The sequence below is a fragment of the Macrotis lagotis genome, chromosome 1, assembly GCF_037893015.1.
Source record: "Macrotis lagotis isolate mMagLag1 chromosome 1, bilby.v1.9.chrom.fasta, whole genome shotgun sequence".
Lineage (NCBI taxonomy): Eukaryota > Metazoa > Chordata > Mammalia > Peramelemorphia > Peramelidae > Macrotis > Macrotis lagotis.
The window spans coordinates 198,579,981-198,652,069 of record NC_133658.1 but is presented as its reverse complement, the minus strand read 5'-3'; the positions used below and the strand labels follow the sequence as shown (position 1 = coordinate 198,652,069).

General features: G+C 36.4%; 1 protein-coding gene across 1 annotated transcript; it reads left to right on the top strand.

The window, feature by feature from the left end:
• Positions 1 to 36,952: 36,952 nt before the first annotated feature.
• Positions 36,953 to 51,749, top strand: CLN8 (CLN8 transmembrane ER and ERGIC protein). Its single transcript, XM_074209547.1, has 3 exons — positions 36,953 to 37,067; positions 42,377 to 43,029; positions 46,566 to 51,749. Exons 2-3 carry the CDS (start codon positions 42,487 to 42,489, stop codon positions 46,887 to 46,889), a joined length of 867 nt encoding a protein of 288 aa, XP_074065648.1. The 5' UTR covers positions 36,953 to 37,067; positions 42,377 to 42,486; the 3' UTR covers positions 46,890 to 51,749.
• The last annotated feature ends 20,340 nt before the right edge of the window (positions 51,750 to 72,089 follow it).

Below are 72,089 nucleotides of genomic sequence, written 5' to 3'. Positions count from 1 at the left end.
TGTTTTTCCCTTTTGTTCTAATTTTTCTTCTACAGCATGACTATAATATAGAAATACATTTAATAAACTATATCAGATTATTTGTTATCATGGGAAGGGAACAGGGATTGGAAAGGGGGTGAAGAAAAATTTGGAACTCAAAATTTTACAAAAATGAATGTTAAAAACTATCTTTACATATAATTGAAAAACTATTAAGATTAAAAAACTCAATTTGAGACAAAAGTATATAAACAAATAAATGACTATGTTCCAATATAACTTTATTTAGGCCACATAAAAAAGTTAGAACATGAGTGGGGCAGAAACAATGGCATTGAATAATAGTTTTGCAATAACATAGGTTACTTTTCTATTTTTACTTTCATACATTCCTTGAAATCCTTAGAATTTAGCATTAAGCAGTTTAATCTTAAATTCCATCTAAAAAAATTAAAATAACAAATATACCTCATTAAAAGGCAGGCTTCCTGGGAAAATAGTCTCAAGGTAAGGTCCCTCCATATCTGTTAAAGAAATTTTCCACAGCAATCCTCCTTTCTTTATTATGTACCCCCTTCCTTCCTCCACTGGAGCTTTCAGCTATACATACTGACTCTCCCTCAAACACTCCAGCCTTTCATTAACTAAACTTATTCATTTCCAAACTTGTCCATACCACCTCACCTCCACATTAAGAAGGTGATCCGCTTGATCAGCCATCACCTACAAACACCACTTCCATGTTCAAGAAATCTCCTTATCTAATCAAAATCTATTGGATTTTCTCTTCTCCCTCTACTTTCCCTTACCCAGCAGCTCTTTATCTACATCATGATCTATACTCCCTGATTCCTTTGTTCTCTCCCAGGCTGTCACTCATGCATCAGTTACTCTCTCCTCTTTTCCCCATCTTGACTCTTTGGTGAATCTGTTCAACTCTACATTGTCCTCATCTCCAGAGTCCCTTTGGATCATTCCTACCATCTACTGCCTTCACTCCTATACAGGTGCTGTTGAATAAAAGTGAAGAAAAGCCTGCAATCATTCTAATTGGGTCTACTATAAATTTATGCTATGAACCTCAAATAGACATTTACACTTTGCTAGATAGGTGATACTACTTTATAAACTTACTATCTCACTCTCCACAACAGTGTTTCCAAATGTTTTTTCTCAAACATCACATAGCTCTATCTCTCTACAATTTTCTCTTCTTAGAACCTTGCCATATATTTTACAGAAATTGAGACCATTCACCAAGAGATCTCTCTTCTTCCCTCCTCCTCACCTCATATCACTCATATGGTTTCTGCCATTATTATCTCCTCCTTCATCCCTTTACTCCTTATCAAAGGTAAACCCTCTACTTGTTCACCTCTCCTTTATCTTCACTTTCCTTGACTATATCAGTCTATTGCCAAGGCCTATCAATATTAGTATCTTTCAAATATTTTTCCTTCTCTCCTCTAACACTGACATTACTCTAGTACAAGCCCTTATCATTTCACACCTGCATTATTGCAATATCTCAATAGGTGTGTCAGCCTACCTCAAGTGTCTTTCTCAGATTCCATTTAGTCTTCATGGTAATTTTCTGAAAGTTGTTCATCACTTAGCCCTCTTCTACCTTTTCAGACATCTTACCCCTCATTTCCAGCTTGGAACTCTTCCATCTAGTGTCACTGACCTCCTTGCTGTTTCATAAACAAAACATGTATCTATCTACTGACTTTCTGGGCTTCCTTTGAGTCCCAACTAAAATCCCATCTTTTACAGGAAGCTTTTACTTACCTCTTTTAATTCTAGTGTCTTTGTTCTTTTAATTATTTCCTATTTATTCTATCTATAGCTTGTATAAATTAACCATTAGAGTGTGATTTCCTTGAGGACAAGGACTGTCTTTTGCTACTTTTTGTATCAGCAGGGCATAGTACCTGGTGATAGAAAGTAATTAACAAATGTTTTTGATTGATACATACACATATCATTAATATTTCTCTTTATTTCATTAATTCAATAATTTATCCAACATTTATTCTGTAGCCAATACTGGAAAAGGTAAGAAAAGTGAGAAGAAATAATATACTTGACATTAAGAAGTGATGGAGTAGAGACAGAACCAACAAAGGGACCCATTGAGGCAGTTCTCCTACTCAAGGTAACCTGGAAAAGAGCAGAAAGGCTCTGCTCCCCAGGGTCAGGAAACTGGGAAAAGAAAGGAGAGAGATGCAGGAAAAACATGAAAATGAAGTCAGCAGCTTAGTCAAGGAAATCAAAAAAAATGCTGAAGAAAATAGCATGCTAAAAACCAGCTTAGGTCAAATGGATAAAACACTTCAAAAAAGTTATTGAGGAGAAAAATGCTTTAAAAAGCAAAATTGGCCAGATGGAAAAAGAGATAAGAAAACTCTCTGAGGAGAACAAATCCTTCAGACAAAGAATAGAATACATGGAGATTGATGAATTTACCAGAAATCAGGAATCAATACTTCAAAACCAAAAAAAATGAAAAATTAGAAGAAAATGTGAAATATCTCATTGAAAAAACAACTGATATGGAAAACAGACTTAGGAAAGATAATTTAAAAATTATTGGAATACCTGAAAGTCATGATCAGGAAAAGAGCCTTGACATCATTTTCAAAGAATTACTACAGGAAAATTGCCCTGATATTCTAGAAGCAGAGGGCAAAATAGAAATGGAGAGAATCCACCGATCCCCCTGAGAAAGAGATCCCAAAAAACCAACCCCTAGGAATATTATAGCCAAGTTCCAGAACTCCCAAGTCAAAGAGAAAATATTACAAGCCGCCAGAAGGACACAGTTCAAATATCGTGGAGCTGCAGTCAGGATCACACAGGACTTAGCAACAACTACATTGGAAGCTCGTAGGGCTTGGAATACAATATACCGGAAGGCAAAAGAGCTTAGAATGCAGCCAAGAATGAACTACCCAGCAAGGCTGAATGTCCTCTTCCAGGGAAAAAGATGGACTTTCAATGAACCAGGGGAATTTCAAAGGTTCCTTTTGGAATGGCCAGAGCTGAACAGAAGGTTTGATCTTCAGATACAGGACTCAGGTGAAGCATGGAGATTGGAGGAGAGGGGGGAAATATGAGGGACTTAATGAGGATGAACTGCATGTACAGAAAAATGACACTGATAATACTCATATGAACCTTCTCAGTTAATAGAGCAAGTAGAGGAAGCTTTTATAGTTGAAGCACAGGAGAAAGCTGAATTCGAAGATAAAAAATATGGTATAAAAATGGAGTCAATAGAAAAAAGGGAAATGGAATGGGAGAAAGAAAAAAAGAGAGGGGGAATAGTCCAAGATATTTCACATAATAAGATTTTTTTTATTACAATGAGCTACTGCAATGATATGGAAGGGGGGAGGCAAGGGGGAATGAGGAAACCTTTGCTCTCATCAGAGATGGCTGGGAGAGGAAATAGCAAATATACTCAATGGGGTATAGACATCTGGAGTAAGGAGGGGGCAGCAGGGGGAAGGGGTGGGGATGTGAATAAAGGAGGAGAGGATGGACCATGGGGGGAGAGTGGTCAAATATAACACATTTTCTTTTTTACTTCTTGCAAGGGGCTGGGATTGGAAGGCCTGCCCAGGACCATAGGGCCAGGTGGATGCTGGGCCTAAGTGGTGGTATGGGGGCTCAGGGCTTCTTGGCCCCAGGACCAGGGATCTGTCTGCTGCACCACTCAGCGACCCTACAGCAGAGTCAGAGTGAAAGGAGAGAGAAAATATAGTACATGGTAGTGGAGAAATAAGAAAGGAGGGAGTTGCGATCAGCAATGGAAACGTTGGAAAAATATGGAAGTAACTTTTGTGATGGACTTATCATAAAGAATGTGATCCACCTGTGACAGAGCTGTTGGTGTTGGAACAAAGACTGAAGCACATTTTTGTTATTATTATTTGAGGGAGGGTGCAGGGCAAGTGGGGCTGGGTGGCCTGCCTGGGGCCACATAGCAGGGTGATCTTTGGGTGTCTGGGGCCGGATTTGGACCCAGGTGCTCCTGGCTCAAGGGCCAATGCTCTGTCTGCCACCCACCCACCCCTACTATTATTACTATTTTATTTTATTTTGGGTCTTTTTTGTTTCTTCTTTTTGGTTTTTGCAGGGTAGTGGGGATCGGGTGGCTTGCATGTCACATAGCTGGGTGATTGTTGGGTTTATGAGGCTGGATATGGACTTGGGTGCTCGTGGCTCCAAGGCTGGTGCTTCGTCCATTGCGCCACCTGGCCACACCTACAATTATTACTATTTTTTTTTAATTTTAATTTTTTTTCTCTCCCCTTTACTTTTTTCGCCCAAGCAAGTCTATCTATATTCATGGGGAGAGGGGTATTTTGTTTACTTGTAAACAAGAATATTTTATTAATGTAAAAAAACATTTGTACAAAATGAGAATAAAAAATAAATTAAAAAAAACAATTGAAAAAAAAAAGAAGTGATGGAAAACCCTACAAAGAAAACCAAGTTTATGTAATACAAAATATAATGTATGGCCAAAGCATCCTCCCATTGGGCTTCTAAGAACTGGGTTTATTTTTGTGATCACCAAGGATTAGCATTTCTCTTGAGTCCTTATCATTTGATCCCAAGCATAACTACCATCCCATGGTTTGGTCCTACTTTGGTTAGGCAAAACCTACAGGGCAGCAAGATAAAACTCTTTAGAAGCCATTCTCTCCTACAGATGCCTACAAAATGTCCTTTTCCCCTTTGTTCTTCCCTCTACCAAAAAAACAAACTACAGAACCACCTGTGATCTGAACCCAAAAAGGAAAAGAAATATTGTTTGGAGCTGTTACTAAGGTAACCTTGTTCCTAGTAGACCTGCATTGTCTAAAAAGAGTCTTCTATAATAGTGGGAAGAAAGTCAAGGCTTACTCTTCCCTCTTGTTGGAGTACTGACACTTCATTGCTCATTTATTTTTTGGGGTGGGTATTATATGGACAATATTTTTTCCTCTTCAAGAGACATTCTGCTCAGGAAATTCAGCTTCTCTGGACAGAAGGATGAATTTTCAACTCTTGGACATAGCAGTGCCTAACAATACTCAAGACTGGTGCTGCTCAAGAAAACTCACTTCTCTGACAGAAGGACTAAATCCTAGGATTATACTGCTCAGGAAACTGAGATTTAAGAATAACATTCTCCATTGTTTTCCCATTTCAGCCTTATGGGAGAACTCATCTAGCTTATATATGTTCCTACAAAATACTCTACAACTGCTTTGGTTCCTGCCATATTTGGGCCAAAAGAAGTGAATTTCTTAATGTCTGTGACCTCTGATCTAGTTTCAGAAACAGTAAAAAGAAGAGACTAGGGCAGATAGGTGGTGCAGTGGTTAGAGCACTGGCCCTGGAGTCAGGAGGACCTGAGTTCAAATGTGACCTCAGACACTTAATAATTGCCTAGCTGTGTAACCTTGGGTAAGTCACTTACTGCCTTAAATAAAATTAAATAAAATCTCTATTAAAAAAAAAGGAAATTAAAGAGAAAAGAAAAAAGTTTCTTTTGGCATGTTCACCAAGATAGTCACTGATAGTTTATGAAGATGGGGAGAGGATTTCCTTACTACCATAACTGCATTCTCTCCAGTAGTAGGGTAAAAGAGAAAAGGGTGGGAAAAAAAGCAAAGTTTCAAATGACTAATCCAAGTCAATCAACTACAATCAACTATATCAGTTTTCCTACGACTTTATGATCTAATTAGGAATTATCTTTTTTCCTTTTAATCATGAGTCAGTGGGCATGTACACAGCATCTATTGAAGTTAGGAAAAGCAAAGGCTTACCTCCTGGTAAGCTGATTCAATATACTAGGGAGTTCCCTTCACTAAACCCTTTTACAAGCATGTTAGTAGATATGTTCTAGACTAATAGTGTTAAATGTTCCTACCATAAAACTATATTCAAAAAGACATTTGAAGTATTTTGCTTTCCTGGCAAGAATTGCTCAAGCTTTCTAGAATTTTGTTTTGGATTGGCTTTTTTTTGGGGGGGCAAGGAAAGGGGTTAAGATCACACAGCTGCGTAATTATTAAGTGTTTGAAGCTGAATTGGGACTCAGGTCCTCCTGACTCTAGGGCTAGTGCTCTATCCACTGCACCACCTAGCTGTCCCTAACTTGCTTAATCTTTATTTCTTTTATTTAAAAAAAATCTTGCATTTTAACTTATATGATACAGTTTAGTTGTGTAATGTCTGTCTTTAGGTCAGAATAGCATTTGGACAAACACATGTTCAAGACTGTGAAACTCACAATTATAATTTGGAATTATTCCAAGTATATGGTATGGTAATTTTTAAATGTTGAAGATGTAGCTATAAAATAGAAACAACACAGTAATGATGCTATTTATAAACAGTCAAATACATAAACTATGGAAATAAAATGCTTAAAATGGTTTCCCTAAATTTGAATCCTTTGTGGCTAGACAGGACATATAACATTCCAGTGACTGATCTAGTAGAAGAATTATGTGAAGAAAACTGGGATACAGGTTACTCAGTGTCATAGGATCATAGATTTAGGTCAGGAATGAACCTTGGAAGTCATCCAATCCACTGTTCATATTTAAAGTGAAAAAACTGAGTCCCAGAAAATTTTGGCAACCTATTTGAAATAACACGGGTAGTTGATATCAGAGGCAAGAAATAAATTCAGGTTCTCTGACTCCAAAGCCAATATACTTTAAATGTAGAGCAAATGATTTTCTATTTCAGTAGATGGAGTTTCCTCAATGGGAGTTACCTAAATAAAGAAATAATAGTTTGGGTTCATGTAGAATTCATAGTCAACCAAAATCTGCAACTCCTTTTAATAGGCAACACAAATGTACATAGCACTATGATGGCTGTATGTAGACACAGATAAAATGAAAAATAAAACATGGTCTTTGCCTTCATAAATTTCATTATCTTCTAAATCACCTCTGAGACTGCTAATTAATACCACAGAAAAGTTTTTAACTTCTACCATATTCTTTTTATTTTTCTCTCTTTTTTTGGTGTTTTCTTTTGTTCTTTCTATATTTTCAACTTCTCTATACTCTGCTACCCATTTATTGATACACATCTGCAAAATAATTTCTAATAGTATCCCATATATATTTTTCACTTTGTCTAAATTCTCCTTTTAAATATTTTGAAACTGACGATTCTGTTTTTTTCTTTTTTAAAACAAATTAGCTAATTATCTTTTTTTAAAAATTAGATTCTAGCTTTATTTATTAATTCAATCGTATGATTTTTGTTTTGCTTTCAATATAACATGATGTATAATAATCATTCATTTCCCATCAGTTTCTCTGCTTCGTTTTTAACTAAACAGACATCATGCCTCTCATAAGATAAACCATGTAAAATCTCAAAAATAAGGTTTACCTTAGTTTTGAAATTGATGAAATATAGATTTTTTGACTGCTCTCTTTCTAATAACAATTATAAATCCCCCCATTGTATTAAAGGATGACACAGATATCTTAGAAGGGGAAGAAGATTCCCATATTTTATAAAAGTCTGTAACATAGCTGATAAGGCATAATTATCCTAAGTCAGAAGGGGTATTCCTCTCCAGTGGTATTCCTAACAGTCATGACATGAAGTAGACATACTGAATCTAGGAAGGAAACTATAATACATGCTGGGGACATCTTTATGGTAGAATAGTGAATCAATTTGGATCCCACCTCTAGTTTTATAGGTCTTTATCTAGATTCTATAAATAAGTGCCCCCAAATCTCACTTTTGGACCCAATTCCTAATCAGACCCTCATGGATGCATAACCACAAGTTTAGAGATGAATAAATACATATGTTAACCTCTTTGTTCTTTCTTAAGATAAAACTCTGAAGGCTAACCCATGTTGGACTAATTTCTTCTTGGGCCAAAATCTGGAGGTTAATACAATAGTTCAATTCATTATTAGGGCCAAACTCTATGAGGTTGTCAAGACTCAAAAATCTCTCAGTTGCCTTTCCTCCCTTACTAAAGGATAGAACAATAAACTCTTTCCCAGACCTGCTTTTAGAGAGGCATCAGACTTTTCCAGCTATTCATTTTCTATCAAATATTTTGCTGTGATTCAGCTCCACAAGCATTATGACCCTGCCCTGGTTATTTTCTGCCTGTCCCTCCACCTTCATACCCCTTTTCTGACTTCCCTTTGTATATTATTGCTTTTTCAATTTGATTAGCTTCTATTTGATTGTAAATTCTTTGAAGGCAGGAATTAGCTTTCTCTTTCTTGTCTTTTGCTTTTTCTCTCCCCCTCCTCCACTCCAAGTACTTTTCCCCCAACCCCTAAAGCAAATTCTGGAAATCTCAGCTCCAGGCAGATCAACTCAGACCTGCATATTTTGCACTGCACAACTACCCCCCCCCCCACTGTAAGACTGAAATTGTTGTTCAATCATTTTAACTGTGTCTGACTCTTTATAAGTCCCTATCTGTGGTTTTCTTAACAAAGTGGAGTGGTTTGCTATTTCCTTCTCCAGCTCATTTTACAGATGAAAAAGAAGGGAAAGTTAGGTGACTTGTCCAGTCTTATAGTAAGTGTTTGAGAGCTGACTCTAGGCCAGGCACTCTGTCTACTGTGCCACTTAGCTGCCCTGGAAGGCTAGGAAATAGAACATTAACTACCTTCTAAAATCTTCCTTTACAAGGGGATTCAACCCTTTCATGGAATTTTCCACAAGCAGCTCTGTTTGGCTTCTACTCCAATGGTGTACCCTTCTCTGGTGTACCTGTCTCTTTCAACTTCCTTTTATACATTGTCTTCTCCCATTATAAGTTCCTTGAGAGCAAGGAGAAACTCTTTTTCTTATTTATATTCCCAGAGTTTATTTAACATATTGCCTGTCACATAGGAGATAATGTAGACTAAAATGAATTCAGTGGAGTACATAGGTTTTAGAACCAGTTCTGCCACTAATTAGCTGAGTAATCTTGGACTAGCAGATCCACCTTAAAATTCTTAGTTTCCTGGACTGAGAGAATTTGATTAGATAAACTGGTCCCTTTTGTCAGTCTGTACAAACTCTAAAATTCATAATTAAAAATTCCCAAATAAGGTCTCCACCTCAGTATAATTAATATGATAATTTAAATCCTAAACAATTAAAACAAATGTTAGCATTTATTTAATTTGAATTTCAAATTCTCTTTAGATCTCTTTGGGTAAATGATAATAACCATAAGGATAGGAAGTGTAATTGATACTAGATCTCAATATAATATGGAATTTTCAGCTAAGAGAACTTTCTTTACCAATTCAGATAGGCGCCATCTCTGAAACTTAGGGTCTTAGAAAGATGCCTAGGCACGAAAAGGTTGAGATACTTGTTCAGAGTCAGAGAGTATGCTGGAACTTGAACCTTGGTCTTCCTGGTTTTAAGGCCTATTCTCTATTATTATTAGGTCTAGCTAATTACAAATTAGGAAAAAATCAGTTCCAAAATAATGGACATTCAACCTAATGCTCTAACCTTAATATTATAATATCCTTGAAAATATCTCATTTACTCTAAGGGAATAATTAATAGTCAGTAGTTGACCAAAGGTCTTAAATTCTATATAAAATTCTTGAGAAATAATTCCTAGAAAAGGAGTAGTTTAGAGAATACACTAGATCTAGTCAGCTGAGTTCAAATAAAGGCTCTGTAACCCATTACTTATGGTGACAAAAAAAAATTACAGAACTTCTCTGGGTTTCTTTTTCCATCTGTAAAATGAAATGAACTCTAAAGTCCAGTACAGCTCTAATTTCCAGTTCTTGCTTAAAAATCAAATAGTTTATTATTGATAAGCATATTTTAAGTAGTAGGACCTAGTTTTCACTCATTATCTTGTGCCTAAAGTTCATCTATCTAGTGAATTCCACAATATTTCACTAAGGATAGCTAATGAGACATTAGGTCTAAAAAACTATGCTTAAGCTTCATTATCAAAAGAGAGGGGGAGTTATCTTAGGGCAATGGACCTAGGATGTTACACCCTAGCTTTTCATATTAAATAAGTCAACACTTATTGGTGAGTCACCTCATACCTGCTCACTTGTAATTAAAATCAGTTTGCCTTGATCTCTTTCTTGTTAGGCTTAAACTTCCCTAGGTAAAGTAGAATTTAGGCTTACTATAGTTATTACAAACAACCAGATGAAACATAGTAAATTTCCACTGTATCTTGTTGCCAAAGAATAATAACAATGTTATTTAAGAAGACAAAAAGATTTGAAATTAAACTGCCTAATTATAATGTATGACTTCTGGTCACCTGATCAGGAAGTTTCACATTCTTCTCTATTGCCACAAAGACAAAGACAGCTCTAACTACAGTAGGCTCTCCCAAGAGAAAAAGAACAACAAAAACAAAGGAAAACTTTTGAATAACTTTTTTTAAAATTGAGGTTTCAGCTATACATCCCAAGAGTATGTATTCATTTTGGCTTGAATGATCTCTCAAACAGTATGACACACTTATTGACATTTTTTGAACAAAGCAAATTATTTCATATAGTAAAAAAAGTATGTGCTCATTATATATCATATATTTAATTTCTAGTGTTTGATTTTAAATCAGTGAAGATAAATACTGAATAATTTTACATTGCAGTCTAAACTATTTAATGTACTTTATTTTGCCTCAAAATAGGAAAGATGGAATGACATCTATATTAAAATAATTATCACAGAAAAGCTATTTTTAAAATAGTAACTTTGGTTTAATGGCATTCATAGAATGTCAGAGCTGAAATGGAACTTAGAGTTTATCTAGTTCAGCTCCCCTCATTTTATAGATAAGTGGTCTAGAGCTTTTGTGATTAAATACTACCCAAAGCATCTTAAATTCTGAAATAATCTTCCTACTAGAATAACAAATTCCTAATCATTTTCTGTAGGACATTTAACTCTGGCATAAGGAAAGGAAACATCTTAGGACTTAAAGCTGGAAATTTAAGTCTTAAAATTGAAACAAATACTCTTGTTTCTTCCACCCTCCCATCCAGAAGAATGGCCTTCCTCTGGCTCTTCCTTAATCCACTTGGAGCTTCACCATGTGGTTAACCCAAGTTTCATGGCTACCTGCCCTTTTCTCTTTCTCTGTGTCTCTCTTTGTCTCTGTCTGTCTGTCTGTCTGTCTGTCTGTCTGTCTGTCTGTCTGTGTCTCTCTCTCTCTCTCTCTCTTTTACTTTTCCAGACTTCTGTTGAACCTGGCAGCTGACTTGACTAGATTAATTAGGAATCCACATGGCTTTGCCTTAAACTCTTCTTAACTTTCCTATTACTTTCTTTGTGTTGTAACTTAATAAATCTCTATTTTCTTTCACACCTGCAAAAAAAAAAATTGAGACAACCCATTCCTCCCTATATCTGGAGTGTGACTATAGTTTTAGAATATGATTGTTGTGGTAACTATTAGGTAGAAACTATCAGATGGACTTTCAGGGTGGAGCCAAAATAGTAGTGGGAAGCTAACAAGCTCCTGGCTCCTTTCCCTACCAAAGACACATGAAGTCTCTACTCTGACATTCACATTATAGATCCCACCAAGAAAAAAGAGAAGATTCAAATAAGTTTTAACTGCAGACATCATGGAGAATCTTCATTGAAGGTCTGTCTCTTTGGGGGAAAGGGGGAAGAAAAGTCTAGGAGTCAGGAGAGCAGGCAAAAGCCAGCAGGAGACTTTTAGTCACAGTGCAATCCAGTTCCCAAAAGCTTAATAATAACAGAGATCCCAGCAGCTAGAGAGCAAGCCAGCAGGGAGGATCCCAACCCCAAATAAAATCTGAACCCTGAAAACACTGGAGTAAAATATAGGAATGGTTGGGAATAATCCTCTGTTAAGTCAAAACCTGGACATAAAAGGGGGGGGGGGGGGGGCGGAAATTTTTGCAAAGGCAAGGCCTGGACTGCATAGGCAACATTTTGGCCAACAACAAACCAGGAATCAGACCTCAGCCTGAGCAAAATAAAAGCTTGGATCTATATTCTATATACCCCAGGTGCAGAACTACAACAACAAAGATGAGCAAAAAAGTTGAAAGAGTGCTCACTATAGAAAAATATTTCACAGATAAAGATGACAGCAATGCCATGTTTGAAGAAGAAAACTGAAACATCACTCATAGGAGAAGTATCAAAATAGTCTATAAATTGGATTCAAATACAAAAGCTCATTGAAGAGTTTAAAAAAGAATTTAAAAACCAAAGAAGAGAGGAAGAAAGAAAATGGAAAAAGGAAATGAAAGTCATGCAGGAAAATTATGAAAAATTGACCAGAGAATTCAACACCTTTAAAAATGAAACACAAAAAGTAATTGAAAATAATAAAATCCTAAAAACTAGAATTGAACAGACTACAAGACTCCATCAAACAAAATAAAAAGACTGAAAAAAAATTGAAGAAAATATTAAGTACCTTCTAGAGAAAAAGAATGACCTGGAAAACAGACCCAGGAAAGACAATCTACAAATCAATGGACTACTAGAAAGTCTGGAAAACATCATGCAAGAAATTATAAGGAAAACTGCCCCAATCTACTAGAACAAGATAACAATAAAACAATTGAAAGAATCCACAAAACCCCTCCAGAAAGAGACCCCAGGATTAAAACTCCAAGGTCTGTAATAGCCAAATTCCAGAACTCTCAAATAAAAGAGAGAATATTACAAACAGCAAAAAGAAAAACAATTCAAATACAAAGGAAACACAATCAGACTAACACAGGACATATCAGACTTAACACTGAAGGATCAGAAGAATTGGAATAATATATTTCAGAGAGCTAAGGCCTTAGGATAACAACCCAGAATGTACTACCCTGCAAAATTCAGCAGATGTTGTCAGGGAAAAAGACTAATGTTCAATGAAATACAGGACTTCCAGAATTTCCTGACACAAAGACCAGAACTGAAAAGAGAATTCAATTGCCAAATACATGACTGAAGAGTTACATAAAAATAACCTAAATGAAAAGGGGGAATGAAAAAACAAAACTGTTTTAAACAAATGTTGGTCCGTAAAAGGGAAGATATAACAATTTTAACTCAGAACTTTACTTCTCTAAAGATAATCAGAAGGTAGAATATGATTCAAGATAATGAACCTAAGGGATAGGTTTAATTGTGTTTTGTCTTTCAACTAAAGAAGGACCAAGATCCCATCACTATGTTTAAGATTAAAAAGCCCTGAAAAAAAAAAGCAGGAGTGTCAACTTTAACTTACAGTCTGACTGGCTTTAATAGAAAGGTGCTAAATACCTTGTCTAATGAGAATATCATCAACTGCACTAGACAATATCTCTATTACTTACAATCATTTGTAAAGTTCTCAGTGAGACCTCCAGAGACTCCCAGTACTTAGAGATCTTCAAGATACTTTTAGTTAATTAGATCAGGATGCTTCACTTAACAAGGGGTTAAGTACCCTGGAGAGGGGTAAAATGGGAGAGACAAAATGCCTTTGTTCACTAAACAAGGTGTTAAGTACCTTGAGTGGGAGGTGGGGAGGTAAAGTAGGAAAGAAAATAGGCCAAGGGGAAGGGGCACAAATAGCTCAAGAAATGATATGGCTTTGGAGGATACTTTGGCTTGTGAAGAGGACTGTGTGTACTTGAAAGATAATTGAAAAGGGGGTAAGGTAAAAAATGATTATAATTATAATTTGAGGCAATTTGAGTCAATGCTGCTTATTAAACAACCAAGTAAAAAAATCTGTGATATCCTGAAAATAGGAGCTTACCAAGCAATCAAAAACTGTGACTGATAATACCTGACTAATGATATTAGAGCCCCAAGAGAAGAGGCCAAAGATTTATAATTTTAGAAGGAAAGAAGGGAGAATGTGAATGCTATGTAAATTTTATTCAATATATTTAGCCCAGTGAGGGAATAAGATACATTCTCACTTGGGTTTAAAAATCTAACTTAATGTACAGGGAAGGGGGGGAAAGGTAGTAAAATTTTGATGAGGAGGAATAAGAGAAAAGGAAAGAGAGATAAATAATAAATGGAGAAAGAAAGGATAGGGGAGAAATCCAGAATTAGTAATCTTAATTGAAAATGTGAATGGGATGAATTGTCCCATAAACAGAAGCAGATAGCAGAATGGATTAAAAACCAGAATCCTACAATATGTTGTTTACAAGAAACACATTTGAAGGAGAGAGAGAGAGAGATATACACACAGGGTAAAGGTAAAAGGTTGGAGCAAAATATATTATGTCTCAGTTTAAGTAAAAAAATCTGGGGTAGCTATTCCAATCTCAAACAAAGCAAAAGCAAAAATCAATCTTATTGAAAGGGATAAAGGAGGAAACTACATCTTCTTAAAAGGCACCATTGAAAAAAAGAAGTTGAATGAAAAGGCAGCTTTGGAAATGAAGCTATATCAACACTAAACAGGTATGCACCTAGTGGGATAGCTTCCAGATTTCTAGAGGAAAGGTTGAGTGAATTACAAGGAGAAACAGACACCGAAACTTTAATAATGGAAGACCTCAACCTCCCTCTCTCAGAACTAGATAAATCTAACAACAAAATAAACAAGAAGGAAGTTAAGAAGGTGAATGAAATCTTAGAAAACTTAGATATGATAAACCTCTGGAGAAAACTTAATGGGGACAGAAAAGAATATATCTTTTTCTTGGCAGTACATGGCACCTTCACCAAAACTGACCATGTACTATAGCACAAAAACCTTAAAATCAAATACAAAAAGGCAGAAATAATAAATACATACTTCTCAGATAATGATGCAATAAAAATTACATGTGATAAAAAGTCAGGGAAAGATAAACCAAGAACTAATTGGAAATTAAATAACTTTATCCTAAATAATGAATGAATCAAACAGCAAATAATAGAAATAATCAATAATTATATCCAATAAAATGATAATAATGAGACATCATACCAGAATTTATGGAATACAGCCAAGGCAGTTTTGAGGGGAACCTTTATATCTCTAACTGCCTTATATGAATATAATAGAGAAAGAGGAGATCAATGAATTGGATATGCAACTAAAAAATAAACTAGAAAAAGAACAAATTAAACATCCCCAATTAAATACCAAACTTGAAATTCTGAAAATCAAGGGAGAGATTAATAAAATAAAAAAGCAATAAAACCATTGATCTCACAAATAAATCTAAGAGTTGGTTTTATGAAAACAGACAATAAAAGAGACAAAACTCTGGTTAATCTGATTTTTAAAAAAGAGAGAAGATAAACAAATAACCGGTATCAAAAATGAAAAGGGTGATCTAACCACCACTGAGGAGAAAATTAAAGAGATAATTCAGAGCTACTTTGCCAAACTGCATGCCAATAAATTGGAGTGAAATGGATGAATATTTATAAAAACACAAACTGCCCAGATTAACAGAAAAGGAAATAAATTACTTAAATAGCCCCATTTCAGAAAAAGAAATTAAAGAAACCATCAATAAACTCCCAAGAAAAAGTCTCCAGGTCCAGATGGATTTATAAATAAATGCTACCAAACATTTAAGGAGCAATTAATTCCTATTCTACATAAACTATCTTTAAAAATAGGAGAGGAAAGAGTTCTACCAAACTCCTTTTATGTTACCAACATGGGACTGATACCTAAATCAAGAAGAACCAAAACAAAGAAAATTATAGACCAAGCTCCCTAATGATATTGATGCAAAAATCCTAAATAAAATTTTAGCAAGGGGCAGCTAGGTGGCATAGTGGATAAAAAGCACCGGCCCTGGAGTCAGGAATACCTGGGTTCAAATCCGGTCTCAGACACTTAATAATTATTACCTAGCTGTGTGGCCTTGGGCAAGCCACTTAAACCCGTTTGCCTTGCAAAAAACTTAAAAAAAAAATTTAGCAAAGAGACTACAGCAAGTTATTACTAGGTTAATATACCATGATCAGGTTGGATTTATACCAGGCAGGCAGGAATGGTTCAACATTAGGAAAACATTCAACATAATTAAATATATCAACAGTAAAAGCAACAGAAACCATATGATTATCTGAAAAGATGTTGAAAAAGCCTTTGATAAAATACAACATCCATTCCTATTAAAAACACTAGAAAGTATAGGAATAAATGGAGTTTTTCCTTAAAATAATATATCTATCTATCTAAAACTATCAACAAATATTATATTTAATGGGAATAAACTCAGAGCATTTCCAATAAATTCATGGGTGAAGCAAGGATGACCACTATCACCATTATTATTCAATAGAGTATTAGAAACACTCTAAACACTTAAAGCAATAAAAAAAAATGAAATTGAAGGAATCAGAATTGGCAATGAAGAAACAAAGCTTTCACTCTTTGCAGATCATATGATGGTATACCTAGAGAACCTGAGAAAATCATCTAAAAAACACCTTGAAACAATTAACAAATTCAACAAGGTAGCAGGATATAAAATAACCCACATAAATCATCAGCATTTCTATATATATAATAACAAAGCCCAAGAACAAGAGATAGAAAGAGAAATTCCATTTAAAATAACTGTAGATAACATTAAATATTTGGGAACCTACCTCCCAAAATAAACCCAGAAATTGTATGAACACAATTATAAAACTCTCCTCATCCAAATAAAGTCTAAATAATTGAAAAACTGTCAAATGCTCAGGGTTAAGTTGAACTAATATAATAAAAATGACAATTCTACCAAATCAAATTATTTATTCATTATCATACCAATCAACTACCACACAAATACTTTACTGAACTAGAAAAAATAGTAACAAAATTCATCGGGAATAACAAAAGGACAAAAATAAGCAAGGGCACTGATAAAAAAAAAATTTGAAGGACAGTGGCCTAGCTCTACCAGATCTAAAACTATACTATAAAGCAGCAGTCATTAAAACTGCCTGGTATTGTTTAAGAAATAGAGTAATGGATCAGTGGATTAGGATAGGTTCAAAAGAAAATGCAGTAAACAACTACAGCACTCTACTATTTGACAAACCCTAAGACATCAGTCTCTAGGATTAGAATTCACTATTTGACAAAAATTGTTGGGAAAACTGGAAAAAAAGTATGGTAAAAATTAGGCATAGATCCACATCTCACACCCCATATCACAATGAGGTAAAAATGGTGAATTGATAATTACTAATTCCTAATTAATAATTACCAAATTATTAGTGTAAGGCCTCTTCAATATGCATGAAGGCCGTAATTGCGGCAATGACCTGTACATGAACTCACCATTTGGAGTATGCCTTATGTGATTTGGCTGTATTTCTGATATCCCAGGAACTAGCCATCCCTGGGAAAGACAAAACAGGATTGGGAGGAACTGGCTATTCTCCCAATACTGATATTTAATAAAAATAAACCTTACAACCCCATAATGGCATTTCCTTAAAAAATAACATATTGATTCAATCTATACCTGAAGCCAAAAGGGAATTGGATCCCATTCAACTTAGATGGCTCTGAGCCTTCTTTGTCCTCAAAGGTATAAAAGTTGTAAGCCCCCTCTCTTCTTTGGAATCTCACCCATGGAGGAGACATCCTGCCTGGGGTACTTGGTCTCCCATTCGGACCTCAAGGGTCGATGAAAACTGAGGTTCCCCGACCTGACATCTCGAGAGTTGGTGCTCCCTGAATTGGTGATGTTTTCTTTATCTTTCTCTTGTATTGTATAATTAAAATACTTTCATTTTTAACTGAGTGAGAGCGTCATTTGCAGGAACGAATCCGAACCTTAATAAAATCACAAAACAAATGGGTACAGGAATTAGACATAAAGAGCAATACCATAGATAAATTAATAGTCCAAAAAATATTCTTTCTATTCGATCTATGGAAAAGGGATAAATTTATAACCAAACAAGAATTAGAGCACATTAGAAACTGCAAAATGAATGATTTTGACTACATTAAATTAAAAAGGTTTTGCACTAATAAAATCAATGGTGCCAAAATTAGAAGAAAAGCAGAAATCTGGGAAACAATCTTCACAACCAGGAGTTCTGATAAAAGTCGCATTTCTAAAATATATAGAGAATTGCATCAAATTTAGAAGTTCACAAGTCATTCCCCAATTGATATTATTAGATTATTAGATTAGCCCAGATGAGAAAAAGGGCAGATGATTAATGTTGGAGAGCATGTGGGAGGGCTGGAACATTGATGTATTGCTGGTGTTGCGAATGGATCCAACCTTTCCGGAGTGCAATATAGAACTATGCCCAAAGAGCAATAAAACTGTTTATACCCTTTGACCCAGCAATTCCAATTCTAGGACCATATCCAGAAGAAATTATAAAAACTGGAAAAAGTCCTACATGTTCCAAAATATTCATAGCAGCTCTTTTTATAGTGGCAAATAATTGGAAATTTAGAGGGTGTCCATCAATTGGAAAATCGCTAAACAAGTTATGGCACATGAATATCATGGAATATTAGTGTTCTATAAAAAACAATAAAATGGTTAGACTCTAGAAAAACATGGAATGACTTATGGGAACTGATGCCGAGTGAAGGGAGAAGAGCCAAGAGAACAATTTACCCATCAAAATCATGAGATGAACAACCTTGATAGAAGCAACCCTTCTCAGCAGCCCAGAGACCTAGGACAACCATTTTTGACAGATTGTGGACTATTTTATCCCCAACCAGAGGAAGAAAAACAAAACAAAACACACAGAAAAAAAACCCACCCCTACAGAATGTATTTCTTCTAATGTATTTCTTTCCCTTAATCCTAATTCCTCATGCCTAAAATTACTAATTTGTAAATATGTTTAACAAAGCATATATGTAAAATGCTAACCTGACTATTCTCAACTGAGGGGAAGGAGGTGGGAAGGGAGGGTGGAAGGAAACTTTGTAACTTGGAAATATAGATATACAAATGGATGAAAATAAATAAATTTTTTTAAAACAAGAAACTGTCAGATGAGGAGAAATAATCTCTTCTCTGTCTGGATTGAGATTGGTTGGTTCTTGTTCTTTCTTATCAAAGAAGACCAAAATGACTGACCAGCATAGGAATGTGGGAATGCTCTATCACAGGTCAGGTACAAATAGTCCGTCTGAACACTCGGGATGGATTTCCTAAACTTGGGTATCTCATATTTGCTATGAGCTATTTCAATTCTACTTTGCTCACAGAGTAGCTGTGTCTGTCTGTCTGTCTTTCTCTCTCTCTCTCTCTCTTTCTCTCTCTCTCTCTCTCTCTCTCTCTCTCTCTCTCTCTCTCTCTCTCATCAGGTATCCTAATTAGGTTATATAAAAAACTCCAATAATTCATTTAGTTTCCCTTGAGTACTTTTTGGAACACTTCTAAACACTCACTGACTTGACTTGAAATAGTGGAGGAAGTAGTGCATCTTATATAGGTGGATCATACTTACATTTACCAGCTGCAAAATTATGATCCATAAAGATTTGATGCCCTGCTGACTGTTCCAGACCTTAGATTAGGACAGTTCAGTTTATAAAGTTAATATTTAGAAGTGCTCACAACCAAAAATTTGTCCTTTTTTTCCCCCAAAAATTATTTGTGTTGGAATATTTTGAGGGTTTTCCACCCCCAGAAAAACAAATGGACAATAAATGTTAAATCAAGAATGGTGAGGGGCAGCTAAGTGGCAGAGAGAATAGAGTGCTGGGCATGGAGTCAGGAAGATCTGAGTTCAAAATAGGTTTCAGACACTTACTAGTTATGTGACCCTAGGCAAGTCACTTAACCTTGCTTACCTCAGTTTCCTCAAATGTAAAATGAGCTTTACCAAGAAAACCCCAGTAGGGTCATCAGCAACAGGAATGATGATCCTAGATGCAAGATCTGGCTAACTTTCCAGCTTTGTCATTTTCTGCTATACCCTCTTTATCTTTCTACTAAACCTAGCAGAACCATAATTTACAGCTAAAATGGATATCAAAAGCCATTTAGTTCTAGCCTCCTCAATTTACTGTTGAAAACTCTAGAAGTTAGAAGAATAGTGACTTACCCCAGGGCCCACATGTGAATAGCAAAAGCTGGGATTCAAACACTGGTCTTCTAATTCCAGATCCTGCTTTATTATTGTCTCCCTTAGGTGATGAGAAAGTCAGCAATTTTGCTACTTGAAGCAAAGGAACTGCAGTATCAGCAATTTGCTGTCAACAGAAAATATACTGATAATTCAAATATTTAACAATATTAGTTATTTGAAAAGTTCTTATGCTATGTTGATACTTCTGTTCTCATTTATATCATTCACTATTAGAAAAGTATAGTGGAAAGAGTATTAAACTTAAAAGGTAGTTAAAATTCTGACTCTACCACTAAGTGACTTCAAAAACACCTTCATGGGGGTAGCTAGGTGGTGCAATGAATAAAGCACCAGCCCTGGAGTCAGGAAGACCTGAGGTCAAATATGGCCTCAGATACTTAATAATTGCCTAGCTGTGTGACCTTAGACAAGTCACTTAACCTCATTGCTTTAATAAAATTTAAAAACACCTTCATGTCTCTGAGTTGTTGTTTCTTCATCTCTAAATTAGGGATAATTATACAGAGTAAAATGGCAACTACAGGAACAAGTCTGGCACTCCTATATCAGCTCTGAACTGATATGACTAATTGAAATGTAACTACTTTCCTGGGGTGTTGTGAAGCTCAAATAAGATAGGCTGCTATATATTATGAAATGCCTGTTGTTCAATTATTTCAGTCATGTCTAGGCTCATTTGGGGTTATCTTGATGAATGGAATATTCTCTTAAGAGTTAATATTCCTAGTGAAGTCCTCTCACGGTTAAAAATCATTAAAACAAAGACAGACTATTACTCTTAGACTATTCTTAGAAGAAAAAGGGAGAGGAACCTTGCATTCCAAGCCAGGCACCCTCCTGATTCTGTTGGGGGGGAAGCAGTGGACTACATCCAGAGACATCTTACATTTTTAGTTAATCACTTATTTGATGATAAAGCTATCTTAACTGGGAGAACAGTAGACTTATGAAAATTTTCATATTTTTTTCCTTTGTTGCTGGGGTAGATTTTCACAAGTAGAAGGTAACTCTGAAGACTAACCAAAGAGTCGACAGAGAGGGATGATAGAAAGGAGAAGGGGATCACCTCAGGCCATATAATCTTGCTTGACTATCAATTAGGACAGCTCCATCTTTGGGAGACTTGGAGTGTGCCTTTTTCTTGAGAAAAACCAAAATGAACTTTTTTTTTTTTGCTCAGGGGAGTCTCTATATTTTTTTAAGTTGATTTTTATCCCATACATTGATAAGAATACTGGAGTTGTTTGCCACTTTCTCCTCCAGCTCATTTTACTAAGGAAACTAAGGCAAACAGGGTTAAGTGACTTGCCCAGGGTCACACTGCTAGTATCTGAAACCTTATCTGAACTCAAGACTCAAGATGAGTCTCCCTGATTTCAAGCTTAATGCTCTGTCCACTCTGCCAGCTAGCTCTCCATAAAGTGGTCATCTCAGTATAATTTATTCATTACCTTTACATTACATAAAAAATCTTAATTTTTTAAGGGAAGACATAAAGAAAGTGAGGTAAAAATGAAGGAAATGAGGAAACATGAAAGAGAGAGAGAGAGAGAGAGAGAGAGAGAGAGAGAGAGAGAGAGAGATGGAGGAAAGAACTGAGTAAATATGCTCTAAATATCAGCAGTTTTCATTCGCAGCATATATGAGAACTCGAGGCTTTGTTTAAAGTTTTTTTCAATTAATTTGTTACTTTTAATTAATTTTGAATCTTGAAGACTTCATTGAATATTTCTGCATTTCCACCATCCAAATAAGACTTTACTTACCTATAAAGTTGAAAACCACTTCTTGCTACAATTGTGTTTACTAGCTGGAGTTAGTTTATCTCTAGCTCAAAGTGGCATAGCTGTAACAACCTTCTGAAACATAGATTTCTCTGGGGTTACTCTTTTACAATCAAATATAGATTATTAGTCACTTGCCCGGACTTCCTATGGCTTAATATTTAGAGGCCAATGAAAAGAACTTAGTCAACATTAATTGTTACATCTAAAGGTAAAGTGCAATGCCTAAAAATAGTATGGGCTATTGTAAAGATCCTCTTGTAAAGATCCTCAGGTGAAAGTTGGCTGGGGGGGAGGGGAGGGGGAGTGGGGGGGGGGGGAGGAGGAGGAGAAAGGAAGAAGAATCACTTTTTGTTCCAAGTTTATATTCAAGCCATACTTCTGAGGCCACTATATTCCTGAATGCCAGTGAACAAGCTTAAAATAAAACTGGGAAATATTTAACAAAATAAATAAAACAACATAGATAATACTACTACTAATAATAAGTCAATATGTGGCAAGGATCCTTATGTATGATTTCTGACCCCTTCCCTTTCTATTTGATACTGTATTGGAAAAGACAAGCTGTACTTATCTAAATAAGTAAATATAAATAATAAATAAAACATAAACTAAGCATATAAAAATTATGACATATTCTTTAAAATATCACATTATATAAATATATTGAATAACTACGAAGAGAATAAATGCAATACAGTAAAATACAAGGTAGAAAGACAATAGCATTTGGGGTGGAGGCAGGGATGAGTAGGGAGAATCATGAAAGATTTCATATTCAAGGTGGTACCTTAATAAAGAAGGATATAAAAGGTTTTAGAAATAGAGAGAAGAGGCAGTTCATATCAAATGGGCTTAATTTTCTGGGTAAAAAATTTAATTTTGTTTATAATAGTTAGGTAATAGCTCTAATTTTTAAAAATTTTATTTTCCAGTAACATGCAGATAGTTTTCAACATTCATCCTTTTGTAAACTTGTAAGTCCCACATTTTTCAACCACCCTCCCCTGCCTTCTCCCCTGGCAGCATGTAATGTGTTATTAGCCATGTTGTGAAAGAAGAATTAGTTTCGAGAGAGAAAAAAGCAGGAGAAAGAAAAGTATAAAAGAACTTTGACTAGTATGACTATTGTAGATGGGGAAAGGGGATATGCATTTATTAAATGCCTACCATATTCCAAGCACTATGCTAAATGCTTTGCAAATATTTTCTTTTGATCCTTAGAAAAACTCTGTAATAGATGCTATTATTATTCCTATTTTATAGTTAAGGATACTGAAACAAATGAAGGATCAGTAACTTGCCCAGAGTCACACAGCTAGTAATATCTAAAGCTAGATTTGAATTCAGTTTTTTCTTACTTCAGGCCCCAAACTCTATATATTGAACCACCTAACAGTCTCTATTATTCTAGAACAGTAACCCTAAACCATATTTTTACTTGTTATGGGTTTTTTTTTCAGGATTCCAATAAATATTTTCTCAAATTTTTTTTTTTGGATAAAGGCTATATCTTAGGGGAGTAGCTAGGTGGTGAAGTGGTTAGAGTATTGGCCCTGGAGTCAGGAGAACCTGAGTTCAAATTCAACCTCAGACACTCAATAATTGCCTAGTTGTGTGACCTTGGGCAAGTCACTTAAACCCTATTGCCTGAAATAAAATTTTTTTTAAGTAGACCATATCTGAGTACCTAGGGAAAGTTTATCAGTTTAGACATCTCTCTCTGTCTGAAATGAATTGGTTATTAATATTTAATTAAATAAAATGTCATATTGGTGCCAGATACAGGGAAAGGAATTATTTTTTTTCCTTCAACAGTACTTAAACAGAATGTTTGTGTGATTTCTTCTAGTTCTGATCAGTAGTATGAGTATAGAATTGGGGAAAGTAAAAAATGGGAGTTATCCAGGGTTGAATTTAGCAAGGAATGAGTGACAATAGGACAATTGGATAAGGAATTCCAAAGACGAGGACAGCATTCATTTGATTAGCCATGGAAAAGGAAGAACAGAGAAAATATAGGAATAAAAATAGGAAAATATAAAAAAAGGAGGGAAAATAAAACCAGGACAGAAATTATATCTTCTATTGAAGAGGAACACAGTCCCAATCTCATTTCACTGAGACTAGGTCATGGGATTTGAGAAGATTGAGGAAGTGAGAGGTTAAGGTAATTGAAGGAGTTTCACTATCAGTGTTGAAGTCACTAGTATTAAGGACAGGAATTGAAGAGGAAAGGAAGACAACAAGTCAGATATTGAGTTCCTTGAAAAAAAGAAAAATCTGGGGGTAGGAGGTAGGATATTAGACTACAGCTAATATTACCTGTCTTGGTTAAAAAATTTTAACTTTAAAAGAGAAGTTACTGAGTGAGGGAAGCAAAGGAGGAGTTTCGAAGTGGTAATTGACATCAAAAAGTATTCCAATTCTGCTTCTAGGATCAGTATGATTAAGGCTATGAAGGTAAAGCCAAAATATGGCTAGGGATGCAATGTTACATGGGAGAATCTAGAGTTCTGTGAATAAAAGTATTGGGAAGAAGTATGGAAAAAACAGAGATACATAATTAAAGAAAATTTATTCATTACTGAACAGGGCATTGAGGAGGAAGGAACAGCTTTGAAAGAGGGGTAAAGGGGGGGGGGGCATTTGGGTGGCAACTAGATGGTGCAGTGGATAGAGCACCAGCCCTGAGATCAGGAGGACCTGAGTTCAAATTTGACTCAGACATTTAATTACCTAGCTGTGTGATCTTGTCACTTAACCCCATTACCTTGCAAAACCCCCCCAAAATAAGAAAAGAATGAGGGGTAAATGTTTGAAGGGGGCTGAGAATAAAAGAGAAGGAAAGAAGATATGAAAGAAGGGAAGGTAGAATTCTGTTGCTCTTTATTCCTAAATAAACCAGAGATAAGAACAACAGGGATAGGGAGAATATCAAATTTTCTTCCAGTCACCCAAGTTTGTAACTTCGGTATCATCCTCAGTACATATCTAATCTTGATTGCTAAATTGTATCCCTTTTTCCTTTACAATGACCTTTGGTTTTTTTTCTCCTTTCAGCTCACAAAGCCACCACTATTTCAGAAATTCATTCTCTCACTTAACCTGTTGCATGCAATACCTTCTAATTTCATTTCCTTTCAGCTTCCCATTCCCATCTATCCCCTATTCATATAACGACCAATGTGATTTTTCTCATGTAGACTTCTAACCATCATACTCAACAAAAATAAAATAAAATCCTCTTTTTGGCATTTAAAACTCTTCATAACCTAGCCCATTCCTCCCTTTTGATACTTCTGCTTTATTCCTCTTCATGTACTCTAATGATCCAACTACATCAGACTTGTTATTCCTAGTATATGTTGTCTCTGAACCTCCTGTTGACAAATACTTGTCAACAGCAAAGACTGTGGGTCAAACATAGGAGGTCAAACTGAAAGTAAAGATAACTATATCTATATATCTATATGCATATATATAGATGTATAGATATATATACATCTATACACACACACATATATAATTATACTAAAGAATCTTCTCTCCCAAACTGTAAATTAAGATTTTTAGAGTACAGCTATGATTTTTATAAACTATCAGATATGCAATCAGCAGCATTCTGTAAAAACTTAGAAAAGTAAATTATTTTATAGGAGGAGTAGAAGAAGAGGCAATCAATCAAGGGAGAGAAGGGAATATTTGAAATAGAAGTGGCTAGATTTATTATCAGAATAATAAAAAAGGAGAGAGGGACAAGAAGCCAAATATAATAATTGTGAAATTCTTTTAGATAAAATTGCAAGTTGTCTTATTCAAGCAGCAGAAGATGAGACCATAGACTTTACCACCTTCTTTTATATGGGTTGAATAGTTCCTAATATCAGGCCACCAAGTGGTTAGGGAATTTCTACGTTGTTAGTCCATCAAGTTGCCACAAAATAACTGTGGTTCCTTTTTTTTCCCCTCACCCACACACACATATTATTCCATTTCTTGTTTTTCTGTCTTTGCCTTGGTTGTTCCCAGATAGCAGATGATTTTAGATAGAATATGGAAGGTCTTTTCCAGTTCATATAGTCAATCAACATATCAATTAATAAATGTTTATTAAGTACTAATAAATGTGCCAGACATTGTACAGGCATATAATAAGAGGCAGAAGACAGTCCCTTTCCTCATGGAGCTCACAATCATTGGATTTAAAAAGACAATGTGCAAAACATATTCAAAACAAGCTATATTTAGGATAAATAGGAAATACTTTCAAAGGGAAGGTATTAAAATTAAAAGGAGTTGAGAAAGTCTTCTTAGAAAAAAAAATATTTGAATAGATACTTAAAGCCAGAGAAGTCAGTAGACAGACATGAGTAGGGAAAGGATTTGAGGTATAAGGGATGTCTAGAGAAAATTCTGAGCAGGGTATTGCTGCTTTGAGTTGTGCTAACAGGGCTTCTGCTGGAAAACTTCTAAACAAGGAAGACCAGTGTCTCTATGTAACACATTTCTCTTTGGTTCAGCTCTTTTATTAGGATATTTTTACCAACAATAAATTTAAATTCCCTTTAAGGAACTTAACATGTTGCTCCTCCCAAGGAAGGGAAACAAAACTAAATTCCTCTTCCACAAGACTTACCCTTTAAATATTTGAATGTAACTTTTATGTCTCCCCTTGTCCTCTCCCCTTTACCAATCTTCTCCCTAAATTTCTTACTAACTCAGCTTTCACATACAGAAGGCCTCCCACTATTTCCTCTTCTAACCTTATAAGAACTGACTTCCTTAGTTCTATGGTCCTAAATCTAGCTATAATAAATCTATACCTCCACCAAAGTAAATTTATCTAGGTTTCCCCTTCTACAAGAAATACATGCAAGAATCCATACAAAACAACTGAAAATATATACATAAGTTCACATTTTCTAAACTCCTGAGTACCTTCTTTAGGGTGCCCTTTGAAATCATTAGTGCTACTGTGAAGGTTAAAAATTTATAAAAACAGTAAATTCAACAACAGAAATTCAAAACAGGGCATGTTATCTCTGGATTAGGGAAAGACAAAAGGCTGAAATGAAAGACTTTTGCTTATGACTGAGTATTGTATGTCCAAAGTAAATCTCATTATAACAAAATGGAGTATTAAAAACACTCCTTTCTTTGTGAATTCTTGGGTGAGTGGATTAAAGAATAATCTAATCTAAACATAAATTACACTTATTAAGCTTATTATCCTTAGATTTGGTAATACAAAGAAAAATCTTCTAGTAGATGAGATTTTAACTAGGACTTGAAGGAAATCAGGGAAGCAAAAAGACAGAAATGATTTCCAGGCATTGTAAAGTCAAGTGAAAATGTTCCTTTGGAGTTGGAATGTTTAGTGTGAAGAACAAAGAGGTCAGTGGCACAAGATCACAAAGGATGGAGGTGGGGTGGATGATCAGTTTGAGGGAAAAGGTTAAGATGCCAGAAGGTTGGAAAGGTGAGGCTGGGGAGTGGAGCAAGTTATGTAGGGCTTTGAACACCAGAGGATTTTTATATTTGATCCTAGAAGTGATAGGGAGCCATTGAGAAGAGGGGAATCATATGATCACACTTGTGTTCTTTGCATATCACCTTGACAGCTGAAGGATGGCAAGTTAATGAGAAAGGACTCAAGGCTAAGAGACCAACCAGGAGGCTATGACAATTCAGACCTTAAGTAATGAGAAATCTGAACCTAGATGGTGGCAGGATCAGAAGATAGAAGGGGATGCAGGAAGTGATGCTATGGTAGCATCAATAGCCCTTGGCAACAATTTAGATGGGGGGTGGGGTGGGGAGCAGAGAAAAAGTCTATGTTGCAACCCTGGATATGGATGGTGATGCACTTCTTAGTCATAGGGAAGTTTAGAAATAGAAGGGGAGGGTTTTGGGGGAAAAGTAATAAGTTCTGTTTTGGATGTGTTGCTGAGTTTAAGACGCCTACAAGGTAACCATGTCAAAACAGGCAACATCGTGCTTTAACCATATTTAGGCATTTTCCCATTTGAGTTGTTCAGGGCCTCAGTTCTAAGTTCCTATACCCCTTACTTAAATATTTATCCTATAGTTATTTGGGGACCAATTAGTACACAATTCCTACTATAACACAACTGGTTCTAACCAGTAATAAGGAATATGTAATTGGCTTCTCTTTTGTAGTATAAGTAGCTGAGTTCATATGCAATTCTAAACATTATTAGCTTTGGTCAAGTTGTTAAAACTTTTGGACTTCAGTTTAGTCAGTCATAAAGTGGAAATGATACTTGTACTACTTATTTCACAAAGCTGTTGTGAAATTCTGTAAAATAATAACCCTAAAGTAATAAAATGCTGTATAAACATGTTTCCATTGTGATTAATAAAAGTTTTAAAATTTGTTGGGGGAGGCAGTTAGGTGGTGCAGTGTATAGAGCACCGGCCCTGGAGTCAGTTGCACCTGAGTTCAAATCCGGTCTCAGACACTTAATAATTAGCTAGCTGTGTGGCCTTGGGCAAGCCACTTAACCCTATTGCCTTGCAAAAACCTAAAAAAACCCCAACCATTTGTTGGGGGCAGTATGGTATAGTGAAAAGAGCTTTGGATTCTAAGCGGACTTATGTGCTATTTGATGCCATAATAATATCTTTGAGCTAGTCCTTTGGTGACTCTGGAACTCATTGAATAATGAGAATGTTGCTTTGGCCCTGCAGATGCTCTTTAAGGCCCCTTCCAACTTTAAATGTTTAACCTCTGAACTATTAAATAAACAATGGAAAATACACTTATAGCTCAGGAATCTGGACATGGGCCATAGATTCTAGACTAAATAACCTCATTAAGAAAAGCAAGACTTTGCTTGATTCGGACTCAGCACAACCACCATTGCCAGTCTTTCCTTAACAAGTTTTAGGCTGCTTGATTCCTTGTTGCCCGCCCCCCCACTAATGCTTATCTCTGACGATATGAATGATTTGCTTTAAAAAAAAACAGGCTACTAGAGCGTACATAGAAATTTTTTTTAAAAATGGATTAAATCTTTCTATCTCTTTTAACTTTGTTTCTTCCTTAAGGATATGATTTCTCTCTCATCACATTCAATGTGAATCCATGTAGGAAACAATCAATGTAGGGACTGGCAAATTGCCTTCTGTGCGATGTGGGGGAGAGGGAAGTAAGATCAGGGGGAAAATTGTAAAACTCAGAATAAATGAAATCTTTAAAAAAAAAAACAGGCTGATCTTTCAGAGAAAAGATCACAATTGTTAAATACTAATGCTGTTGTTCGAGTCCACTTCTTGACCCCACGGCGCCGGCAAGGATTTCCTCTTCCAGCTTACTTCCCAGGTGTGGAAGCCGAGGCAAGCAGTCCGGGGTGGAACTGGACCTCGGGACAACGCGGGCTTCCTGCTTCCGGGCCCAGGGCGCATGCGCCGCGCCCCCAGGCTGACCTAGCCGCGGCCGGCCGCTCTGCGACTGACGCCCAAGGCCGGACGGATGCGCCGGCCCACAGCGCCAGGCTGGGCGGGGCCGCGGGGCCCGGCCACTCCAACACCTCCCTCCTGGGGTCGCCCGCTCCGGGTCCCGGGTCTCTTTTTCCTTCGTGGCACATCTAGGCGACTGAACGAGAGTTGTCGCTGGACTAGGGTATCCCGTGAGCTCAGTCCGGTCTAACTTCCCTGGGCCCCCGGCAGCGCCGCCGCTTGGCACAGTCCGGCCGCGGTGGCCCCGCCCCTGCGCAGGAGTGGGCCGGGCCGGCGTCACGCGGCTGCGGCCCGGCCCCGCCCCGGCCCGGCCCCGCCCCCGGCCCGGGCCGCTGCGTAGGCGCGTCCCGGGAGCCCGGCCGTGCCGCTGGGAGCCTGCAGCTGGGCCCGGCCCCGGGGCGGCTTCTCCACTTCGGGCTCGGGCGCCGCCGCTGGGCTCGCGGCTCCGAGCCGAGGAGGGCGGCGAGGCCCGCGCGGGAGAGCGGCAGCGGCGACACAGGTGAGGACGCGCGGCCCCGGGTTCGGGGTGCCGCCCCCAGGGGAGGGGAGCGCCGGAGGGGCCCCGAGGAGCGCAACCCCCTGCCCTGCTCCGCCCGGGGTCCCCACCCCGCCGTTCCCCTGAAGCCGGTGGGGCCCCGTGGAGACCTCTCAGCCGGGGCCTGGGCCCGGGAGCCTGTGGCGCAAAGCCTGCCCAGGACCCCGAGCTCGGAAGGGATTTGGGGGGCTGCACCTCCCATTTGACAGCTTGGCCCCCTGGGTCTCCGTGAGGGACATCCAGACTGGCACAGGGCACGCGGAAGCCCCGCCACAGGCTCACCTCCGAAGCTCTCATTAAGCCAACATTTTCCTGTGTCGCTTCCAGAATGAGGGGAAAGGGTACTGGAGTTGAGATTATTATAAAAATTCAGTGCCAGCGTTATCTGAACTGAACCAAAAACTCTCCAAGCCTCAGTTTCCTTACGGCCCAAAGGAGAGGATTTGACTAAAATCCGTATCATTTTCTGCTTTGGTTCCAATCCAGTTTAGTATGTTTGAGGCTCGGTGGCAGATCCAGACTGGGGAGATGATTCTTAAATATATGTTTCATGTGTTGGCAAAGTAGAGATTCTTACAACAGACTCTGGGAAAATTTGAAGTTTGTTGCTTTCTATCATATATGGGACGAGAAAGTTCCTCATTTGTACTTTTGAGTGTAAACCTCAAGTCTTCAGAAGAGGATGCTTCATCTCTCTCAGTTTCAGTGAATCATAGAATGGCAGAGCAGGAAATGGTCTTGATGATCCATCTCCATTATAGGTAAGAAAACAATTCCAGAGAGGTGAAGTGTTTTCCCCAAAGACATGCATTTAGTTTAGTTAGAGAACATTATATCAAGAAAAACAATCATAATCTCAATTTAAATTCCAGGACCAGTTCAATACTTAAACATAGTTATGTACCCAAGGATAAGTCACTTAAACTCTTTGAAGCTCATTTTATTTGCCTGTAAAATAGGAATGAGTGGAGGTCTGGTATAGTAGATAGAACACTGGCCTTGAGTTTAAATTTTACCCCTGACACATTGATTGTGAACAAGTCACTTAAGTTGCAGAGAAGACTGCAGACTTCCTTTATTTCAGGAATTTCTTCATCCACTATTTATTTCCCTGTGTTTTTGTTTAAAACCACAGGGATAGTCCCTTGTTCCAGTTGTGTGTCAAACTGTTTATGCTTCCTGATAGGATTCCATTCTTGCAATATCCACCACATCGCAGGTCCTTAATAAATGCTTGCTGAATTCATTCAGTGAATAACAATTTGAAATTAAACATTTTAAGCTTTCCAAATGAATCACTTCACAAGTAGTCCAGTGAATAGAACACTGGGCTTGGAATCAAGATTCAGTCTTCCTTAGTTCAGCTAGCTAAGTGACACTGGGCAAGTCACTTAACTCTGTCTTAATTCCTCAAACAAGATCACTGGGAGAAGTGAATGGCAAACCACCCCAGTATATTTTTTTAACATGTTAACATGTTATTTTATTTTTAACAATTACATGCAAAGATACCCCTTACTTAAATATTTATCCTATAGTTATTTGGGGACCAATTAGTTTCCTACTATAACACAACTGGTTCTAACCAGTAATAAGGAATATGTAATTGGCTTCTCTTTTGTAGTATAAGTAGCTGAGTTCATATGCAATTCTAAACATTATTAGCTTTGGTCAAGTTGTTAAAACTTTTGGACTTCAGTTTAGTCAGTCATAAAGTGGAAATGATACTTGTACTACTTATTTCACAAAGCTGTTGTGAAATTCAGTAAAATAATAACCCTAAAGTAATTAAAATGCTGTATAAACATGTTTCCATTGTGATTAATAAAAGTTTTAAAATTTGTTGGGGGAGGCAGTTAGGTGGTGCAGTGTATAGAGCACCGGCCCTGGAGTCAGTTGCACCTGAGTTCAAATCTGGTCTCGGACACTTAATAATTAGCTAGCTGTGTGGCCTTGGGCAAGCCACTTAACCCTATTGCCTTGCAAAAACCTAAAAAAACCCCAACCATTTGTTGGGGGCAGTATGGTATAGTGAAAAGAGCTTTGGATTCTAAGAGGACTTATGTGCTATTTGATGCCATAATAATATCTTTGAGCTAGTCCTTTGGTGACTCTGGAACTCATTGAATAATGAGAATGTTGCTTTGGCCCTGCAGATGCTCTTTAAGGCCCCTTCCAACTTTAAATGTTTAACCTCTGAACTATTAAATAAAACAATGGAAAATACACTTATAGCTCAGGAATCTGGACATGGGCCATAGATTCTAGACTAAATAACCTCATTAAGAAAAGCAAGACTTTGCTTGATTCGGACTCAGCACAACCACCATTGCCAGTCTTTCCTTAACAAGTTTTAGGCTGCTTGATTCCTTGTTGCCCGCCCCCCCACTAATGCTTATCTCTGACGATATGAATGATTTGCTTTAAAAAAAAACAGGCTACTAGAGCGTACATAGAAAATTTTTTTTAAAAAATGGATTAAATCTTTCTATTTTTGATACTTCTGCTTTATTCCTCTTCACGTACTCTAATGATCCAACTACATCAGACTTGTTATTCCTAGTATATGTTGTCTCTGAACCTCCTGTTGACAAATACTTGTCAATAGCAAAGACTGTGGGTCAAACATAGGAGGTCAAACTGAAAGTAAAGATAACTATATCTATATATCTATATGCATGTATATAGATGTATAGATATATATACATCTATACACACACTATAATATAATTATATACTAAAGAATCTTCTCTCCCAAACTGTAAATAAGATTTTTAGAGTACAGCTATGATTTTTATAAACTATCAGATATATAATCAGCAGCATTCTGTAAAAACTTAGAAAAGTAAATTACTTTATAGGAGGAGTAGAAGAAGAGAGGCACATCAATCAAGGGAGAGAAGGGAATATTTGAAAATAGAAGTGGCTAGATTTATTATCAGAATAATAAAAAAAGGAGAGAGGGACAAGAAGCCAAATATAATAATTGTGAAATTCTTTTAGATAAAATTGCAAGTTGTCTTATTCAAGCAGCAGAAGATGAGACCATAGACTTTACTACTCTTCTTTTATATGGGTTGAATAGTTCTACTATCAGGCGACCAAGTGGTTAGGGAATTTCTACGTTGTTAGTCCATCAAGTTGCCACAAAAATAACTGTGGTTCCTTTTTTTTTCCCCTCACCCACACACACATATTATTCCATTTCTTGTTTTTCTGTCTTTGCCTTGGTTGTTCCCAGATAGCAGATGATTTTTAGATAGATATGGAAGGTCTTTTCCAGTTTCATATAGTCAATCAACATATCAATAATAAACTGTTTATTAAGTACTAATAAATGTGCCAGACATTGTACAGGCATATAATAAGAGGCAGAAGGACAGTCCCCTTTCCTCATGGAGCTCACAATCATTGGATTTAAAAAGACAATGTGCAAAACATATTCAAAACAAGCTATATTTAGGATAAATAGGAAATACTTTCAAAGGGAAGGTATTAAAATTAAAAGGAGTTGAGAAAGTCTTCTTAGAAAAAAAAATATTTGAATAGATACTTAAAGCCAGAGAAGTCAGTAGGACAGACATGAGTAGGGAAAGGATTTGAGGTATAAGGGATGTCTAGAGAAAATTCTGAGCAGGGTATTGCTGCTTTGAGTTGTGCTAACAGGGCTTCTGCTGGAAAACTTCTAAACAAGGAAGACCAGTGTCTCTATGTAACACATTTCTCTTTTGGTTCAGCTCTTTTATTAGGATATTTTTACCAACAATAAATTTAAATTCACCTTTAAGGAACTTAACGTGTTGCTCCTTCCAAGGAAGGGAAACAAAACTAAATTCCTCTTCCACAAGACTTAACCTTTAAATATTTGAATATAACATTTTATGTCTCCCCTTGTCCTCTCCCCTTTACCAATCTTCTCCCTAAATTTCTTACTAAACTCAGCTTTCACATACAGAAGGCCTCCCACTATTTCCTCTTCTAACCTTATAAGAACTGACTTCCTTAGTTCTATGGTCCTAAGATCTAGCTATAATAAATCTATACCTCCACCAAAGTAAATTTATCTAGGTTTCCCCTTCTACAAGAAATACATGCAAGAATCCATACAAAACAACTGAAAATATATACATAAGTTCACATTTTCTAAACTCCTGAGTACCTTCTTTAGGGTGCCCTTTGAAATCATTAGTGCTACTGTGAAGGTTAAAAATTTATAAAAACCGTAAATTCAACAACAGAAATTCAAAACAGGGCATGTTATCTCTGGATTAGGGAAAAGACAAAAGGCTGAAATGAAAGACTTTTGCTTATGACTGAGTATTGTATGTCCAAAGTAAATCTCATTATAACAAAATGGAGTATTAAAAACACTCCTATCTCTTTGTGAATTCTTGGGTGAGTGGATTAAAAGAATAATCTAATCTAAACATAAATTACACTTATTAAGCTTATTATCCTTAGATTTGGTAATACAAAGAAAAATCTTCTAGTAGATGAGATTTTAACTAGTACTTGAAGGAAATCAGGGAAGCAAAAAGACAGAAATGATTTCCAGGCATTGTAAAGTCAAGTGAAAATGTTCCTCTGGAGTTGGAATGTTTAGTGTGAAGAACAAAGAGGTCAGTGGCACAAGATCACAAAGGATAGGAGGTGGGGTGGGATGATCAGTTTGAGGGAAAAGGTTAAGATGCCAGAAGGTTGGAAAGGTGAGGCTGGGGAGTGGAGCAAGTTATGTAGGGCTTTGAACACCAGAGGATTTTTTATATTTGATCCTAGAAGTGATAGGGAGCCATTGAGAAGAGGGGAATCATATGATCACACTTGTGTTCTTTGCATATCACCTTGACAGCTGAAGGATGGCAAGTTAATGAGAAAGGACTCAAGGCTAAGAGACCAACCAGGAGGCTATGACAATTCAGACGCTTAAGTAATGAGAAATCTGAACCTAGATGGTGGCAGGATCAGAAGATAGAAGGGGATGCAGGAAGTGATGCTATGGTAGCATCAATAGCCCTTGGCAACAATTTAGATGGGGGTGGGGTGGGGAGCAGAGAAAAAGTCTATGTTGCAACCCTGGATATGGATGGTGATTGCACTTCTTAGTCATCAGGGAAGTCTTAGAAATAGAAGAGGAGGGTTTTGGGGGAAAAGCTAATAAGTTCTGTTTTGGATGCTGTTGCTGAGTTTAAGACGCCTACAAGGTAACCATGTCAAAAACAGGCAACATCGTGCTTTAACCAGATTTAGGCATTTTCCCATTTGAGTTGTTCAGGGCCTCAGTTCTAAGTTCCTATACCCCTTACTTAAATATTTATCCTATAGTTATTTGGGGACCAATTAGTACACAATTCCTACTATAACACAACTGGTTCTAACCAGTAATAAGGAATATGTAATTGGCTTCTCTTTTGTAGTATAAGTAGCTGAGTTCATATGCAATTCTAAACATTATTAGCTTTGGTCAAGTTGTTAAAACTTTTGGACTTCAGTTTAGTCAGTCATAAAGTGGAAATGATACTTGTACTACTTATTTCACAAAGCTGTTGTGAAATTCTGTAAAATAATAACCCTAAAGTAATAAAATGCTGTATAAACATGTTTCCATTGTGATTAATAAAAGTTTTAAAATTTGTTGGGGGAGGCAGTTAGGTGGTGCAGTGTATAGAGCACCGGCCCTGGAGTCAGTTGCACCTGAGTTCAAATCCGGTCTCAGACACTTAATAATTAGCTAGCTGTGTGGCCTTGGGCAAGCCACTTAACCCTATTGCCTTGCAAAAACCTAAAAAAACCCCCAACCATTTGTTGGGGGCAGTATGGTATAGTGAAAAGAGCTTTGGATTCTAAGCGGACTTATGTGCTATTTGATGCCATAATAATATCTTTGAGCTAGTCCTTTGGTCACTCTGGAACTCATTGAATAATGAGAATGTTGCTTTGGCCCTGCAGATGCTCTTTAAGGCCCCTTCCAACTTTAAATGTTTAACCTCTGAACTATTAAATAAACAATGGAAAATACACTTATAGCTCAGGAATCTGGACATGGGCCATAGATTCTAGACTAAATAACCTCATTAAGAAAAGCAAGACTTTGCTTGATTCGGACTCAGCACAACCACCATTGCCAGTCTTTACTTAACAAGTTTTAGGCTGCTTGATTCCTTGTTGCCCCCCCGCCCCCCCACTAATGCTTATCTCTGACGATATGAATGATTTGCTTTAAAAAAAAAAACAGGTTACTAGAGCGTACATAGAAATTTTTTTTAAAAATGGATCAAATCTTTCTATCTCTTTTAACTTTGTTTCTTCCTTAAGGATATGATTTCTCTCTCATCACATTCAATGTGAATCCATGTAGGAAACAATCAATGTAGGGACTGGCAAATTGCCTTCTGTGCGATGTGGGGGAGAGGGAAGTAAGATCAGGGGGAAAATTGTAAAACTCAGAATAAATGAAATCTTTAAAAAAAAAACAGGCTGATCTTTCAGAGAAAAGATCACAATTGTTAAATACTAATGCTGTTGTTCGAGTCCACTTCTTGACCCCACGGCGCCGGCAAGGATTTCCTCTTCCAGCTTACTTCCCAGGTGTGGAAGCCGAGGCAAGCAGTCCGGGGTGGAACTGGACCTCGGGACAACGCGGGCTTCCTGCTTCCGGGCCCAGGGCGCATGCGCCGCGCCCCCAGGCTGACCTAGCCGCGGCCGGCCGCTCTGCGACTGACGCCCAAGGCCGGACGGATGCGCCGGCCCACAGCGCCAGGCTGGGCGGGGCCGCGGGGCCCGGCCACTCCAACACCTCCCTCCTGGGGTCGCCCGCTCCGGGTCCCGGGTCTCTTTTTCCTTCGTGGCACATCTAGGCGACTGAACGAGAGTTGTCGCTGGACTAGGGTATCCCGTGAGCTCAGTCCGGTCTAACTTCCCTGGGCCCCCGGCAGCGCCGCCGCTTGGCACAGTCCGGCCGCGGTGGCCCCGCCCCTGCGCAGGAGTGGGCCGGGCCGGCGTCACGCGGCTGCGGCCCGGCCCCGCCCCGGCCCGGCCCCGCCCCGGCCCGGGCCGCTGCGTAGGCGCGTCCCGGGAGCCCGGCCGTGCCGCTGGGAGCCTGCAGCTGGGCCCGGCCCCGGGGCGGCTTCTCCACTTCGGGCTCGGGCGCCGCCGCTGGGCTCGCGGCTCCGAGCCGAGGAGGGCGGCGAGGCCCGCGCGGGAGAGCGGCAGCGGCGACACAGGTGAGGACGCGCGGCCCCGGGTTCGGGGTGCCGCCCCCAGGGGAGGGGAGCGCCGGAGGGGCCCCGAGGAGCGCAACCCCCTGCCCTGCTCCGCCCGGGGTCCCCACCCCGCCGTTCCCCTGAAGCCGGTGGGGCCCCGTGGACCTCTCAGCCGGGGCCTGGGCCCGGGAGCCTGTGGCGCAAAGCCTGCCCAGGACCCCGAGCTCGGAAGGGATTTGGGGGGCTGCACCTCCCATTTGACAGCTTGGCCCCCTGGGTCTCCGTGAGGGACATCCAGACTGGCACAGGGCACGCGGAAGCCCCGCCACAGGCTCACCTCCGAAGCTCTCATTAAGCCAACATTTTCCTGTGTCGCTTCCAGAATGAGGGGAAAGGGTACTGGAGTTGAGATTATTATAAAAATTCAGTGCCAGCGTTATCTGAACTGAACCAAAAACTCTCCAAGCCTCAGTTTCCTTACGGCCCAAAGGAGAGGATTTGACTAAAATCCGTATCATTTTCTGCTTTGGTTCCAATCCAGTTTAGTATGTTTGAGGCTCGGTGGCAGATCCAGACTGGGGAGATGATTCTTAAATATATGTTTCATGTGTTGGCAAAGTAGAGATTCTTACAACAGACTCTGGGAAAATTTGAAGTTTGTCGCTTTCTATCAAATATGGGACAAGAAAGTTCCTCATTTGTACTTTTGAGTGTAAACCTCAAGTCTTCAGAAGAGGATGCTTCATCTCTCTCAGTTTCAGTGAATCATAGAATGGCAGAGCAGGAAATGGTCTTGATGATCCATCTCCATTATAGGTACGAAAACAATTCCAGAGAGGTGAAGTGTTTTCCCCAAAGACATGCATTTAGTTTAGTTAAGAGAATATTATATCAAGAAAAACAATTATAATCTCAATTTAAATTCCAGGACCAGTTCAATACTTAAACATAGTTATGTACCCAAGGATAAGTCACTTAAACTCTTTGAAGCTCATTTTATTTGCCTGTAAAATAGGAATGAGTGGAGGTCTGGTATAGTAGATAGAACACTGGCCTTGAGTTTAAATTTTACCCCTGACACATTGATTGTGAACAAGTCACTTAAGTTGCAGAGAAGACTGCAGACTTCCTTTATTTCAGGAATTTCTTCATCCACTATTTATTTCCCTGTGTTTTTGTTTAAAACCACAGGGATAGTCCCTTGTTCCAGTTGTGTGTCAAACTGTTTATGCTTCCTGATAGGATTCCATTCTTGCAATATCCACCACATCGCAGGTCCTTAATAAATGCTTGCTGAATTCATTCAGTGAATAACAATTTGAAATTAAACATTTTAAGCTTTCCAAATGAATCACTTCACAAGTAGTCCAGTGAATAGAACACTGGGCTTGGAATCAAGATTCAGTCTTCCTTAGTTCAGCTAGCTAAGTGACACTGGGCAAGTCACTTAACTCTGTCTTAATTCCTCAAACAAGATCACTGGGAGAAGTGAATGGCAAACCACCCCAGTATATTTTTTTAACATGTTATTTTATTTTTAACAATTACATGCAAAGATAGTTCAATGTTTATCTTCCAGACTTTTCTGAAGCCTTCCCATTCTTGATTTCTTATAGAACAAGAGTACTCCACCACATTCATATACCATAATTTATTAGTCCCATCTCCTAATTGATGGGCATACCCTCAATTTCCAATTCTTTGCCACTATAAAAAAGAAGTTATAAATATTTTTTGCACGTGTGGGTCTTACCCTTTTTATGATCTCTTTGAGATACAGAACTAATAGTGTTATTACTGGATCATAGGGTATGCAGTTTTAATATCCATGAACACAATTCCAAATTTCTCTCCAGAATGGTTGGATCAGTTCACAATACCAACAGTGCATTAGCCACTCCAGAATATTTGACAAGAATATTTCCAAATGGAATCATTTCAGATGTTACTGAAATGAACAACAGAATTTGGCATTAGGGATAAAGAAAAACAAAACTCTCCCTGCCTTCAGATAGATTATAATAATAATATACTTTTAACAGAATAACCTTGTGAGGAAATTAGGGCAGGAAATAGTCTACCCATTTTTCAGATATAGGGTTTTAAATGAGATTGAACTCAGATTAACTTCATAAGAGCACTCTTTACTACTGTATTGCTTTAGCACATCTTGGGACCAGTCACCCTAAGCAAACCTCCTTTAAACTTGAGCTACACTGAAGTGATAAGAGTTGAATAAATCCATATCTGGAGAACCATGCTGTAATAGGCAAGTGTTCTTCATAGATATTTAACATGGGCTTTCCAAACTTTTTATAAATTAATTTTCGGTTAAGATTTCTAACAACACTATCATTGGCCTCTTATTAACCATAAGAAACTCTAGGTACGTTCTAACTATAGACACAGAATTTCCTTCTGATCACAACCTATCTTTCCATTTGTCCCTGTTCCTCACCCTTCTTCCTTAACCTTCAATTCTTCCAGATTGTAAGGATAGAGTACCAGACCTCAGTCAGGAAGACTCCTCCTTGGGTGCTGATCTGGCCATAGATACTTAACTGTATGATCTTGGACAGGTCATTTAACTCTTTTTGTAAAGGTCCTCATCTGTAAGATGAGATAGAAAAGGAAACGCCAAACTACTCTTTAGAGATTTGTTTGCCAAGAAAATCCCAAATGGAGACACAAAGAGTCAAACAGGACAGAACTACAAGCTGTAACCACTACTTATAACCTTATTTTCCTCCCTTCCAGATCATCCTACCCGTATTTCCTCTCTTCCCAGAAGACCATTCCTTAAACAGTTTTTAAAAAATACGATCATCCCACCTGTATTTCCTCTCTTCCCAGAAAAAGACCATTCCTTAAATAATTTTTAAAAAATATGAAGGGGATGAAAGGTTAAACAAAATCAATCTGATATATAATGTTCATAGCTCTTTTCTGTTCAAGTTTGGTCCGTATAATTTCACAACCTCCATTTTTCAGTTATTTTGTGGTTGTTCTTTCAACTCATTGTATTGTGTATATTCTGTGAGTTCAGTAATATCTTTAGTTTGTTTTATTAATCACAAAACATTTACATCCAAAAAATTTTTACATCTGAAAAAATTTACATTTGAAAAAGATGCATATGCATATGTATACACACATACGTATGCATTCACATATATGTGGAATAGATTATTCAGTTTCCAGAAGGATTAAGCACTTTTTGAGTCTGAGGTATTTCTTTAGAATTTAGGGACTCTTTTTAGTTTTAAGAGACAGGATTTGTGTCTAAAGGAATGGATGTATGAATTTTATATTTACTTCCACTTTGAACATGTTTCAATATTTATATTTCAGTTGCAACACACTTAGGATTGCCACTTTCACCAACTTGTGGGAAAGTTATCAAGTATTAATAGCTTTATCAATCAGTAGACAATTCTGGGTACTTAGAAGGAACATAAAACTAGATGTTAACCAGAGGCTAATGAGTTTTAAAGAATGGTCACATGAAAGTTCTATTAAGCTCTTTTGATACCCACTGGAAATTCAACATTATCAACACTCAAAAATATTTCTAATCCAATCTTATTTTGACTCAGTAGTGGAGCAGGTAATAACTTGGATGTACTTGAAGATTTTATAAGTATTCGTTTTTGTCGCATCTTACTGTAATAGTATCATTTCAGATATAATTAAAAAAAATTTAAGACACAAAAGTGGTTCCTAGTTCGATTGATTTAATTAATAAAACTGTAGGTCTGATTTATTTTATCCTGAACTTACATTTATTTATAGCCTTTTCCTAAGAACTTAGTTTAAAAAAGAGACTGAAAATGTGAGATAAGCATACCAGTTAATTAACTTGGAAAACACATAAAGGGTTCCCAGAGAGAAAGAGATATTATAGTAACTCACAGGGTGGTAAATAGTGCTACTGAGTAGTTAATGTGTACTTTTTGGAAGTAGTTGAGGTATTGACTTGATTAAAAGGAAGAGACAGTAAGGTAGTATATTAAATATAAGAGGGATGGACTTAGTAGCAAGAATTTTTATGACTTAGATATTTTCAGTAGTGTCCAACTCTTTGATCCCATTTGGAGTTTTCTTGGCAAAGGTACTGGAGTGGTTTGCCATTTTTTTTTTCTCCATTTCATTTTACAGATAGGGTTGGGGGGGGGGGGGAGAAAAGAGGGTTAAATGCTTTGCCCAGAGTCACACAGCTTTTATGTATTTAGAGTCACATTTGAACTACTTACTTCAGGCCAAATTTGAACTTCCCTGCTCTGCAGGCCAGGTGCTCTATCTGCTGTGTAGCTGCCTGTCTTTAGATGATATTAAAATAGTGTGTGTGAAAATATTTCGACAATTTCAACATCAAGATTCAGTGCATTTTCATTGACTAGTCAGAAATATCTATAACTCTACTTTGGGCTCTCAAAATTCCTTTAAAACTCAGTAAAAGTCTCACCTTCCAGAAGCCTTTGCCTATTTTTTTTTAATAATTCTTTTTTAAAATTTATTTAAGGCAATGAGGTTAAGTGACTTGCCCAAGGTCACACAGCTAGGCATTTATTAATTATCTGAGGCTGGATTTGAACTCAGGTACTCCTGACTCCAGGGCAGTACTCTATTTACTGTGTCGCCTAGCTGTCCCTTCTTAGTCTTTTAATCCTAGTACCTTCTCTTTGAGGCTATTCCCAGTTGTTTTATTATTTCTTGTTGGTGCATCGGTTTTTATGTTTTCTCCCACATTAAATTGAGATCTTTGAGAGCAGGAAATATTTTGGTGGCATAATGGATAGAGCATTGCACTTGGAGTCAGAAAGGTCTGAGTGATCCTGGACAAGTCCACCTTTCAGCCTTAGTTTAGTTTCCTTAACTCTAAAAATAGTGATAGTATAGTTTACCTACGTCACGACTTTGTAAGAATAAAATGAGAACACATATCAATTTATAAATCTTAAAGTAATAAATAATGACTATTATTACTGTTGTACTTCTTTGACCAGCCTTTGTTAGAAATTCATAGAACCATGGGAAGAACTTTGAAGAGTTTGAGTGATTTTAGTAAGTTCCTTGAGGTTAAGAATTGTCTGATTTCTGCATTTATCTTTGGGATTTAATACTTGTTGACCTAATGGAACTTGGGTTATAGATCATCAGGTCCAACTGGTTAGGCATAAAATGGAACTCAACTATTCAGAACATGATTTTATACTCCTTATTTTACTTTTATAAAATACGATGGTATTTTAATGCCATAGGAAAGTTCTGTGTTCCAGATTCTGCTTGGTCCATATTAGTGAACTATTTTTTCTTTTTTTTTTTTTCAGATTAAAGAGAGACATATGAGGACTCAGGACCCCAGAAAAGACTGCATTTACACTGGATTAAAAAGTGGTTGAGCTATATATCAGAAACCGCTAGAATTTAAAGTAGAAAAATGAATCTTGGAAGTGACAGCACAACATCTAAAAACATTTTTGATATGGACTATGCGTCATGGAAAATTCGGTTAATATTAGTGGTGGCTGGTTTTTTCTTCTATCTGGGTGTCTTTGTGGTCTGCCATCAGCTCTCTTCTTGTCTTAATGCTACCTATCGATCTCTGGTAACTAAGGAGAAGGTTTTCTGGAATCTTGCTGCCACTCGAGCAGTTTTTGGGGTTCAAAGCTCCGTTGCTGGTCTTTGGGCTTTACTCGTGGACCCGGTTCTTTCTGCAGATAAAGCATATTCACAGCAAAACTGGTGTTGGTTTAATATTGCAACTGCAACTGGCTTCTTTTTTTTTGAAAATGCTGCTGTTCATGTGTCAAATTGGGTTTTCTGGACATTCGACATGTTCTTAGTAGTCCATCATCTTTTTGCTTTTCTTGGATTTCTTGGGGTAGTGATCAATCTCAAAGCTGGCCACTATCTAGCCATGGCAACCTTGCTACTGGAGATGAGCACCCCTTTTACCTGCATCTCCTGGATGCTTTTAAAGGTAAGTGTTTCTTGTTGAAGTCATGACACTTACTTTGCTACCTGGTGATGTTACAAAAGAATGAAGGGCACAGAAAGGATATTTAAAGAGAGATGATAATTATAGAAATTGGTATTTATGTAGCCCTTTCAGGTTTGCAGAATACTTTACATTTACATCTTTTAAATGTGGAAACGGAAGGTCAGATATTAAGTGCCTTCATGCAAAATAGTAATAGATTTGGAATCAGGTCCTGAGCTTGTTTTTTGACTCTGACACTGAAAAAATGTTTCACATTGGAATATCACATTACTTTTTTTTAGGTTTTTGCAAGGCAATGGGGTTGAAGTGGCTTGACCAAGGCCACATAGCTAGGTAATTATTAAGTGTCTGAGACCAGATTTGAACCCAGATACTCCTGACTTCAGGGCCGGTGCTTTATCCACTGCGCCACCTAGTTGCCCCCTACATCACGTCTTTGAATCTTAAAGTGATGCTTGCAATGAGAAATGTACTTACCTTTAAAATCCTGTTCAACTTGTGATCCAGTGTTTTTGTTGTGACAGACAGCAGTGTACTTTCTGTCATGGGATCTTTCTTACCTCACTTAGTTGCTTCAGTGTTATGTGGAACTCACTTCTTCCTGACTGGAGTGATAGTCTTTTTGATTCCATTTTATTTATGTTTATACCTTGAATCCAATGAGAGGATTAACCCCAAATGAAAAGGTTAGCAGAGTAGAAACCCAAAAATTTTTGCAATAGAAAAAGCACTAGATTGAGTTAAGATGTAATTTCAAATCCAGACTTAGCTACTTTACTGCATTTGTTACTTTAGGCATCTTGTATAACTTTGCTTCTCTAAGCCAGTTTCCTCATCTGTAAAGTGAAAGGATTATATTAGATTTTCTTAATTTTCTTCCAACTTTAAATTCTGTTAAGGCTTGTGATCATGAAATAATTACTTAGTTTAAAAAAACCTGTAAAATAATGAATCTTCTAGCTCTAAAATCTGTATCCCTATAAAATCTGTTTGAGACCTACAAACTCTCATGGGATGGAAAGAATTGAATTCTGCCATTTTGTATGATAAAATTCATTAATGTTTATTAACACTCAATAATTTAGTTTGACATCTTGCCTGTTGTCTACTTACAATAGGATTCTTACCACTTTGTCAGAAAGAGAAATTAGTTTCGAAATGAATCTCAATTGTTCCTAAGTTTGTTATGATGTTATTTTTGGTTATGGTTGTAGAAGTGGAAAGAACTTTAGAGTTTTTCTAGTCCTCCATCCTCCTTTTTTTACAGGCAAAGAAATGGGGAAATTAAGCAATTTGCCAAAGAAGCACCAAGGACGGCTCATAAAGACCATCTAATTCAAATCATATATAAAAGGAATCCCTACTGTCTCATTATTTGTCAAATGGTTATACAGTCTTCTGCTTGAAGACCTCCAAGCTGGGGGAAATCATCAACCTTTAGGAAACGCACCCAACTTTGGAATTGTCAATATCAAGCTTTAATTTGCTTCTTTTCAATTTCTATCTATTCCTCCTGGTTCTATCCTCAACTCTAAACCCCTATATGTTAGTCAAACTGTCCTCTCAGCTAGAAGCTGAAAACACAAACAAAAAAGAAATTACCACCGACCTTTCATCTTGCCTTTTGGAAATTTAAACCAAAGTTTCTTTGTGTCCTTAGCACTTTCAAAAGCATTCATATTTGGTTTGGTAGCCAGACACTTCTTCATTGTCCCTCCCACTCCTCACCTTCCTCTACACATACAAGCTATAGTCCTTGAAAGAAATTGAAGGTCCTTGTTGGCACTCTTTTGTCTTCTGTAATTGCTTGTCCTTTTGACTCTTAATTAAGCTGCAGGTAGTGAGCTTTTACTTACTTTATTTTTCCCAGCTGCTTATGGAACTGCCTTATATGTAGGTGTTTTGTGGGTTCATAATAAATTGAGAACCTAACAAAACTGTATTTATTGCCTGCCTCTGACTTGCTTGTTTCTTGTTGGTGATCACATCAGTGGACTCCTACCTTAGGAGGAGAGAGATTTACTTTATTTGGATGCTAATTTGAAAGAAATTGAGGAAGAAGGCAGGAAATGATTCTTTTTAAAGAAATCTCTGGGCCTCTATCTTCATTACCCCAGACTGCCAGTGTGGTGTCTTTGTCTTCCCAGTATCTTCAAAACTTGAGATTTCTCATGTGAATTTTGTCTTGGAATCTTTCTTACTTCACTTAGTTGCTTCAGTGTTATGTGGAACTCACCTCTCCCTGATTGGAGTGATAGTCTTAAGAGATACCATAACAGTACAGTATCTTAAGAGATATTGTAACCAAAAACACCACCCTGAAGCACTTTGAGGCTCATGAGACACATAAAGCTGTCATTTTTCTTTTTGTATCTCCCAGTTCTATGATGCATTGCATGGTAGACTTGTGGTACAGTGGTTAGTTTGGGATTTGGAGTAAAAGATATTAGTTTTGGATAACTTATCTGTATGCTCTTGATCAAGAGTTAACCTTTTGACCTCAGTTCTTGGGGTGGTTGGACTAAATTTCCACTGTTTCTAGTTTTAGTTCTAGAAGTAATCCTTGAGAAGTCAGGGTCATCTCCCCTTGCCAAAGTGAAGCACCAGGGAATTTTAGTGGGACTTCAGTCAAGGCTTTGTTAAAATAACAGATCTTAATAAAAATATTGGGCGGAACATCCTAGGACCAGTGTTGTGGTAAAGGGTTCCTTCTACGTTTTTGTTTGCCTGAAGAATCAGCAGTAATTACTTAATCCAATAATAAAAGTCCAGTAATAAAAGTCAAAATTCTGAATAAATCCTATTTCTTAACTTTCCTTCTTATATTCCCCTCCCCCCAAATCTGATCATTTACCAGGTTTTGATTTACCTAAGTGGCAGTCATTTTAATCCCCACTCTCTTCTTCATTCATTTGACTACTACTCTATTTGAGACCCTCACCTCCTCTCATATGGATTACTATAATACCCTCTTAACTAAAGACCCGCCTGCTTCCAGTTCTATAAATTTCTCAACCATCCTTCATATTCATGCCAAATTACTTAATTCACAGTTTCTGACCATGTTATTTAGAAACCTGTTTGTATTATGAGATAAAGTTGTAAAACCCTGTCTTGGTTCGCTCCAACCTGCCCTTTAAGCCTTATTTCACATTCTCCTTCACCAAAAAAAAGAAATAGAGACATTCTAGTTAGATTAGACAAGCTATCAGGTCTTCCAGCTTCTCTAAGATTCCTTTCTTGATGCTTTCTCTCCTCTTCTCCCCATCTTCAGCACCATGAAAGTGAGCTCTCAGTTTTTCTTGGAGTCCTTTGTTTTTACCACCTTCTACTGCCTTTCAGACTTAATTGTGGGTGTGTCACTCCTATTTGTTTTGGTATCTCTCCTTCAATAACATGTATGATATGGAACTTAGATCCTTAATACATATAAAATAGAATTTATTTTAAATCTATAAGAAAAAATGCATTGACAATATACTAAAATAGTATTAATTTATTTTCTTCCCTTGCAGGCTGGCTGGGCTGATTCTCTTTTTTGGAAGGTAAACCAGTGGTTGATGATCCACATGTTTCATGGACGCATGTTTTTGACTTATCACATGTGGTGGGTATGTTTTCAGCACTGGGGTGACCTACTCAATAGTCTGGCTTACCCACATCTTGCACTTTTCCTTGTTGGACTGGCCCTCCTTACGTTAATTATTAACCCATACTGGACACACAAGAAGACTCAACAACTGCTCAATCCAGTGGATTGGAACTTTGTACATTCTGGACCAAAAAGCAGTCAGTCTGTAAAAGTGAATGGTCAGACTCTCCAAAGGAAGAGGCAATAATTTTGCCAGAACAATTAAGTGCCTGCTAAGAATTGGAAACTAAATAGGACACATACAGTGTGAAAGTTGTGAAGATTCTTTAAAAATCAGTAACCAGCTGGTAATTAGGTGTTTATTTTGATTTTTGCATCTTCTTGGTGTTCATTTTGAAGTAACCATAAACTATTTTCTTTTTGTTTTTAAACCTCAGTTTGCTTTTATAAGTGGATTTTGTCCTATAACAGGTTCTTTTGACTTCCAGGGTTTGATGCAGTAAATTTTACCCATGTTGGGTTTGTTAATGTAGCATTAAGAAATATGAAGCATTAATCAAATTTAAAGTTACTCTATAAATTAGACTCTTAGAACTCTTAAATTGTGGATTAACTTTGACTCAGCATTTATTTTCTGTTCTTGTTTTCAAAGTTTTGTCATTTCTTTTAAGGAACTCTCTATTTATGGATTAACTTTGACTCAGCATTTATTTCCTGTTCTTGTTTTCATAGAAAAATGTGATTTATAGCCCTGTTTAAAATTAGTTACATTTTTAAAGGCCACATATGCAACAGTGTCACCTAGTGGTAGAATGATACATAAACTGATTTTTCAAGGCTCGAATGACAAACCATGGAGAGAAATAATGGTCCTTGAAATGAAGGAATTTTGTTGTGGAGTTAGAATTTCAAAACAAATGAATTTCAAGTGCAAGACATGAAAAGTTTGTGATTCATGTATTTTAGTTATGAATTTGTACCCCAAGGCAGGTACTCATAGTTTCCTAATAGTTCATATAAAATGTTCTGTATTACAAGACATTGGAATAGTTAGGGTTTTATTTAATTAAATATATCTCTATAGGTGAATCACCCAAATGAATGCTAAATTGAGAAGTAATAACTAGCTGATGGCAAAAATGCATTAATTTTCATATTTTTCTACAAGGTATATCTTATCCTTTGTAGAATGGTTTTATTTTATTTGGGCTATTTACTCAGTGATGATTCTGCTGAAAGTATTTAAAGTTCTCTGAAGTTTATTTCTTGTTTGTTTTTTTAAGATTGTGATATCAGGTCTATGTCAAAATTGTCAAAATATTAGTTTATTAAATTTTAATAAGGGAATATACTAAAAGTATTAATGTACTATTAGTTAATTCTGATTTATAGTTGTTTAAATGCCCATAATTATTGGTTCATGGAAACTGGATCTATGATTTCATTCATCTAGAAAACTTTTTACCAATGCAGGTCAACCCCTTGCTACAACTCATAATCTTAGAGAATAGCACAGAGCTTTGAGATCACCTCATCATTATGTGTCAGAGGACTTGAACCCAGATCTTCCTGACTCTTGAGACCAGCTCTCTTCCATGATATCATACTGCCTCTTTTCCTTTACATTTTTTTATCTTTTTAAATATTAAAAACAGCTGACTGCAATCTTGTAATATTTTTAACCTTTACTTTCTTGCTGAATTAAGTATAAAAATATATCAGGAATCCATTATGTCAGCTACAAAGTCCTTCCACTGAGGCAGATAGGTAGAATTTTGGTTCTAAGTGATTTTTGGCAAGTTGCTTTACCTGTCTGCCTGTTTTCTCATCTATAAAATATGGAAAATAATAACACCTCCCTTGTAGGGTCATTGGTATATTTGTTAACCAATTTAAAAACTTTAAAAATTTTTTTTGGGGGGGGGAACAGACAAAACTAGTTAGTCTTAATTCTTATGATGCTCTGTGTTTCCAAACAACTTAGTTGATTTTAAGGTGACAAAATAATCTTGTGCCATTGCCAAAAACTCTGCCTTTCTAGCATGTCCAGATGTGCCAGAGCTGTGAACATAGCCATCACCCCCATACTGCAGTCATTCTGAGTTAATAGAAGATGAATACTTTAAAAAGTTTTTAAACAAATTTTTATATGTGGCCTTTGCTCTCCAAAGAGTGAATCTACTTCTGAAGGCATGATCCCTGAGCTGCTTCTTAGGTACAACTCTCATTTATATTGTATTCATAGGAACAGTCTAAAGGACTTTTGACCACATTTTGTTCTATACCAGTTCTATTCTACCCATAATTGATTGCAGAACTGTATTCCTTTTGCCCAATTTTGAAAAAAATTCAAATCAAAGGAATTCGGAGTTATAATTTAAATGTATGGTTTTTCAGATGTTTTAAGGTTTTCTAAATTTTGTTTGATATAAAGTCAATTATTATGAAAATCATCTTTATATTTGCATAACTAAAAAAGTAAAGTGAGAGGATATCTTAAATATCAAGCTGTGGCATAATTACATGATTATAATTGGATAGGCATGTGCTTAAATGTGCTTTTTAAAAGTGATGCTTCAAACTCTGGAAGTTACAAGTGAAATTTTAGGTCAACCTATTGATATTGTTTCTTAAAAATGATTTAAGGTGTTTAAATCTAGAGGTCATTTTTAACACTATCAAACGAAATACAGCTCACTAACTGCCTATTCCTCAAGTGACTTGAATAGTTTCTGTGCAATTGATCCTTTGTTATGTGCAGTCACTAATAGTATTAGCATTCCTCTCAAAAGCAGAAAAATCATTTTCACATTAGCAGTACCAAAGTGGAATCCCATTCATATATAATAATAAATTAACTTTGCTTTTTATTACAAAGCTTTAGTTGTGGGTACTTTATTTCTTAAAAATATAAAAACATGATCAGGACTCTTGAGTGACTACAAAATTCAGTTTGCTTTGCAGTTTTTAGCCTAATTTTTATCTGATTAAACATACCAAATATGGATCTTTGAAGGATTTTCTCTCTTTCATAATAACATATATAATCATACATAATGTGAAAAGGATTGAACATGTTATGAAGGTGCAGAGTGTCAGGTGGATGGTCCAACTATTTTGTTGATACCTCATAATAGAGAGGAACACCTTCAGCATCTTGAGTGAACCTTCAGTGAATTTATAGAACAAGGACAGGAGTTTATAGGAGTATTGAATTGCTTGAATCCTACAACATTAGAGGAAATATTCAAGTTGATATAACATATTTGCTAGATTTTTTAAAATATAAGGATTTAATATCACTTTGAAAGGGAGGAATGTCATTTCTTTAAATCATGTTTTCCTGTTTCCCTTTTGTGCCCTTCATACTCTTAACAATCTTGATCAATCAATAAGATTGATTAGGCACCTTCAACCAGGCACCGTGTTAACTTCTTGGGGACAGTAGAGATACAAGGATAAGGAATGAAGGTATTAATTTGAATTCCACTTTTCATATTTATTGTTTTTGTGACTATGAATAGATGAATATGAATAGATCACTTAACCTAATGAAACTTGTACTACTTTTTCAGAGGGCTACTGGGAAGAAAGTGCTCTGTAGATCATAAAGTGCTTCAGAACTGTAGTTATTATTGGACATAAAGCTTTGTTAAATGACCCATATTCCCATTTCTAAGATTGCTGCAGCTGTTTATCGTTTCATGAATACTAATTTTATTTAATGTTTTAAATTTCCTAAAGAGATTTCCTTTCTAAAACCTTGTGAAGAAGCCATGTAAATGCTTTTCTCATTTAAATTGAGTTTCTTTTTATTTACTAATGATTGGTAAAAGCACTGCCCTGATATGTGAGATTCTTAGTTCTTGGTCGTTTCCCTTTTTTCTATTACTATCACTACATTTTCTTATTAAAATAATAATAAAAGCCTTTCTTTGTAACAATAAATGTAGTGACCCAAAACAAATCTACATATTGGCAGTGCCTGAAAAAGAATGACTCATTTTGTATCTCTAGACTCTCACTTCTGCTAAGAGGCAGAAAGCATGATTCCTCTTCTCTTCCTCTTAAGATTTTCCATATCTAAATCTTGTGATTTCTATAAAAAGGGAGATATTGATGCAATGAAACTGTAGTGTATAAAACCAAGTATATATTGTTCTTCCACAATATTTGGAATCTGGATATTGCTGTAACATCTTGTATTTAAAGTAAAATGTAACATGTATTAACATGTATTTAATGTAACATGCCCAAATGTAGCATGTATTTAAAGTAAAATGGATAGTTTTAAAAGAAAGGTTTTTGACAGTCATGTTCAACTCTTTGTGCATGGATTTTCTTGGCAAAGATACAGTAGTGGTTTTCCATTTCCTTCTCCAGATTATTTTATTGAGGGACTGAGGCAAACAGTGACTTACCCAGGATCACACAGCAAGTAAGACTCTGAGGCTAGATTTGAAGATTTTTCCTGACTTCAGGTCCAACACTCTGGCCACTGAGCCTTCTAGCTGCTTTACAGAAAGGTAACAATATTAAAAATGTGAGCATTATTCAAAAAATAGTACTTAAGAGGCACTTAGGTGGCGCAGTGGATAGAGCACCAGCCCTGGAGTCAGGAGGACCTGAGTTCAAATTTGGTCTCAGACATAATAATTGCCTAGCTATATGACCTTGAGCAAGTCACTTAACTCCACTGCCTTACAAAAAACTAAAAAAAATATGAACAGTATTCACAATTTAACATTAAATATTCTTTACATAATTTAAAAAATAGACACCCCTCAATAAATCATTAAGCACAACCTCTGAAAGTAAATATATAGTAGCCAACCCCAAATTAGATAATGTTCCTCATAAAGAACAATCCCTGCAACTTTAACATCTTTTTTCCCTCACCGCTGACCTTAGACTCCCTTAAAATTGCAAGAGATAAATATAGTATAATAGCCCCATATTAGGAGGCAGGAGAATGTCTTAACCTTTTTTTGTATATTGGACACCTTTAGTTATTTGGTTATTAAATATTCAGAATATTTTCATTTTAAAATACATGCATCATATATACATATATGTATGTGTATTAAATACATAAGATTACAAAAGAAACCATTTGTGTTGAAGTAATTATCAAGTCTTTTTTTCTTATATTAACAGACTCCAGGCAAAGAACACCTGATTTAGATGCTTTCTAACCTTCCATCCCTAAGTCTTATAGACTAGGAGTAGGGAACCGTTTTTCCCTCAATTACCATTTGGATATTTTAGAGCATTATTCATGGGATATATTTGGTCAAACATTTAATTCATCCCAAAAAGCATGTTATTTACTTCACTGTGCATAATTTCTTATAGCACATTAATATTACATTGCATTCAAGCACTACAATTTGTTTAATCCTTCTCAATTTATGAGTGTATACTGTTTCCAAATCTTTATTTTCATCAAAAGTGCCGATATATAAATATATATGACTATTTGGGTAAAAGGGTATGGACACTTTAGTCTCTTTGTTTACATAATTCCAAATTGCTTTCCAAAATGGTTGCACTGATTGAGAGCTCCACCAACAATATACTGGTGTTCCTATCCTCCCATAACTCATCCAATATTGAATATTGACTCTTTTTTTATGATCAGTTGCAGGTGTAGGGTGAAAACTGGAGGGGGGGTGTTGTTTTGATGTTCATTTCCTGAAATATTAATGATTTGGAGCATGCCTTCAAATGGTTAATGCATTTTAATTTTTTTTAGAACTATGTTCCTATCCTTTGCCTTTTGGAAATTAACTGGCCATTGATCTAACATTATATTTATTAGATTCTAAACCCTTATCAGATGAATTTCATAGTTTTTTTTCCCCCAATCTATACACTTCCTTTCTTCTAGGTACATTATTATTTGTAGTGATAGTATTTTATGTAAAGTGATCTTATATCTTTTATAATTGTCTAGGTTATGAATTTCTTACCAATAGTTGTAAGAGGTATATAATTCTAAATTTATATTATGATATTTAATATTGAATTTATTTATTCATTTAGAATAGAATATGATGTAAAAGTATTAAAAAAATCCAAACTGCTTTCTAGTTTTCATACCAGGTCTCATCAAATAGGGATTTTTCCCCCTTAAGTACTTTTTACTTTTTTTCTATTTTATGTAACACTGAGTTCCTTCATTTATGATTCTCTCTTTTTTAATCTTTTTTCATTGATCTACCTCTATTTTTAAACCAATATTAGATGGTTTTTGATGACTGCCTCTGTTTAATTTGTTAATTAAATTGAATTCTGAAAGTGCCATTTCCCCTTCATCCCTACCTATTTCATTTTTTCCTCCTGATATTCTAGATCTAAATGTTTTTTCCCATTTTATCAAGTTCTAAAAAATGTCCCTTTGGTAATTTGATTGGTTTATCAATAAAAATGTAAATTATTTTTTTGTAATAATTGTTATTTAAAAAAAAAATCTTTACATGGTACTTCAGGATTTCCAAAGCGCTGTGGGCAGAGCCAAGATAGCTGTGTGAGGGCAGGAATTCCTGGAAACTCATCCCCCAAACAACTCCAAAAGTCTTCAATTTAAGACTCTAGCCAAAATTTAGAGGGGCGGAACCCACAGAAAGACCTGAGTGGGGGCAACTAAGTGGCATTAGTGGATAAAGCACCAGCCCAGGAGTCAGGAGTACCTGGGTTCAAATCCGACTTCAGACACTTAATAATTACCTAGCTGTGTGGCCTTGGGCAAGCCACTTAACCCCATTTGCCTTGCAAAAAAAAAAACTAAAAAAAAAAGACTTGAGTGATACAATTTCCCAGTCCAAGATAATTTAGGGGGCTGCTAGGTGGGGCAGTGGATAGACCACCGGCCCTGGAGTCAGGAGTACCTGAGTTCAAACCCGACCTCATACACTTAATAATCACCTTAGCTATGTGGCCTTGGGCAACATACTTTGAAAGGTGTGTTTCACCAGGACTGGGGGTTAGAAAGAGCCACAGCTCAGCCAGGCCAGAGCAAACCAGTCCAACCTTCTAGGAACAGCCTGTGGGGCACCTGGATCCATGGCAGAGATGGTAGTATCCAGACCCCTCCAGGGATAGCCAGGGATGGCTTGAAGGGCTGCTGAGTGAACTCTGCAACATCAGAGTGAGGGTGGAGCCCCCGTCAGAGTTGACCTCACCCAGCATTTTCAGAGTGCCCAGCCCACAGATGGTAAAGGAATGGGGAGAGACTGCAAAGGTCTCTACTATCCTTGAGACAAGGCTCTGCTGTTTTCAGTTTCAAGTTGCAGTCTGAGGCCCCATACTTTGATAGAGGAGCAGGAAACTTCCTCACAGCTCCAGGGCAGAGGGGATGGCCTGTGGTTATCTACACACCAGAGCACAGGCAAGAGAGCAGTCAGCATCTCTCATAAGATCTTGGATGAATTAAGATCCCTGTGGGGTGTCCCCAAAATCCTTTCAATTTTGGAAGTGTGTTAAATCAGTCATAGACTGAGGAAATGAGCAAACAACAGAAAAAAAGAGCCTGAACATAGAAAATTATTTGAGTTCCATGGAGGATCAAAGTACATACGCAGAAGATGACAAAATCAAACTTCTATATCTAAAACCTCTAAGAAAAGTAGGAAATGGACTCAGACAGGGCAATGGAAGAGCTCAGAAAAGACTTTGAAAAACAAGGGATGTAGAGGGGAAAATCAGGAAGAGAAATAAGAGCAACTGGGGTAAATCATGAAAGCCAAGTCAACACTTAATGAAAAAAATACTGAAGAAAACAACATGTTTAAAACCAGTTTAGATGAATTGGAAAAAGCAACCCAAAAGGCAAATGAGAAGATTGCCGTAAAAAGCAAAATTAGCCAGCTGGAAAAGGAGATAAAACTCTGAAGAAAATAATGTAGAATGGATCCAAGGAAGCTGATAACTTCGTGAGAAATCAGGAAAAAATAAAACTACCAAAAGAATCAAAAAATTAGAAGAAAATGTGAAATTATCTCATTGGAAAAATGACCTTGAAAACAGATACAGTGGTGCTTCGTCCATTGCGCCACCTGGCCATACCTACAAGAGTATTTTATTAATGTAAAAAAAACATTTGTACAAAATGAGAATAAAAAATAAATTAAAAAAAACATGATGACTAAGGATAAAAAAAAAGAAAACAGATACAGGAGAGATAATTTAGAAATTATTGGGCTACCTGAAAGTCATAACCAGGAAAAGAGCCTAGGCAAAGTTTTTCAAAAAATAATACAGCAAAATTTCCCTAAGATCCTAGAAGCAGAGGATAAAATAGAAATTGAGGAAATCTGTCAATCACCTCCTAAAAGAGATCCCAAAAGCAAAACTCAGGAGTATTATAGCCAAATTCCTAAACTCCCAAGTCAAAGAGAAAATACTACAAACTGCCAGAAGCAAACAATTCAACTACAGTGGCTTTACAGTCAGGATTTGGCAGCATCTATATTTAGGGCTCATAGGGCTTGGAATATGATATTTTGGAAGACAAAAGAGCTTGGTTTGCAGCCGAGAATCAACTATCCAGCAAAACTGAACATTCTCTTTCAGGGGAAAAGATGGACTTTCAATGAAATGGGATTTTCAGACTTACCTGTTGAAATGTCTATAGAACAGAAAGTTTGATCTCCAAGTACAGGACTTGGGTGAAGCATAGAGAGGGTGAATGAGAAGGACTAAATATGAGGAACTTAATGATTCTCAATTGTATGTATTCCTGCATGGGAAGAAGATACTGATAACTCATATGAACTTCTCATTTATAAGAGCAATTAGAAGGAGCATATATGGACAAGGTACAGGAGGGATTTGAATATAATGGTGTAATATAGTACAAAGATGGAGTCACTGGGTTATAAAGGAAAGTACTGGGATGAAGGGAAAGGAGGGGTAGAATGGGCTAAGATTTCACATAAAAGAGTCAAGAAAAAGCTTTTGCAATGGAGTGGAAGGGGGGAAGGTGAGGGGGAATGAATAACTTCATTCTCATCAGAAATGGCTCAGTGAAAAAAATAACACTCTTAATAGGATATAGAAATCTATCTTGCCCTAGAGAAAAATGAGAGGAAAGGGATGGGATAAAGAGGATGGGGGAGGGGGAGGAGTTGGTGATAGAAGATTGTGGGAGAGGGTAATTAGATACAACACCCTTCTGAGCAGGGACAGGGTAAAAGAACAGAATAAATGGGAGTGGAGAGGAATAGAATGGAGGGAAGTACAGTAATAGTGACTGTGGGGAAAGATATCAAAGCAACTTCTCTGGTGGACTTAGGATAAAGAAGGCAACTCATCTCAGAGACAGAGCTAATGGAATCTGAACATACGCTGAGTTATACTTTTTTTCCTCACTTCATTTCACTTGAGGTTTCTCTCTTGGGGGAGGGGATTTATGTTTACTTTTTACAAAATTATTGTTATATATATATATATATATATATATATATATATATATATATTAAGGCATAAAAAGAAAAAGGTTTCCAAAGACCTTTACATAGATTATCTCAATCCCAACAGAGTCCTCTAAGGTAAGTACCATTATTATTCCCATTTTGCATATAAAGAAATTGAGGCACAGAGATATTTTTTATTTTTATTATATTTGCGCAGGTCAGCCATGAGCACTGAATAATCCTCTAGCTATTTAAGCTGTTCTATAAATCTTTTATGTACTTTGATAGACTAATCGCCTGAAAGTTAATGAATTTCGTTTTTACAGTACTTAGACTATGATTTCTTTTTCTATTACTGCCTATTGGGTTTTGTTATATAGAAATGCAGCATGGCTGAATATTATGTTGAAAGCCAGAGTCTAATGAAATGGTCAAATGAGCAGAATTACAGGTTCAGATTAAAATTGGTATTAAACAATCCAGTTCAGTCCTGATCATGGAGTGAATTAACTTCCTGTATTGCATTGAACAACGAAAGCAGCACATAGAGGCGTCGTGAAAAAGCTTTTGATGATATGAGTTCTTCTATATTATACAAGTCTTAAATAGCTTTGGATTCTCAGAGGGGGAAATTCAATATATATTTTAAATTTGCTTATTTTCTTCTATTCCCTGATTATATTAGTTTGTCAATAAAATTTTAAGTATGTCATTTGAAATTTCATTTAATATGAAAGTAACAGAAAACATCTAAATTTCTAATTCTGAAGGCAAAACTCATTTTGTGCTTAACCAGAACTTATTTTGTATGAGAAGATCTCTGAAATGATGCCCCACTTTTCCTCTCATATACTTTTGGATAAAACTGGTATTGTGATATGAAGGGTGATTTCATTTTCTCTTTTTTTTAAATGTAAATTTAATTTTTTCTTTCACTTTCCTTGCCCCCAGTTGAGAAAAGAAAAAAAGGCCCTTTTAACAAAGCCATATAGTGAAACATCAAATTTCTACATTGGTCAGTTAAAAAATATACATTTCAGTGTGTCCCTGCTGAGTCCATCATCTCTGTCAAGAAGTGAATCAAATGTTTCATATGAAATCATGGAGTTATTATATAATTAGAGTTCCTAAGTCTTTCAAAGTTCTTTCACAATACCATTGTATATATTTTCATGGTTGTGCTTACTTCACTGTATATCAGTTCATATAGTTCTTTCTAGGTTTTTTGAAATGATTGTAGCACAATAGCATCCCATTATATTCATATAACAATTTATTGAACTTTCTTTTAATTGATGTATACCCCTTAATTATCTATTGGTAATGATTATTCTTATAAATTTGAAGCATATATATATATATGAAGGTAATATTCCTGCAAGGATTTTTTTCCTCAAGGGAAATATTTAGCTAGATTTTTCTGTACTTTAAAAAAAAAGTGGGAAATGGGTAATTAGTCATCAAGACTTGATGATGTAATCATATGAAATTCTGATTGCTGGGAAAAAACTGTCTTGTGACAGATTATAAGGTGTGTTTATCCTGTGTCCTGATTTCACAGTTCCTCTGAAACTTCTAAACGTTATCCCTGTCTCATTACTGCACTAACTGAATCTCTAGTAGTCAAAACCAGGATGGCTAAATGGGTGTGCTAAATGGGTGATATCTAAAAAGGAAGACTTTGCTTTCTAAACAGACAGCTGCAGGTAAATGATTATGAGCTTTAGCAAATCAGGAAGGTTTTTTTGATTTTCATCTCCAAGAACCTTGTGGACACATTTGGTATCATAATATTTAGAACTGAAAAGAAACTTGTAGGTCATCTAGTCTAATCAATGTTCTAAATACTTTCTCTGCTAATTGTGTGTCTTTAGGCAAGATGCAACCTTTCTGATCTTAAGTTTCTTCTTCAGCAAAATATGAGGTTTTGACTAGATAAAAATTCAAACAAAAACAGGACCCATTAAACCATATAATAACATCCCTTCTGACCAAATATTGGCTTAGAAAAAGAAAATGTCTTCTGTTGTATTTATTTTATTAAATACTTCCCAATTATATTCAACTTTGGTTTAGCCACATTCAGGAAGCTGGCTAACAATACACCTGTTTTTTGACATCTCTAGACTAGATGACCTCTTTTTGAATTCTAGATCTTCAGGTTTTACATCGATAACATTCACTGGTTTTAGTCATGCCTGATTATATGACCCTATTTGGGGTTTTCTTTACAAAAATATTGTAATGATTTGCTGTTTCCTTCTCCAGTTCATTTTACAGATGAGGAAAGTAAGATAATCAGGTTTAAGTGACTTGCACAAGGACACACAACTATTAACTGTCTGAGCACAGATTTGAGCTCAGGAAGATAAGTCTTTCTGACTTCAGGCTCAATACTATTCACTGCACCACCTTGTTAACTCTTTAGAAAAAGATATATAGGCCCAAAGGAGAAATGACTTTGTTCCCAAGGTCATACAAGTAGTAAATAGTAGTCTAGCCTTGAACCTTATTACTCAAAGTAAAAATTCTATTACCAGTATGTTATAAAGAATGGTTGTCCGTAATATCATAAATTTGTAATTGGAAAGGGACCTTAGTACTTACTTTACTCTTTTGCAGATACGCAAGTTTACTTAAGATTTCACAATTACTAAGTGGAAAGGCTGAAATTTAATTAGAAGACTTGTGAAAAGATTACAGATTTTTAGACCTAGAAATCAGATGACTATTTGCTATAAAAGAGAATTCTATTTTGATCACATGTACTCCTAATGTCCTTTTTAATTTTAAACTTTTGGTGATTCTATTATCCTGATTTTGCAGTTTACTGCCTATTTGATTTTGAGTAAATAATAGCAATAATAATAATAATAATTATCTACTATGTTCCAAACACTGTGGTAAGTGCTTTATTCTCATGTAGTCCTCATAACTCTAAGAGATAAGTGTGATTATTATCCCCATTTCTACAAATGAGAAAACTGAACCAAACAGGATTCCATAGACTTTGGTCTTGGTCACACAGCTCATAAGTGTCTTTCTGAATCCAAGGCCAGCACTCTTATCAACTCTGCCAACTTGCAACTTTAAATCCCTTTAACCTCTCGGCTTCAGTTTTCTTAACTACAAATTGAAGGGGTTTTTTGTTCATAGTTTGGGAAAATTGGGTAACTCCTTATAAATTGGAAAAACAGACTCAAAAAGGATATTTTCTCAAGAACACACAAGCAGCAAATGGTTCACACAAGCCAAAGACTCCAAATAGTTGAATTAGATGTACCCCAAGTCCCTTCCCTTTATGTTTTGAATCTGATTATTAATCCTGGATCAGAGGCTTACATGAGTAATAATTTTCAGTTTCAGTTGACAGTTTTCTGATGATAGCTTTCTTTCATCAGCAAAATGGGATTTATAATCACATACCTCATGAGCCTGTGGTAGGAAAAGAGCATTTCGTACCTTACCATAAATTGGCAGTGAAATGTGATAATTACTGCTATACAACATAACAAACATCCTGGGAAAACTATGGAAAAGACTATAAAAGCTATGAAACAAAAACAAAAAGTTGCAACCTGGTAGAAGACAGAAAAAAGAATCTGTCTTCCCCAACCAATAGTTTTTTGTCTTTCATTCTTGAAGAGGGCCAATGACATCAGCTTGTCTTTAATACAAGTGAACAGGATTGCCTCAATTTCTTACAGAGACATTTGAGTCCATAGCAAGATATAACTCAGGATGACTGGAGATGACCTGAATTGTGGGTCAATAAATGACCTATTTTATCATCATCAATAAATGGCCTATTTTAACATCACTTTAGAAAACAGCAAGTTTTTATCAAAATCACACAGGAAATATAAGTCCTACATTTCCACCCATGATATCTGTCATCCTAGAATATGAAGAACAGTTCCCTTGAAGGAGATCTACTTTTATTATTCTTGACTATGCCCAAAGTGCATCCCCCTATTCCTTGAGCTTAATGGTTCTGATCTGCAATGGGATAACATAACTGCAGAAAGATTTCACCCAAGTAGTATAAGGAGGACTCAACTGATTCAGGTTCAAAGTTCTTGTGTTTATGAGTATCACGATTGGTTTGATCCATGAGTATTCATTAGGAAGATTTAGTCTGGGAAGATCCAATTCTGTCCCTTCCCCCCCCATCAAAAAACAATGGAAGTGAATTTGCTATATTGAAACAAGTTTAAACCTACAATCCCCAGGAGCCAAGGTGGCATAGGAAAAAATGCACCAAATTTTGGGGGGAAGGGAACTGGAAGTGTACTTCTGTTCTTATGTCTTTGCAGAAAATATGCTTGTGTAAAAGTTAATTGCTCAAATGAAACTGGGATGCTAATTCTTTTTTAATTATTATTTTATTATTATTTTGAATTTTTTACAATTTTCCCCCATTCTTGCTTCCCTTCCCCCACCCCCACAGCAGGCAGTCTGTTAGTCTTTACATTGTTTCTGTGGTATACATTGATCTGTTGAATGTGATGAGAGAAATCATATCCTTAAGGAAGAAAAATAAAGGGTCCACAATGTTCCTCTGGTTCTGGTCTTGCTCAGCATCAGTTTATGTAAATCTTTCTGGGCTTCCCCTGAATTCCCATCCCTCCTGGCTTCTAATAGAACAATAGTGTTCCATCACATACATTTTGTTAAGCCATTCCCCAATTGAAGGATATTTACATTAATTTCCAATTCTTAGCAAAGAACAGAGCTGCTATGAATATTTTTGTACAAGTGGTGTGTGTGTGTGTGTGTTTTTAGGTTTTTGCAAGGCAAATGGGGTTAAGTGGCCACACTGCTAGGCAATTATTGTGTCTGAGGTCAGATTTGAACCCAGGTACTCCTGACTCCGAGCCGGTGTGCTATCCACTGCATTACCTAGCCGCCCCTGGTGTGGTTTTTTTCATACATTACTAAAATACTCTTGTTTAAGAGCAAACATAATACCCCCTCCCCCCCAAAAAAATATAGACTCTCATGAGAAATAAAGAGAAAAAAGTGTTTCAGTCTGTGTTCTGATACCATCACCTCTGTCTTGGGTGGATTGCATTCTTTCTCATAAATCCATCATAAAAGTTACTTCCATATTTTTCCACTATTGCTGTGTAGTTGGCCATCTGATCCAAACTCTTCAGAAAAAGGATCCAGTTCCAAGGTCACACAGATAATCAGAACCTCTTGGCATTTTTACATTTTATCTTGCCATCTCCAGAAAGGAAAAATAGTTCCTTTGATTTAGAAAATGAGGTACTAAGAGATGAAAAGTCATATGCAGAGCTAAAATCCAGTTCTGCTGACACCCAATACACCATATCAGTGAATTCCATGTGACATCACTCAGTAGAAATTTGAAATGTCTTGATATTGTATATATTAATAAACATCTATTAAGTGTCTACCATGTATCAGTCATACTGCAATAGCATTATAATCCACAATCAATCTACTCAACCCAAGGGACCATTCTCTTGATCTCTTGACATTGTAGGGATAATTCTAAGACCATCCTTAAGTTGTTTCTTGACATTTCTAAGTCATTTGACATGATTAAGTTCTTTTCCAGCCATAAATTTCTCAATATTGACAGCATATTGAATGTTTGAAAAATGTAAAGGATAGTTACTAGTTATTTTCTTTTAGTATGTATTACTTCCCATTTTAAACTTAATAACCATCTCTGTTATGGTCTTTGACTAATAAATACAAACAAAATTTCAATTATGCATTGTTATCCCCATAATCACCTAACAGTAGAAGAAAAGAATATGTACCTATAGCACAGAATTATTAATCATTTTAAATATGGCATTTAATTAGCACAAAAGTGTTTTCTTTTTTGGGGAAAGGATGAGTTCAAAATTACTTTATAGTACATTTTATTCCTCTAATGCAGGAATGGGGATTCTTTTTTTGTGCCAAAGGCCATTTGGATATATAACATTCATGGGCTATGCAAAATTATTAACTTAAAAATTAGTCTGCTATATTTTGTCAAACATTTAATTCACTCCTAAGAAGTACCTAGATTTGCTGAATTTTGAGTCCTGCCTGTCATTATCTTGGCAGGGTCAAACCAAATTTTCTCCTTCCCTACTCTAATGTCTTTACAAGATTTTAAAATGATGAAGAATTGTTAGCATATCCCTTAAGAATTGTTAGCATAGAGGTGGCTGGGTGGTTCAGTGAATGCGTACCAGTCCTGGAGTCAGGAGCACCTGAGTTCAAATATGGTTTCAAACACTTAATACTTAACTGTGTGACCTTGAGCAAATCACTTAACCCAATTGCCTTGCCCCCCCAAAAAATGAATGTAAAATGTGAAAATAAAGGTGATTTAAAATTAGAAGAGAATGACTCAGATACTTTTCAAAGCTATCATTAAAAGGAGAATTTCTAGCCAGACAAGGAATGAAACATATAACAAAAGATAAAAGAGATGATTTTGGGCAGTTAGGTGGCATAGTGGATAAAGCACCAGCCCTGGAGTCAGGGGGACATTGCCTAGCTGTTGGGGCAGCCAGGTGGCACAGTGGATAGAGCACCGGCCCTGAAATTAGGAGTACCTGAGTTCAAATCCAGCCTCAGACACTTAATAATTACCTAGCTATATGGCCTTGGGCAAGCCACTTAACCCCATTGCCTTGCAAAAAAAAAAAAACCTAAAAAAAATTAATTGCCTAGCTGTATGACCTTGGGCAAATCACTTAACCCCATTGCCTTGCCAAAAAGGCACCCCCCAAAAAAAAGAATTGTTAGCATAACAGTAATACTGGAATCTCTTTTATTACTATATATTCTATGTATTTCCATTCAAGTGGTAAAATTTATGCAGTTATATAGTAAAGGAAAAAAGCAATACTTCTTAGTTCCTTATCTATGATATGGGCTTTTTTGGCTTATTAATAATATTTTAATTATTTTTCCAACTACATGTAGATAACTTTCAAATAATCCTTTTTATATTTTGTTTCATTTCATTCAACTCTTGAGTTTCACATTTTCTCCTTCCTTCCTTTTATCCCTCTGACAGAAATCAATCTAAGTTGCTTATAATTTTCTTATAACTAAGTTAAACATATGTCCTTATTAATCATGCTGTAAAAGAAAAATCAAATCAAAAGGGGGAGAAATAGAGCAAAAAACATAATACATAAGGATATGGTTTCTTTTTCCTTGACCTCTTTGCTACCTCTTTGCAAATTTACTATAGAAGATGCATGGCAGAAAACTAATAAATATTTCCTTTGAACTGAAAAGTAATGATTATTTTATCTCAGGATGGAGGTAGATTGTAAACTGGTTTGTCAAGTAAGAGCTTGTCTTTGTGGCCTTTTGCAAGGCAACCTTAAAAGGACAGACAGTCCAAACTTGAACTCCTGAACTGGCTCCCTTAAGACTATAATCCAACCAGTCAGGTTAGCTAATTGACCCATTGCATAAATAGATTTCTTTTTAGCTTCTGTTGAATTAGTGTTTGATTCATTTAAGGAAGAAACTACTTCTATTCACATGTGAATTATTTAAAAATAAGATCATGAATTTCATGCCTAAATTCACCAGTCTACTCTATTTTTCATATTCATTGATTCCATTATTTTTTTTTACCTGAAGCCACCAACCAGTATTCCCAGAGCAATAACTAGGGGTGGATTATTCAAGAGTTTGCTCTAGGACATGAAAATTTAGCGGCAACAAATACTACTTTTTATCTTTTTAGTAGTCTAGAAGCAACTGTGCTTGACATCTTATTATCAAGAATAGTTAAAATTAGAGACTGCCAAATGGTGACTTCCTACCCTTCCCAATCCAGGTAAATATTCACCAGGTGAATTCCTTCCTTGTTCTACCTTGCTTCCTACCTCACAATAGCAGCCTACCAAATTGCAAACTCATGGTGTCCTAGAATATCTACTCCACCTGTAAATTAACTAAAGATGTATTTATTTCATTCCAAGTGTTCTGGGCCCAAAATTACAAGTATTGACTCTGAGTTTTGTGATTATTATAAAACAAGGGCAGAAGTACATGGAAATGGTGTTAGCACAGTGGCACATTAAGTTAACAATGTTACCTCACTAATAATTTTTAATCTTTCAACCTTTTCCTTTGGTTATCTTTTAATCTTCCAGGTGCTCTGCTAAATGGGGATAAGTAGGTGAAAGGTTTTATTTGTTACTTGGTTGTTTTAATCATGTGAACTCATGCCCCCAATTGGAGTTTTCTTGACAAAGACACTTAGAGTGACTTGTCATTTCCTTCTATACCTTAATTTACAGGTGAGGAAATTGAGGCAAACAGCGTAAAGTGAATTGTCCAGGGTCATGCTGCTAGTAAGAGTCTGAGGTCAAATTTAAAATGAAGATAAGTCTTCCTGACTACAAGCCTGGCACCCTATCTACTGTCCACTTAGCCACCCAGATAGAAGGGGTAATTTATATGTATATGAAGGGATAATAGAAAAAGTGATGAACTGGAAGTCAGAAAGATATGGATTAGAATCCTACTTTTGACTCTGTGACATTATGTGCAATCATTTCATCTCTCTGATTTTTTCTCAACTGTAAAATGAAAAACTTCTGCCTTGATACCTCACTGTCCTGATTAGTGACAGCCTCTCCTGGACCAATATTTCAGGAAATCCCTAACTATATTTCACTTGACACTCTCCTGACACCTTAATAACTAACTTTCTACCCATGTGGGAATATTTTCTTCTGCCATCCCCCCTCACACTTCATGATGCCATGACCAAATTATCTGTCATTGTTTCTGATCTGAGTCCATTGATCTACTCTCCAAAGGCTTCACTAATCATCCAATGTAATTCTTGTCCAAAGGGTCCCCTCTCTGAGTACCATTCATGTATTGAAATATAATTATTTCAATTATTAAAATATAAAGTTCTTTGAGAGCAGGGACTAACTTTGCTTTTCCATTTGTATCTCCAGTGCTTAGCACTGGACTGATATAATAAATATTTATATATAATACACATAATTACATAACATATTATAATATTTAATACAGATAATAAATATATACATGGAGCTATAGATAGAATTCTGGGTATGAAATCAGGAAGACTCATCTTTCTGAATTCAAATTTGGACTCTAAATGACTCTTAAAATTCCCTGAATTTCAGTAAACAGGGTTACTTCAGTTTTCCCCTTTGTGAAATGAACTGGAGAAAGAAATGATAAATCACTCTAATGTTTTTTCTGAGAAAACCCCAAATGGGGTCATGAAGAGTTGAGGCAACTAAAATGACTGAATAACAACAAAGCTTTTAATAAAGAATTTTATAGTATCTCACAGGGTTTATGTGAGACTCAAATGAGATAATGTATATATATATATATATATATATATATATAGTATGTTTATATATGCAAGTATATACATATATATATAAAACACTTTGTAGCATTTCCTAAATATCAATCACAAATATTATTAGTAGTAGTAGTACATAGAAGTTTAACATTCATGTGATCTCTCCCTTCTAGGGTATGAATGCAATTTATTAGTACTAGTTCATCCCATGAAACTTTTTTCATGTCCTTCCATAAATAGTCCATAGGAAGAATCTTTTATACTTACTGAAGGACCTTCCTCTAGATCTCTTGACACTGAATATTAATGTGACCTTTAATGCAACAGTAGTGTATTTTAGATTCCATTCAAAGTGAAAACAAAATCCCTTTAAAATGATGAAAAAAAGAAGTAATGTAGTTTGGAAATATGAGATCATGGAATCATAAATTTAAAGTTGAAAAACATCTAAGAAGTGAACTCTTCTTTAACATAAGGAATTTGGAGAGAAGTGAGGCATCTTGCCCAGAATCACTCTAATTAGATGCTGCTTTTTGCATATGTCTACAAAAATTTAAAAAAAAGTTATTTCATGATGCATTTTAGGGAGGGTAAAAGCCTAAAATTTTGAATTTACATGTGAGAGAAACTTCCAACATAGAAACTCAGAACAATAATTCATATCAGTCAATGTGACTCATGATTTTAAGATGCACTTGTCCAGTGCACTGAGAGAGGAAATGAAATGTTTATCATCACATAATTATGAGACAGAAGTAAGATGTGAACCCAAGTTTTACTGACATTAAAACTGGCCCTCCATCCACCGCAATATTCTGCTTCACAGTCTACACATTATGTTACTTACTTTTGGAGCTCTGCTCTTGGAATCAAGGAAGATCAGGACTCAGTTCTTTCATCCAACACTTCTAGATGTATGATTATGAACAAGTCACTTAAACTCTCTGAACTTCAGTTGCTTCATCTGTAATAATACCTGTGGTACCTCTTTCTGTAAAGATCAAATAAGATAATGGTTTCTAGCTGAGGTAAAATTGTCCAAGACACCACTGACTAAAAATACTGTTGCCAATCATCAATCAGTGATGCAGAGATAAGAAAGGATTGTGTTCAGTGTACATGCAATGCTAAATACTCACCAATTACTCAGTGAGCCATGAGTTTTAGTTTTAGTAACCTTACATAGAATGTGAATACAGAAGCAGGATGGGTATGATGGAAATTTTCAGACAGCAAAAGAGGAAGATAAGGAAAATCAGGGAACTATCTAATCAAAACTGGTGCTATAGTTTACATCTGAAGCTTGATTTTTTTCAACTTCAGTTTGGGTATATGACCTTGCTACAAGTAAACAATGTCAGGAAGTTCAAGTAGAGTCTGGGGCTGAGTTTTCTTAGCATAGTTGAGGAAGAAATCTGAGCCAGAATTTTCTTATGACATTTGCCAAGTCCAGGGAATTTTTCATAAGACATTTCTAATATGACATGACTGTGTGAGTGGAGGAATTGTTTAATAATCTTTTTTTTAGGTTTTTTTCAAGGCAATGAGGTTAAATGGCTTGCCCAAGGCCACACAGCTAGGTAATTATTAAGTGTCTGAGGCAGTATTTGGACTCAGGTAGTCCTGACTCCAGGGCCTGTGCTCTATCCACTACACCACCTAGCTGCCTTGAATTGTTTAATAATCTTGAAGAAGAGATATTATATGATGTCAAATTGTCTTACGGACCAACTTTAGACAAATGGAGACATTCAGACTTTAAAAGTGGCAGACATGAAGGAGAAGCCAGTTGCTCCAAATGTCCCTGATTTCTAATTTATTTATCTATAGACTTTAGGAGAATTTCCCTTTGGATGAGATCAGACTTCACTCTCTTGAATTGAGCTGAGTTATGTTTTCAGTGGAAGAGTTCATGCACTTTGTGAATTTCCTGGCATTTTCTAATCTAAATAACATCTCTGATTTGTTTATTATTTGTTTATGTATATGGGTTTATTTGCTATTCATTATTTGTGATAATCATTTGTGTAGTTAGCATTTGGTGGGAAGTAGTCAAATTGAAACTGTAAGGACCAGGAAAGTGGTCCCCAGACCGTCAATAGTTAGTGGGGGATGTGTAGGCAGAAAGATATAATCTTATTCAAATATCCTTCTTGGGAACTAGAGAAAGATCACAACTTCCAAGTGCTCTGGAACTTCTAGCTGTCTTTGGCTCTCCCCATTTCCTCAGAGACAATTTGGACTTCAGATCATATCTACCAATGTCTCCCTTTCAGCTATTTGTCTATACATTTAGACATCCCATCTCGATATATACAACTTACATGGGCAATACATGCCTATAAAAGTACATAAAGAAACTTGATAATCTTAAAGTACTATAATAATGTCAACTATCAATGTACAAATTCACACTGAAAAATGAGTATTCTAAATTAACAGGAAATGGTACTTAGATATTTGAAGTTTTGCAATGAGCTACTTTTGACAAGATATGTTTTTAAGTGCTTAAAAAAATAGCAATTTGCCATCCTTATGATGGGACAAGGATGACTTCTTGAGGTACCTATAAGTGGGACACAGACTCTGAAAGTTTTATGGAATTGAAAAGAACTAATGACAGACTCCATGACTGTTATAGGGAGCTTGCTAAGCTAAATTCTAGTATCTTGTCTCCTTTTAGCCTTCATCATTAAGTTGGACATGAGGTCATGAACTTTTTGGTCTCAGCAACTCATAAAAGTCATCTGCCCAAATACTCAAATACTCAAATGTCAAAATGCTCATTCTATTGATGCGTGTGTGTGTGTGTGTGTGTGTGTGTGTGTGTGTACATATTGGTGAGAGGAATCCTAGATATTTAGAGAAATCTCTGTAAAAAATAAATCTGTGGAATATCAAGAGTAATGTCAAACATTCCCAATGGAAGAAGAATGACACAAAGCCAGATATATCCATTGCAGATTCCTAGTAGCTAATCTCAATTGAATAAACTCCTTTCACTTAGGAAGTTTTAAAAATGGTCAAGTAAGTAATTATTTTGGCACATAAAAAGATCAGCACCAAAACTACCTTACAACAAGAAAGAAAAAAATAATTGCAATTGCCAGGGGAAAGATTCTTTTGAAAATCTATGCAAATAGGACAATGAAAATTTTGATGTCATTTTCTCACTATGAATATACAGCCAACACCTATATTGTGCTTCATATTATATTATAACATTATATATTTAAATATGAGGATTTATTCAGGGGATCTAGAATTAGTGTTACGATGAGGAAGGCTAATTCACATAAAAAAATCTTTATTAAGTGACCATTTAAGTATATGGCCCTACCTTCCTTACCTTTTTAAACTCCCTTATATAAATGTTTTTCTTCAGGAAATAATCCAATTATTAGCCTCAACACGACAGACAAATTCCTATCTCCATCCTTTTGACTCATTTCCTAACTGGAATCAAATTCCTTTTATAAACCTTATGAATCCTACCCATTCTTCAAGACTTCTCATTTGTCCCTCCTCCTTGAAGACTATTTTGACTATATAAAAAGTAAACAACACTACAGTAATCTTTCCTTCTCTGACTTGCCTGCATCCATAGCTTGAGTTATTGATTGATTATCCTTTATTATTCATAAACTTTACAACTAAAGATAAGCTCTTAAACATGTTCTTAAAATTGTAACAAATCCTTAACATGTAAGAGATACTTAATAAACATTGGCCTTATTATTGCTGCATTCATTGCAGACATACAATTTTACTAGAAAAGTATTGATATAGAAAGTGTGGAGTTTTGTGCCAGGAAATAGTTTTAAATTACTGAAATTAGAACATAAATTACCTGCTGCAACCCATCTCTCCCTCCCAGCTCATTATCTGCAAAATCTTCCCTAGAAAGCTGTACCAAATTGACCACCAAAATAGGCTGTCCTTCCAACTGTATGCCAAACTCTAGACAAAAGGTGGTCTCCATCCATTTAGTTTTCCCTGTGCGAATGTTGAGTTATTACTTTTGAATTGCAGTCATGAATCTCATAAGACTGTAGATATTATGGTGAAGTTATTTGGCTATATATCAGAGATAATCACAAATTCTAAAGAATAAATATATAAGTAACCAAAATATTAATGATGAGATGAGTAACAGGTTATTAATAGGCTACAACATGTATAATGGGGCACCTGAAGTCAGATATATTATATATGCTAGACACTGTGCCAAGTACTGACAACACAAAGGTAAAATAACAGTCCCTGTCCTCAATCTAATGGGTTAAGACAATATATATATATATATATATATATATATATATGTGTGTGTGTGTGTGTGTGTGTGTGTATATAAAACAGAAAGCAGAAAAGTTGAGAGAGGGTAGTGGTGAAACTGTAGCTCAGTGAGAAATGATGTGAAGATTTCCCTGGGAACCTTTCTTAATTGAAGGAAGAAGATCTGGGAGGAGATCTCTGATGACCATACTACACTTTCTCCAATTTGAAGGAAGGAATGGCAGTAGGAACAGGAGGCTACTGAGGAAGTATGAGTTTCAGAATTGATATTATCCTGCAGAAAAATGGTTTTCTGGAGATCATGAAGTTTAGGAGAGCATCCAGGTAGAAAGTGATTATATAACTGCTCTAGACATTTAGAATGAAGGATCTTCCTCTCTTAGTGATAAAAAGATCTAGGTTCAAACTTCACCTTTGACGCATCCTGCCTATGTCTATGAGTCATAGATTTCTCATCTATAAAAATGATGGTATTGGATTAGATGGTCTCTAAGACTCCTTCTATTATTGGAAAATATGACTGACTAAAGGTTTCAGGAGTTTGGGCAAATATGAATGAATTCACTTAAAATTTACTTCTGACCCAGAAGAATTTAGGGGCAAAAGTTTAGGTTTTGTTGTGGTGAGCAGAAGCTAAGGGAAGGAAAGATTAAGAGTAGCAGCAACAACAGCAGCTGCCATGAGAATATACTGTATTTTTCCATGTATAAAATGATCCCATGTATAAGTTGCACTTTAATTTGGATGTCCAAAATTTGAAAAAAAAATTACATGCAGTTATTGAACTCATTTTATTCATCATAAAATTCATACAGCTCCTCATCACTGTCAAAACTCCCATCCATAAGCTTGTCCTTATCTGTATTTGAAGATGAATCACTGTCTTAGGAAAGGCTCTGACTGTTCTCCTGCCTGTGCTCTGGTTTGTGGTTGACCATAAGCACTCCCTGAGGAAGTCTTGTGCATGGACACATTCTTAGTCCATTCCAGTTCATGAACCTGAAGCACCAATTGTGTATTCCTTTGAAATCAGTCACTTCTTTTTCTTCAACAATTCTTGCCTCATGCTGAGCCATCCTTGTGGACACAGGAATTCCAATTGCCCTTTGCTCTTCAATCTATCTCTTCAATTCCCTCTCTAACTCAGGCATTTGCTGACTTGCCTCTTGTTACCTTCTGCTTTGGTGTTTTCAGTAGGGTTTCTTCTTCCCATAGCCAGTCTCAGATTATTTTCTCAGTTGGACGAGGACCAAATTTATGTTCAGCAGCACAATTTCTATTCTCTTTTGCAAACTGGATCACTTTTAACTTGAATTCAGCACTGTATGAAAATCTTTTCTGGGACATTTCTGGGCAGAACATGGCAAAACATAACCTAATATACTAGTAACAAATGTGAAACAATGAGCACAAAAACAAGTGGGGAAAAAAGCGAAAAATGCAAGTAAAAAATTTACAGCAATGAGCACAAAACAGTAGGAAATGCAAATTTAAAAGCTACAACCACTCTATAAGACACTTGCATTTTAGAACCCCAAATTTTTCAAAAAAGGGTATGTCTTCTACACAGGGACATATAGAAAGCAGTTAGGAAACATCTGTGGGCAGGAGAGTTTATTTGGGGTAATGATATTCCCCAAGAGCTGGATAGTTTCCCAAAGGAGGAAAAGCAACTCAGTTGAGCAGAGGGTGACCTTTAAAAGGAGTAAGAAAATGAGATAATTAGGTATATACATTGATGGGGGCAGACACTGAAAGATTTGGCATGAAGAGATTATCCTCTAGGAATTCAAGGATGTCTCCATTGTCCATCTCTCAAAAGGTAAAGGGAATAGATTGTCCTATGACAATCAGAGAAGTAGTTCTCTTTTAATCATTGTTGGTAAGATTCTTGCCAGAATCCTTCTTAAAAGGCTGATCTTTCACCTGGAAGTTGGTCACTTTCCTGAGAGTCAGTGTGGCTTCAGAAAAGGTAGAGGAACAGTCAATGTGGTGTTTGCTGCCCAACAACTCCAGGCAAAATGACAGTAACAGAACAGAGGTCTGTATACAACATTTGTAGATCTGACCAAGACCTTTGATAGTATCAGTCATAAGAGTTTATGGAAAATTATACCAAAATTTGGTTGCCTGGAGAAATTCATCAGTATTGTATGCCAATTTCATGACAGCATGCATGCCCAGGTGAACAATGCTCTCAAGATTTCCCAGTCATCAATGGAGTGAAATAAAGATGTGTTCTTGCTCCCATGCTTTTTAACATGATGTTTTCAGCCATGTTATCAAATGCCTTCAATCAGGATGAACATGGCTTCAAGGTCAGCTACTACACTGATGGCAAATTCTTTAACTTGTAAAGACTACAACACCAAAGTGG

Excerpts from the sequence above, each read along its gene's own strand:
- CLN8 (XM_074209547.1), top strand. The coding sequence starts at position 42,487 with ATGAATCTTGGAAGTGACAGCACAACATCTAAAAACATTTTTGATATG. Across the intron at positions 43,030-46,565 it reads TCTCCTGGATGCTTTTAAAG|GCTGGCTGGGCTGATTCTCT; the intron begins GTAAGTGTTTCT and ends CTTCCCTTGCAG.